Raw genomic sequence first — 56645 nt, 5'->3', positions numbered from 1 at the left:
AATCCTCTTCCCCCTGCCTTGGTCTCCACCACCAGAGAGCAAAGAACATTGGTCTAAGAAAGAACTGGTTAATGAAGTTACTGTTTTTGTAACAGGAAGGGGCAGTCGAAGCTGTTTAGCCACCCCCAGTGCCTAATCTGAGGCTGCCCTAGCAGGATTTAAGGAGGGGGTGCAAAAGACCTTGGACTCCAAGTGGTGGTAGCATCAGCATGGGAAGTGACAGCATATATAAGTCCCACAAACCTTTACATTGTTCTCTATATCCAATTTTTATTTTATTTTATTTTATTTTATTTTATTTTATAAAATTTTTATTTTAAACATTCAAGTAAATTTGGAATTTACTGGAGCACAGCATTTCTACCTTGCTGATTCCTTGAGGCCAGCACCTAGGTCAGTAGTAAAAAAAAAAAACCCCTGTTATGTTAACCAGGTCTCCTGATTCACTGAACTCATTCCATTCCATTTACCATCCTGTCAGTCTAACAGTATATGAACATATTACGATACTGATGATTTCACTCACCCAGTATAACTGGGGTTGAATGATGGTTCTTGTTTTTCATGCCAAATGAAAATAAATAGCTGGGCTATTTATTTATTAATATCCTAACTCTGTGCATATTGCTCTTAAAGAGGCATTCAACCAATGTTGCAATAAAACAACAATAATCAGTTAAAACTAGGAGCAGACTGAACAAAGACCAGAAATAAAATCCAAAAACTTTCAATATAACCAGCAGAATTAATACAGTCTAGAGGAGTGTGGAATGCCCTTCCTCCTGAGGCCCTCTTGGCATCCAATTACTTTCTTTTAGGTCCCAGGCCAAAATATTTTTTGTTTACCCAGGCTTTGAATTAAGAGGTTGCTCTTTTAAAATCAGTTTTTGGTGTGCTTTTAGTCTGAAAATTGTTAAAGTCATGTTAAGTTGTTCAATGATTTGTTTTTGTTTCCTGTTCTCTGGCTGGGTTTTTTTAATGCTGGGTTTTACTGCATAACTTTTAACATTATAGTTACAATTTTACTGAATTAAATTTCTCATTCCTCCCATTCTTATCTTTCAGGGAGGGATAGGATTTAGAGGATCACCTGGCCACCGGGGTGAGGAAGGAGCAAGTGTAAGTATCACAGTTCAATGGTCCTCTAAACAAAAGATGTCTGACAGTATCCTTGGAAAGTCTTAAACAGATGAGAATCTGTGACAGAGAAGGGGAAATCCTGTGCCCCCCTTGCCCTCCATTTTGTTTCCTCTTGTTCTTATTTCAGCTTGCCCAATCAGCCAGTTTCTCCTCCTCCCCTCAGACAATTCCTTTGTTTGTTAATATACATGCACAGACATCCAAAGTTACTTTAATTCCTGATAATTTAAAATAACTTTATAATTATTTCTGCAAACCTGGGGATTGTACTGGATAAATATGCAACCCAGACCTACGTGTGTTTCCCTTCCTGCAGATTTTTTGCACTGAAGGGGGGAGGCACCTGTTGCTGTTAGATATATGATGTGGCTTCCATAACATTCCAGATGCAGATGGATCTTTTGAATACCTTGGCATGGTAAAGAGATGATGACCTGAAGCAAGCTATCATCTTGAAACCCACCTCTCCCATGCAATATGGGGATAATAATTCTGACCTGTTTTGCAGGGCTATTGCTAGGATTGTATAGGTAATGGATGTAAAGCCCTTTGAACATGTAACCAGGGCTTTTTTCAGCTGAAATGCAATGGAATGGAGTTCCGGAACCTCTTGAAAATGGTCACATGGCTGGTGGCCCCGCCCCCTGATCTCCAGACAGAGGGGAGTTTAGATTGTCCTCCACGCCAGCGATCTAAACTCCCCTCTGTCTGGAGATCAGGGGGCGGGGCCACCAGCCATGTGATTATTTTCTCCAAGGCCAACCCACTGAGTTCCACCACCTCTTTTCCCAGAAAAAAAGCCCTGCATGTAACCATATATTTATTCATTAAAACATTCCTATCTTTTCTTTCTCCCCCCCCCCAAATGGAGGGGGGTGTCAAGGCAGCTTGCCCTTCCAAATCATCAGCGCTCAACTTCCAGGCAGAGCCTGAGGTTCTCCTGGAACTGGAATTGATCTCCAGATCTAGTGATCATTTCCCCTGGAAAAAAGGGCAGCTTCGGAAGGTGGACTCTATAGCATAACATTGATCTCCAGATCTAGTGATCATTTCGCCTGGAAGAAAGGGCGGCTTCGGAAGGTGGACTCTATAGCATAACATGTACTTTTAATTCATCATTATTAGGATTGGTATTTCCTGACTTTGGAGAAGCCGCCCTGCTTTTCCTAGTGATGTGGCCAGCTCAGCAGATGAAGATGCTCCAGATAAAATGCTATAGCGACACAAAAATTCACAGCTGTGGATCCTCTTCTGTGGATTAAAGAGGCTTCTTTAAGGCCTTTAAGGCTACGGGCTGATAACCCTAAGGAGTGATTATGCTTAAATAATGGTGTTCACCAGACTCTCTTTGTTCAATAGGGAGACCGTGGTCTGATTGGTCTCAATGGGAAACGAGGAGAAGCAGGTTGCTCTGGGCGACTGGGCCAGAAGGCAAGTGGATAGTCTCATATGTAATTTTTTCAGGTGTATCTGGACTAGCATTCTGGTAATATTTTTTTTTCATCCATGTGGGGGTAGGGGGAGAATTTTGCTACCCTAGTATTAATTGTTTTGCATTTCCAACACAGATGTGTTTCTTCTTTGAAACACGATGGGCTTTGGCAGAATATATTATTAAGAAGTTAATATCATGCTGCTATGCAGAATACATTATCAGGACTCTTTATCTCTGCATAGCCACACTGTTCTAATACTTGAGTATCCAAAGCGGACTTACTGAACAAAAACAGAATATGAGAAAGCTCTTACTTGTTTTTTTCTGAGATGTGTGTACCAAAAACGTACGTAAAATGTGAGTACTTGCCTCTCAGCCAAATGTATTCCGTTAATAGCTTCATCAAAGTAGGACACATATTTGACCTGTACTGCACCAGCTGCACTGGCTTCTGGGTAAATTCTGAGTCAAGTTCAAGGTGTTGGTCTTAACGTTCAAGGCCCTTAGCAGACTGCAACCTCCATATCTATGGCAGCATCTCTCCCTGTACGTTCCCTGGTGGGTGTTATGCTCTGCAGACCAATATTTGCCAGTGGTCCCTGGCCCCAAGGGTGTTCACCTGGCCTTGACCAGGGCCATAGGTTTCTCAGCTCTGGCTCCGGCCTGGTGGAATGCTCTCTCAGCTGCGATCTGGGCCCTATGGGACTTACTACAGTTCCTCTGGGCCTGCAAAATGGAGATGTTCCACCAGGCCTATGAAAATAGTTGAGGAGCTGGTGAACTATCCTGCTGCTCCCTTTGCTTCCAAAGCAAACTATCCTGCGCTGCTTTGCTTCCAAAGCCTAACTGAGATCTGTTGTGCCTGCCCATAGTGATATGCACTGAAGTTACTGCCCTGCCACATCTTAAGAGGTTCTTGTTGTACTGTGTTTTATAGGGTTTTAAGTTATATTTTGTAGTATTTTATGGTGTTTATATATTGTTGTGATTGTTATAATATGATGTTGTGAGTGACCCACCCTGAGCCCATTTGCTGGGTGTGCAGGATATAAATCCAACAAATAAATAAATGAGTAGCTTATTAGATGACTCAACTTACTGGTTTAAATTGATTTATGCTGTGTAATCTGCTTTGAGTCTCAATGAAAAGGGTGGATTATATAAACATAGTGAATTAAATAACTAATAAATGCAAAATTTCTTTCTCTGTCTGCACCCATGGACCATGACTTACCTGGATAAATCCTACAGTGGTAAGGAGAATAGCCTCAAGATAGGATTATAAATTAGACAGGTTGAGCTCCTATTATAAAAGTCACTATAAAGCAAAATTAAGTGATGGTGAATGGGTTCAAATTCATGATGGTGGGAAGGCTCAGGGTAGTACAATCCCCGTACTTTTTAAATATAACTCAGCTTGTTGAACAGTACCCTTGGAACTAGAATGCAAAATCTGAATATAGTGTGTTTCCCTTCATTGCCTTGTGTAAATATGTATCATTAGAACATTCCGTAAGTCCTGGGACTTCTCAGCCATTATAGGTGTTAGTTTAGTGAAGCTAAATACCAATTTCTGCTGTAGTGAATTGTACTTTTCTTGACAATTGAATTTTACTTAATTTCATCACACCCTGTGCTTCATGATGCTTTGAAGCCTGCTAGGGCCTTCTCTCCCACATCCTCATATATAAATATCTGCTTTAGGATGACCCACGATGTGCATCGCATGTGTCCTAGTCCACAAACGTTTATGCCGGAATAAAATCCTGGCCACAGAATTCTGGCTTCTTGGTTGCAAAACTATTGTGGGTGAGCCTAACTCTTGCACTGCAAACGTCAGTATAAAAAAGATTTGCTGATTCTAAATCTTTTTTTTTTTGCATTTTCAGTTTTCTGTTATCATTTCAGAAAGATAATAAATATTTGGATTCTGCCCCCCAATTTCCTTCTGACATAACTTATTCACGGCATGTTTGTTTTAAATTGCAGGGAGCAAGAGGATATCGAGGAAATAAAGTATGTTGTCCTTTGATACATGGATTTGCTGTCATACAATTGTATGCATAACAGTTTCACTTGAGATATTAGAACTTTAAGGGGGGGCATGAAATTCACACAGGGGATTCTAGGGAGCTGTAAGTTGCGGTGGTGGTGATGGTTGGGGAGGGGCTGAGGACTTGCAGGAAGGCCTACTTGTAGCCCCCAGAAGCTGGTCATCTGTGTGGGATGTGCCCCCTCCTCTCAAGTGGTGGTGCACCAAAATCTGACGGGTTGTTTGGAGCATCCGGCTGCCTTGTGTCCCTGTGGGGCTCATTTTGTCAATCCTTGGAGCTCTGTGCTTGTGCAGAGGTCAGGTGGGTGTCTGGTTTTTTTTTTAAACCCTCCCAATGTATTTTTCTGGGTTCCCTCAAGTTTGTAGAATCATCTGTTTTGGAGCCAATTATTCCTGATCCTTGGATTCAAGCATCTGCATGCAGGCACCACATAACTATTAAATAGATGACGAAAAAGAAATCAATATCACCTGGAAAGTATGGTTTAGATAACAGGTTTTGAATCTACTTTGAATAACATGAAGAACATTAGATCTGATATCTCCTTTTAATATCTAGAATACTGTTTGTGACCAGTCCATACTAAGGACTTGAAATGGCATTGACAAATGACAGTAGTTTACAGGGTGACCAGACAGGCATGTAAGCAACCATAAGCCGAATAATAATAATAATAATAATAATAATAATAATAATAATAATAATAATAGTAACATTTGATTTATATACCGCCCTTCTGGACAACTTAATGCCCACTCAGAGCGGTTTACAAAATATGTCATTATTATCCCCGCAACAAAACACCCTGTGAGGTGGGTGGAGCTGAGAGAGCTCCAGAGAACTGTGACTAGCCCAAGGTCACCCAGCTGGCTTCAAGTGGAGGAGTGGGGAATCAAGCCCAGCTCTCCAGATTAGAGTCCGTGCCCAACCACTACACCAAACTGGCTTATGGGACATATTATGGGACATATAAACTGTCTTATGGGACATATTATGGGACATATTATTCTTTATCTAATTGATTAAATATTTGAAAATTCTGCTTTCTCTCCCGAAAGAGGCCCAAGACAGCTTATAACAAAAAAAAGTTTTAAAAAATATAAAACTATGTCATATAAATCCCAGTACACACATACAGGTACATGAAGCTGCTTTATACCGACTCAGACCATTGGCTCTTGAGATTCTCAGGTGGAGTTCTTTACATCTCCATGATGTGGAGATGCTGGCTACTGAACCTGGGACCTTCTGCATGCTAAGCAGGCGCTCTACCACTGAGCCACGGCCACTCTCTATATAGATGGCCACCTGGACAGAAGTGCCAACAGCCAGAAAAATTCCATGAGCTATTTGTAGCAGACAAAATGTGGCCCAAACAATATCTAGAAAGATCCTCCAAAGACCATTTATAATCTTCATTCTTTTTAAATTCTTTCAACAGGGTGAAAATGGTAATGAAGGTCTTGATGGGATAGATGGAGAAGAGGTATAATCTCTGTAATAATATCACTATGATAATGATGAATGCTTCAAATAAGTTCGATGATGGTTCAGATAGGTGCAGAACTTTAAAGAACAATAAAATCAAACGATAAAAATCTTTAAAACAGCCAGAGTACTGAAATATTAAAATTGTGTGAATGTTTGAAAATTGCTTACACTCAGAAAGATTCATAAAAATTCTACAAATGTATTCCTGAAACACATCAGTCTGTGTCTTCTGAAAGGCTTGGGGACTTAGGCTAAGATGTATTTCTACAAAAAGCATATTCCATTCCTTAAATTATTGACATGTGTTCATTTTCAAGAAAGCATACCATTTTTTTTCTGTTGGGCATCTAGGGAGAACGAGGGGATCCTGGATCACATGGGCAGAAAGGCAGCAGTGGACGAAGGGTAAAACTGATTTGATGTTTTAAAACTTGATGGAAGCCCCTATAGTTTGATGAAGTCTATAAGCAAAATCTCTGGTCCTTTAGAAACGGTTGTGAATTTCTTCACGATTAAGATTTGAACTAGGTAAATATGTCATTTTCATGTAAGACCAGGCATGTCCTAGTCAACTTTTCTCTAACGCTCTCCATGTGCGTTGAAGCTAGGCACAAGAATTCAGGATGCACAGAAGGTTGGGGACTTGTGATTGTGGTGTGATGCATACCATCCCCTGATGAAGTGGATTTGCCGCGAAACAAGATCTGAATCTGGAGCCTTGTAGGGTGGCGGAGAACCCGGTTTGTGGAACTCCGTTTCTGCATTTCACCCACTGCCTTTCCATCAGGCATCTTCCTTTGTGGATTGTAACACTGCCTCCCAAAACGGATTGTTCTTTGGCACCTCACCATTTGGACCGGTTTGGTCCATTGCCTCAGTGAACTGAATTATTTAGCCTTTGAGCATTTTGGAATTGACATATTGGACACTGAACTGGTGAGGGACACGGTTCCCCTTTTGGATGAGTGTTTATTGTGTTTATTGTAATTATGTATATTGTACACCTTCAATACTGGATCTTTAGTGATTAAGAGGACTGTTGATTTATTAAATGTGACTGTATATTTGTTATACATGCACAGCTCCTTGCTGATTTCTAGCCCTATACCCGCTGTTGTTCTGGAGCTGCCTCTCTGTCCGTTTAACTTTTCTCTAAGGGCATCAGATGCATTTGTAACAACCAGGGCTTTTTTCTGGGGAAAGAGGTGGTGGAACTCAGTGGGTTGCCCTCAGCGAAAATGGTCACATGGCTGGTGGCCCCGCCCCCTGATCTCCAGACAGAGGGGACTTGAGATTGCCCTCCATGCCGCTCGGTGGCGCGGAGGGCAATCTCAACTCCCCTCTGTCTGGAGATCAGGGGGCGGGGCCACCAGCCATGTGACCATTTTCAAGAGGTTCTGGAACTCTGTTCCACTGTGTTCCAGCTGAAAAAAAGCCCTGGTAACAACCCAGAAGAAAGTTTAGCATGTTTAAAGTCCTTGAAATCAATAAGTGAATGACTATTTCTCTGTTGGATTCTGGCCCTATTGTGATGAAATCTGAGGATGTAGAGATTTATAATAGATAATTTGAGGCACTGCATAATACATTTAACTTCTCCTTTTTAATGGATGTAGGGTAGAAACGGCCTCGGAGGAATGCCAGGTGAACGTGGACAAGCTGGTTTAAGAGGAGACGCTGTAAGTAATGGTGGCTGTTATAACCAGATCTTGTATACTTCCCTTTACTTTTCTGTGCTGGGCTATATGATTGTAATGTGTTCTACATAGGACTGTCCTTGAAGATGATCCAGAAACTAGCTGGTGCAAAATGCAGCAGCCCATTTGTTATCAAGGGTTAGCTGTTGGGGCCATCTTACTTCTGTTCTTACCCTTCAATGACTGCCTATTAATTTCCAGGTCCAGTTCAAGGTGCCGGTGCTTACCTTTAAAGCCCTTCATAAATTGGGGTCCACATACTTGAAGGAACATCTCTCCTTGCATGGTCACTTGTGGCCGCTTTGTTCTTTCCATTAAGGTCTACTGTCTGTGCCTCCTTTGTCTAGGGTCCATTTTGCAGTGGGTTTTTTTCCAGCGGCTGCCTCATAATTGTGCGACAGCCTCCTAGAAGAAGACAGGGAGGTTATCTTGCCAGCTTTCTGGTGAGGCTGTGAAACCGAATTACTCTGGAGAACTTTCAGGACAGACCAAATCTGAACAAAAAAAAGGCTTGTCTTTCTGGCTGGGAATAGAATGATTTTATATAGGTTATTTTGGTAGTTTTAAAGTGTTTCTATATTTATTATTTTTAATGTTTAATTTTAAAATATATACATTTAAATATATTCTGTGTTTACTTTTGTTATCCTTCTTGGCTCCTGAAGTGTCAGGGGAAAGGTGGGCTTATAAACATTAAAAATATATAAGCATGTTGGTCTGACTTAGGCTGCAATCCTAAAGATACTTTCCTGGGAGTAAGTCCCACTGAATAACATGGGACTTCCAATGAGATCTGCTTAAGATTGCTCCCTTAGAGTAACAGTTCCTCCAGGATCTGGAATGATGATGGAAGGCATGGCAGAAATTGTGGGTGCAAATTATAAGGGAGAATAATTTTCATTTCACTAGTTGCCCGATTGAAAACTTGGGTGTCCCAAGAGGCAGAGATTTAAGTTTATTGTAGGTACCTTGTGGATTCTGTAGCTAATTTTAGGTAGCATTTCAGAAGGGTTAATAAGCTTAACATTTTGTTCTTTGCAACATAAGTTCCAGGCCCAATTTTTGCTGAATCTAATTAACAGAAACCTTAGACAGCCATTGCCAATCACTTAATATGTATGTATATGCAACATTAGCTAGATTTATACTGTTCTGGATAGATTGACTCGTCCTACATTGTGTCACTTCTCTTTCTCAGAATTTCTTAGAGGGAGTCAGTGTAGTTGTTGGGGAATAGATTCAAAATAGGCAAAAAGAAGTACTTCTTTGGTCAATGAGTGGAATTCACTGCCAGTGGCTGTAGTGCTGGCAGTGGCCATAAGCACAGATGACTTTAGAGGAAAGAGCCATCAAAAAGGAGGATACATTCATGAAGGATAGGGCCATCATTGGCTACTAGCCTAAAGGGATCCTCCACATTCAGAGTTGGTAAACCTCTGAAACTTGGTGCTAGGTGGCAACATGATAGGTAGGCCTCATTCTCTGTGTCCTGCTTGGCCCTCCAGGACAACCAGTTGGCCACCATGTGAAGATTCTGGACTACATGGACCACTGGTTTGATCCAGCAGGGCTCTTCTAACTTTATTATGTAATTGAACCCCCAAATGAGGCTCTATTTCCAGTTCACATGCATATGGCATACGCATATGTTACAATGAAAGGTTGAGGCACAGTGGTAGAGCAGGTGCCTTGCAAGTGGAAAACTCACGGTTGAGTCCTTGTCCTCTATCCAAGGATATTGGATAGTATCTCAGAAAGACCTCTGTCTGCCTGAAATCCTGGAGAACAGCAGGTAGTTAGACTTGGTAAAGTAGGACTTGGTAAAGAGCTGCTGTAGCACAGTGGTTAAGTAGTTTGGCTGTGAATCAGCACTCTGCTGGTTCAAATCCCACTACTGCCATGAGCTCAGTAGGTGGCCTTGGGTAAGCCATTCCTCTCAGCCCCAGCTCCCCAGCTGTATTGTGGAGATAATAATGACACTAACTTCTTCACAGCTCAGAGTGGAGCACTAATCTGTCTAGAAGAGCAGTATATAAGCTCCATTGTTGTTGTTGTTATTATTAATCTGTCTAGAAGAGCAGTATATAAGCAAAAGTTATTATTATTAGGGTTGCCAGTTTTGGGTTGGGAGTTTCCTGGAGAATTTGGGGGTAGAACCTGGAGAGAGTTGGGTTTGGTAAGGAGTAGGGCATAATGCCATAAAGTTCATCGTCCAAAGCAGCCATTTTCTCCAGAGGAATGGATCTCTGTAGTCTGAAGATCACTTGTAATTCCAGGAGATCTCTAGGTCCCATCTGGTGGTTGGCAACCCTATGGTGAAGGCAGCCAGGTATATTTATATGAGAATATTGCACCCTGTTTGTTGTTAGTCACCAGAAACTGGATACTCTCTAGGATTCCATTAACCCAGAGAGTAACTGTTTTTCTAAAAGACATGAGTTATTAGGTCAAAATCTTTCTTAATACCTCTAACCAGCTTCCTTCTTATCCTATGAAATTATACCTCCAGTCCCCAGTTAGATTTCATGCTTGAATTAATTGCCTACCATCAGTGTTTGTTTGTTTTTAGTTGTTCAGGGGAAGAATTGTAAATTTGGATTGTGGGCCCATATTTAAGTTAAAATTAATGCTGATCTTCTTTTATGTGATCCATTTTTTAAACTGTGCTAGCAAAGTAGACGCTGAAACACTTAATCTTTGCTTGTTTGTTTTCAGGGATATTCTGGAATTGACAATGATGACATCGGTCCTCTGGGTGAAAGCGGAAAACCAGGGCGGCGGGTATTCAAACATCTATAAATTATTCAGGACAATTTCCAGTAAAAGAAACACGTATTTTACAAGGCTGAATTTGTTCGCTTTTGACAGCAATACAATCACTTTTGACAGTGATTTCAATGGGCTTAGACTGGAGTAACTCTTCTTAGGATTGCACTGTTAAACTAATATCACATGTACTTTGTTAAAGGGCAATAAGGTTGTAAAGTAATTGTAAGTCAACATTTCTGTTGGGCCGTCAGTTGAGAAACTCAAAACAAACACATTTAAAATTGTCTTTAAACACATGTACCACCAAGAGTGGAAGGATTGAAAAGTACTTTAAGTGGCATGTGTGAATTAGGTTGCAACCTGAATCTGATTTCTGGAAAGGAGAAAGCATGTGAACACAGTGTTCCATAGAGCTATTTAATCCTGGCAGACTTGGGCAAACAGAATTTGGCAAGAGAATATGAAGCAAGACATTTCCTGTAGTTTGACTCCTGAAGATCAGGCGACTGTAATGCACTTTGATACAACTGGTTGCAATGAAACTGCTAAGGGAGCAGAAGGAGCAATGGATGAATGGAAACATGCATCTTGAATGGCATCTATCACAGTTTATCACAAGTCTACTCTTGGTGTTTGAGCAAGAAGCAAATGATAATGGAACAATTTTATTGTGGCTTTGCAGGGAGACACAGGAGCTGATGGCACACCAGGAAGACCGGGAGAGCAGGGTGCAAATGTAAGAGTGGTTGTTGTTCTAGAAAAAAAGAGAGCAAGAGAAAGAGAAACAGATATTATAACTGATTCTACACTTGCAATTTCTTCCTTTCTTTGGTTTGCTTTTTAACACAATTTAAAAATTAAACAAAGATCATTGGTCATCAAGGCTAGAAAGTCAGATCTGTGGCAAAAATGTTTTGTTTGCTAGATCAGCAGTTTGATCCCAGGTAGCGTTACACCCTTCTAAATCCATTAAAATGAATGGGCTTAGAAGAGTGTGACTCTGTTTACTTTAATTGTTCATCTCATGGAAGCGTCAGGGGGTTGCCTTCTTCCACCAGGTCGGGGGCGGGAGGGGACTGCTTTTCCATTGTCTCTCCTATTCCAACTCATTGCAAACTGGCGAGCATTTTGACTAGTTGGTGGGACCTGCTTAAAAATACAGGTCTGATAGCCAAAAAGCCAGCAAGAATGGGAGAAGTGGATATCATGTCACTTAAACTGGAGCTGCAGATTAAATTCTCCAGTGGCACGTAGGGGACTAGTGTATGACGTTTCATATAGACATGATGTTGCTTGTTTTTGTTCCATTCAGAATGCCACAATTGTTTTATTCTCCTCATTTAGGGTCCCAGTGGCCGCAGAGGTTCTCCTGGCTTAAAGGTCAGTAGTAGTCACAGTATTTGCATGTTGTCAGAGGACTTTATCCCTCTGGGGTGAGACCCATTGACTGGTGGATCCTCATATCCTGATGATAAAGGATGTGCTTTATGAATGGTTTGGGGGTGGTTGGTTGGTGGGATGGAGCAGCCTGAAAAACCCACTTTGTCCCAAGTTCATAAGGGCTTGGGAGCTAAGCAGCGTCAACCGCGGTTGGTACTTGAATGGTAGACTACCAAGGAAGACTGGTTTGCTCTGCAGAGGAAGGCAATAGCAAACCACTGTTTGTTGCTTGCCTTGGCACAGTCCATGTCTCCATGAGTTGGTTCAGACTTGATGACATATTCTTTTTCTTCTTCTGGTGGGATGGAAAGTGATGTTACGGTTATTTCTGTAGAGGGTTGTTGTGGACCTGCTACATGTACTGGTGCAGGCTCACATCGATAGGCAGAAATTGATGGTATTTTGCTGGAATCTCTCCAGGGCTTCTTTTTTTGTCCATCCAGATGAAGAAAATAGTTACCAACATGTCTCAAATAGAGAAGTGTAGTTTAGGGATAAGAACTGAGGAAACGTTCTAAGGGCAGCCATGAGTGTGTGGGCACATAAAAACACAAACTGTCCCCAAACTTGCCAAGCTAAGCACAGTTTTAGATTTTTTTTTAATGGTAGTGTCTAGCAGATTACCACCGGGCAATAATCACGTACACTTATTTTAACTGAAGTTGCAAATCTTTGGGATTGTCCATTCTCTTTAGTTCTTCATGTTGTATTTGGCAGGGTTTACCAGGAGAAGATGGGGGACCGGGTCATAAGGGTGAACCTGGACTACAAGGCCAACAGGTACTTCACAAGCTATGTGGAATAACAGTATTTAATGTAACAGAGAACAACTATAGCTCACTGTTCGTGGCATCCTCATATTTAGGGTGGCTTGTAGTTGCTTGCTGAAGATGAAATTTCCCGTGGATGTCCATGATTGAGTCTTCATGATTCAAGTGTCAACCAGGGACAGCCCATGTGGGGTTTCATTGAGAGGACTATGACTAGCACTAATGAGCAACATTAAAGGGGGAAGGAATTTGCGACCTTTAGTGAAGAGCGCGCGCGTGTGTGTGTGGAGGGGTGTGTGTGTCAGTCTCACAGGACCATGCAAGACTGCTGAGTGGTTCCTGACATGAATGCAGGTAAGGATGACGCTCATTGATGGTGGGTTCTGTTATCCACTGTGAGTGTACATGGCAGGAACCCCAGTGGCTTCCATTTCTGTCTCTTCATGCCTGCTAATAAAGGCACCAAATCCTCTTTCCTCTTCAGTGGTGGACTCTGGACAGTAGCTTGAGCTCGCCCAGCAAATTGTAACACAGTCCTCACCTAATGCCAGTACAAATAGGCTGGGTCAAAGAGGTGTGGGCTGGCATGATAATGCCTTATATGCCCTCCTACTATCCCATGTCACCCCCCATGCTGTGTGTGGGCCCTCCTGGGCATGTCCACACCCCACTCACTCCATTCCGTGGGCCATCAACAAACTCCACCCCCTTGCCCTCACCCTTTGCAGGGTGGGGAATTGAGCATCATTTGCCTGGGATTGCTGTGTGCAGAAATGTTTGTGAGAATAAACCATGGGTGAGTGAAAAACTGTCTGTCCTGGCTCATACCCAAATAGCTGTTCTACTGTCTTCTGTCACCAGGGCACCCCAGGCCAGCAAGGCATACCAGGACTTCCAGGAGTACAAGGTTTACCAGGCCTCCAAGTATGTCTCAAAGTAAAATGCCTACAACACGCGCTTCTAAATTTATCCTTGGTTTTTTAATAAAACAAAAATAGTCAAAATATGTGGCAGTTATTAATGATACAAAACCCTACATATTAATGATACAAAAATCCATGTTCCTAGTCAAGCGGAATAGTATGCAACAGGAAATGTCTGCTGTTTTGTATTTCAGTTGACATTTCTTATGTTGCCAAAGCATCTGTATTTAAAACTGCTCTTTCATTTAAAGCTCTGGATGTTTTTCTGCATGAACACTTTGCTTGTGGTCATGTTACATTGGTAGCTTTGTAGTCTACTGCTGCAGTTCCTTACATCCCCTTAACAGTTACACTCATAGGTTTTTAATTTTAGTACACTAACAGTGCAATCCTAAGAAGAGTTACTTCAGTCTAAGCCTTCGGGCTTAGACTGGAGTAACTCTGTTTAGGATTGTACTGAAAATGTTTTTAAAATACCTTTGAGCCTCTTGCGCTATTTATATGCATGTATGAATGTAGTTTCAGATCGGTAACCATGTTGATCTGCAGTAGAAGTTTGCATTTTGCTAATCATAACTGTGTCTTTCCTATGGAGAAGACTACCCCTTATTTGGGGTAGACATTTTATAGTGGTGTCCCATGGCTTTAGTTTGTAATGTTGGTTTCAAACAGATTGCATTCAATAACTTCCCCCATTCATCCTTTTCTGATGAGTTTATATTGGCGCCATTAAAGCTGTATCTCCAGACAATGGAATGTTTTGCTCCTGGACAAGTCACCAAAAAACCCCTTGTCATCAAATATGGACTGTGGGTGTTGGATTGTCTATTTTTCTATAGACAAATAGGGGATTTTTCTATGAGATATATCAATGACATGACTTCCGTTCCAGTTGTTATAACCCTCTGTGTAGTGTTTTAACAGACATCATTTGAGGATTACTGGAATCCTGGATAAAGTGATAGGGAAACCATAAAAGCTATTTGATTGCTTGCCAATTATTTCTGTGGTCAAAAAGGTTATTAGAAGTGAAATACAAAACAAAAAAAATTGCCAACAGTTTTGTGCTTTGAACAGAAAAGCTGCTGTTTGTTAATATGACTTCAATATGTGATTCTGATTGGAGGGCAGTCCAGGAATCGTGGGAGCACATGGTTCTCCAGGGAACCCAGGACATCGGGGACCAAAAGTAAGCATCTCTGATTTAAACAATCCCCTTTGCACTCTTGGCAAAGCATCTGAAAATGTTTGGTTTAAAGTAAAATGCAGTCTTTATTTTGTCTAATATAAGAACAGTGTAAATAATAGCCATATGTAGCAAATGATGAGAGCTGTAAACAGGGTTTTTTTCTGGGAAAAGAGGTGGTGGAACTCTCAAGAGGGAAATGAGGAAGAAACACACGGGATTCTTTGAAATCATATCATTTTCAAGCACTATTGCCAAGTATTTTCAAGAGGTGCCAGAACTCCGTTCCCCTGCATTCCCCCTGAAAAAAAGTCCTGGCTGTAAATATGGGGAGACAGGAAGGATGCATAACCTTGATTTTGCAAGTATAGGAGGAAATGAAAAATTTGCCCTCCCCACCAAATTTTGGGATTTAGTTAGTATGTTAAACCAACTAAACTTGACCTCTCACATTTTGATCCTGCTCTCCTTTTAAGGAGCAGCGTATATGTCTCTTCTCCATTTAACCTCACAAACTCTGTGTGTGGTATGTTAAGCTGAGAGAGAGTGACTGTACCAAATTCACCCATTAAACTTCATGGCTGAGTGGGGATTTCAACATGGGTCTCCCCGATCCTAAACCAAAACACTGTTACACTATAGTGGATCTAAACTGGTGTTGGGTACAAAAATCTAAACTGGTGCTGGCTGCCAACAGTTTTCTTCAAAACGGCTACTTGAATTGAGAGCAGTGTTGGTTTACCCACCTATCTCTGCCTGTCTTTTAAGGAAAAGTCAACTGTGTTTACAGAAAATCTATTTTTGTACCTTCTTTTATTCAAAGACGTTTAGTGCTTCTGTGGGTTGAGTTAGCATTTTGCGTATGTGAGCAAGGCCTCCCATTTGGGCCATAAGGCTCCTGCCAACATTAAATTAATAGAAATGGTTACCAGCACACAATGCATTGGTCTATATTAAAGCATGACCCATGCAGTGACATACACTGCGGGCCTAGTTCTCACTGAGGAGCCAAAGGATTGCAATAAACACCATTGATCTCTCTCAGTCTAGCTCAGACAAACTGCACATGCGCATGCAACTATAATATCAGACAGGACCATGTGGGGAAAGGGGGGGGGGAATTTAACCCTTCAGCCTCTGCTTGGTTTTGTTAAGTGAAACTGTGCTCAGTTAATTGTTAACATTTTAGGGAAAAAAGACAATCAGAACTGCTTGTATGTCCAATTAACCTATCACAGACAGATGGGTATCCATGTTGTGACACATCTGTTTTAGACATGGCAAACTCCATGGATCAAGTTGGGTAGCCATGTTAGTCTGTCTATAGCAGTAGAAAAGAGCAAGAGTCCAGTAGCACCTATAAGATTAACAAAAGTTGTGTTAGGGTTATAAGCTTTCATGAGGCACCGTACCACAAATTTTGTTAGTCTCATAGGTGCTACTGGACTCTTGCTCTTTTCTTTTGTTTCTCCATGGTTTGCCTGTGGGGGGCTCACATGATGGAATGTCTCTTCATGAGAAAAGATTCAGGCGCACAGAAAACTAGCATGTCACCAAGAAGGATAGGCTAGAACCTTTTTATTCTAATATCTAATTTTCTGCCTGGAAATGTTTTCCGTATGGCGCAGCAATCATTTATACTGGCTCCATCTGCCATCCGAAGCAGTACAGCTCAGTAAGAACTTGGCCACAGAAACCAACCCAATCCACTAAAATGGGGAAGTAGTCACTTAATGGTGTTTAGTAGCTAATTTCTCTCTCTTACCATACAAGGGTGAACATGGTGATCCTGGAGAAAAAGGCCACTCGGGACCATCTGGAGCAAGAGGCTTGCCTGTGAGTTTTGACTTTCTGATTCCCATTTTCTTACTGGAATGTTATTTCATTTTTTCTGAGCCAACCTTTGTGATTCTGAGCAGAGTCAGTAACTGTTTCTTCATTTCATTTTCCTTCATTGTTTATTTTGATCTCTCTGATGATGATAATGATGATGAGATATTATTACAGTCCACCAGATGTTTGGGCTGGAACGTTTTGGTCCTTAACTAATCTGAATTTTATCCAAGAACCTAGGAGACAATGAGGTGTCACCTTAGTATGTTACTTGTTCCAAGAGTTCCAAGTGTAGCTGTTTGCAACTGTCTAGTTGTTGTCCTGTCTATGCCAATATCACTTAGATGTTTAGTTAGTCCTTTTGGAATCACACCTTGTGCTACTATCTCTACTGAAATAACCTTTGTATTCTTCTCCCAGAGATGCTGAGCTTCAAATCGTAGGGCAATTCTGCACGTCCCAGCATAGCACTATACTCATGCAACGAGGGTGTCTTCCTGGCGTGATTTCTGATGTCATCGCACCACGAGAGTGGCATCATGGCACGATGATGTCAGAAACCACGCCAGGAAGATGCTCTCAGTCTGTGAGTCTAGCACTATGCCGGAACATGCGGAATCGCCCATAGATCTTAATATTTTGTTATCTTTTCAATCTCTATTATTATTCACTTCCTTTCCTTGTTTTCAGCAACACTGGCAAATTCATTTCAAAGGGGAAGGAAGGTACATTTTCTGAGCATGGAATGTATAGCTCCGCCTCAGGGAGGGGAAGAGCAAAATTTCCCATGTTCAAAGTTATCTGCCCAAATTCCTAAAAAAATTAACGGCAAAACTCAAGTTTCACCACTGAAACATGAGTTTTAGTAGCTGACTTTGGTTTGGCATCCTTGAATTCTAGAGCTGAAATTTAAATTTCATTCTTAATATCTGAATTCCATTTTTTTTCTAGTACCAAAACATGCAAATGTACAAATTTGACTCCAATACACTGTTCTGTAGCACAGCAGTTAAGTGGTTCGCCTGCGAATCAACACTCTAGTGGTTCGAATTCCACTACTGCCATGAGCTCAGTAGGTGGCCTTGGATAAGCCACTCCTCTCAGCCCCAGCTCCCCAGCTGTATTGTGGGGATAATAATAACACTAACTTGTTCACTGCTCTGGGTGGGGCACTAATCTGTCTAGAAGAGCGGTATATAAGCCCAGTTGTTGTTGTTGTTGTTGTTGTTATTAATGATAATATGTTTCAGCTTTAATATAAACACGCTTGTTGCCTTTAACAGCCATTCTTAGGAAGATAATCATTCCAATGGAAAGAACAAGTCCTTCCTTTAGATAACCTAGGGAATGGCAAAACATTAAGGGGGGAAAACAAGATGAATCAAAAAGAAGGCATTCTTAGGCTTTGCAGGGCTTGTTCTTTCATGGCCTTGAGCATTTCTTCAAAATTACACCCATTCATCATGCACACTCCTTGTTAGTACCAACCAGGAGTGTTTGTTCTTTCCTGTTAACCTTTTTTTATTCCACGGTTATGTTTAACTAAGCATTCATTTTTCTGGTCCTTGCAGGGACTCGATGGTAAAGATGACTATGGAATACGAGGAAAGAAAGGAGCGAAGGTGCGGCTTATGCTGTGGGATTTCAGGCACATACTCATGAGTGATACCATTAGAGTTATAATTAATGGTGCTGCAGTCACAACTGGGAGGTATAATCTATCCAGAACATGGCTTACAGAAGCTGCACAGAAAAAAATGGGAGTGCTCATTTTTTATTTTGTGGGGCTTGTGCAGAAGAAATTCTTGGTGTGCTTCAGTTGATTTTGACAATTCAATAAACATTCTGATTAGTAATAAATCAGTTAGATTAATGCTCTGATAAATGTTAGACAGGCTCACTGGGAATTGAGGACTTAGCCAGTCTTGTTTGTTGCAAACACCTTTTTTAGTGATGGAAGGCACAGGCCAATAACCCCCAACCTGTTCCATCACTCATAAGGAACAAGCAAGTGACCTCAGCCACTGGATCGCACACAACGTTTATGGCTAGTTTTTAGGGGGAAATAAATATTTTATGTTCAAAGGGCATATTGGACACCAAATTCTTTACTGGTATAAACTGGGTTTACTTTGTGAATCCTATGAAGACTTGGATCTTTGCAAGATTTTCTGTGCCCAAACAAACAAACTTAGCATGCCATTATGTAGAGTAAATGAAAAGGGTGTTACCTCCAATAGACGCTTACAATTGTTCCAATAAACAGTTGTGCTTAGAAGAGGGACAAAGAAATATTTCCTGTAGCAAGTAGTTTTCTTGATTGCTATGACTGTCCAAAAAAAAAAAAGAAGTACATGAAAATGAATTTCTTCGGAAGTTAGTTTTCCATATCCAGTGAGATTCTGGTCATTTGGACACAACACACAGGCTTTAAGATGATTATCCTGAGTATATAATGCAGCAGGGTGTTTTTAATATAACACACACAACTGTTGAGCGATCTATACCTCCTTTCTATTATAAGTTTCTTCCTTTTTCATTTTATGCAACAAAATAATAATGGATTAGTATTTATTCCTAGATATTCTTTTTTTCCAGGCTAAGATTTTTATCTCTAGTGAGCAATGACCTTCCAATGCAGCAATGGAACGGGGCTGGATAAAGTAAGAATGAGGGTTAATTGTAGGGTTGCCAGCTCAGGGTGGGTGAAGTTCCTGGAGATTTGCGGTAGAGCCAAAGGCAGGGTTTGGAGAAGGCTGGTACATCAGCAGAATATGATGCCATATAGTTCAAGGCAGTCATTTTTTCTAGGGAAACTATTTCTGTCACTTGGAGATCTCTTCTAATTCTAGGAGATCTTCACGTGCCACCTGGAGATTGGCAACCTTAGTCTATTCACACTCGACAAAGTTCATGTAGAAGACGCATAGCTGCTGCGGAGATTTGGGGTTAGATGTGTGCCTGGAATTCTGGGCTGGGACCTCAGTTCCTCAGTGCAGGCGGGCCTGATGTGGATTGGACTGTGGCACACAGGGAGAGGGGGAGTCAGCTCCTCCCCCTTTCCCACTTGAAATGTCCCCAAGGACCTGCTAATTGCTCCATTGGGTTTCTTCAGTGGGTAAATAGCAGTTCTGCAGTCCCTTTCAGGTTGGGAGAATGGCGCAATTCCCTTCTCTTAGCCTGCTGTGGTCCTGATATGAATCACACACATACCTGAAAATTCAGTTTCCAGCTGGAAACCTCCAGAATATATCTGTCGAAAAAAGGGAACACATGGACTTTGTAACATTTGAATCAGCCCTCAGACTACAAATACACATAATGAAAAAGCTACAATATTTAAAAAATAAGGTCCACTGTTTTGAGAGTTTTTTCCCCAAAGAAAGCTGTTAAAAACAGGGAGATAAAATTAGTTTCATTTCTGTTTCCCTACAATCAGGGACAACCCGGATTCCCTGGATTCCCTGGATTCGAGGTACACTATATTGGTTAATTTTTGTTTCCTATATGAGCTGTCTTGAATGTTGTGTGTCTTTCCTTAGTTGTAAAACTTTACTTCTGATTACTTTTGTAGGGAGAAGAGGGTGATCTAGGCATTCCAGGAGATAAAGGCATCAAAGGAATTAGAGGACAGGTGATGATGACATTCTTGGCTATCTTTGATGAGTAGAAATTGAAAGATTCAGTGAATAGCGGTTCTTAGCAGTGCCAGCTAATATTCTTATAAACCTGTTGAAATCAGGGTGTAATGCTGCTTAGAAAGGGACAACCAGAGACCACAGCTGGAGACTCTGAGGACTGAAAACTGGGAATGCTGACATCCCACAAGCTGCTAAATGTTTTTCAAATGAATATATTTTTGAGTACTATGATCAAGTTAAAAATCTTATTGTGAAAAGATCGATACATTACTTGTTTAATGGACTTTGTAGATGATAGTAGGGTTGCCAGATAGGATCCGGAATAATACCAGACCCCAGGGAGAGGGTGGACAACAGTAACCTTTTTTTATATATTTGCGCACGTGTGCTGCACTCTTGTGCTCTGTCTGGAGCAGTGATGTCACTAGTGGAAGTGACATTATCGCGCCGACCCCAATTCCAGCTGCTCTGGGTTGGCTGGGCACTCTTGGGCAGCATCATGCAGCCACAGGAGGCTGGCTGGGCACTCATGCTTACTAGGTATTCCTGCTGGTGCCATGCCACTGCAGGAGGCCAGAGAGGTGGGTTGGCTGGCCACACCCACCAGCACAGCATAGCCAGAAGAGGCAGGGTGGGTGGGCAGGCTGGCCACTGCTGCTGGCATTGTGCAGCCACAGGAAACTGGGCAGGAGGCTGGACACGGCTGCTGGAGCCATGCAGGAGGCTGGGTGTCCAGTCTGGCTGGACATTTTTCTGGACTGGCAGCAGCACTCAGCCACAGGAAGCTGGGCGGCTGGGCTGGGCAATAGAGTGGGGGGAGGGGGCAGGTGTCTGTTATTTGGGGAAGGGTTATCTCATGAGAGGACAGAGAAGGGTTCGTGTAAAAGGGATAGACAGGAGAAGAAGCATCTTTCCTTTTTCTTTTTCATAAGTATGTTATATGCCTGCAAAATGAAGAAAGATACTGCCACACAAGAGTTTCTTAGCTGGCTCAATATGTACACTGATTTTGTATGTAAGTATGCAAGAAAGCCAGTTTGGTATAGTGGTTAAGAGTGGCAGGACTCTTATTTAGAAAACTAGGTTTGATTCCCCACTCCTCTGCTTGAAGCTGGCTGGGTGACCTTGGTCAGTCACAGCTCTTCCAGAGCTCTCTCAGCCCCACCCACCTCACAGGGTGATCGTTGTGACTGAGGATAATAACACACTTTGTAAACCACTCTGAGTGGGTGTTAAGTTGTACTGAAGGGCGGTATATAAATAAAATGTTATTATTATTATGTTATTAATATGTTACTTTTAAGCAGAGCTTCAGTCTGAAATGATGAAGAGCTATTTCCACAGTTTTTCATAATGCCACCTCTTGACATTTTGTCATTAGCTCCACCTCCCATGACAGCCATTTTGTGGTTGTGCACTCACAACCCTGTGTTAGAATTCCAAAAGTGTCTGCAGGCTCTAAAAGGTTGAGGACTTCTCTCTGAAGTGGTAGCTTAAGGTAGACTCTGTCTTGACATGCAAGTGAATTACTAACTCACTGATTTATCTGAACCAACTTACACCAACTGGTTTTTCATTTTTTAAAGGCCCAAGGTGGCATGCCAGGATCATTGGGCAATCCAGGAAACAGAGGACCACCTGGGAGAATGGTAATGTGGCTTTTTAAAAAGAAACAAAATATATCTGATATTAACATTTGAGACCAAATATATCGGGAAAATACATTCTAAAATATGATCTTACTGCTCAAGTATATAAACTAAAATACAGCCGCTATGAATTAAAGGCTAAATTCACAATATTGGTTAGATCCAGACTAAATTTTCTGCTAATGGAGTGGAGGGGACAATTTCTGTTGATTTCCCCATCCCACTGCAGATCCCTAATTTGCCCCTTATGATGTTCTTTAAGGTCCCCTGGGGATGAAGGCACCATTTGGGGGAGATCAGTGAGCTGTTGTGGAAAAGGGGAGGTAGGAAATTTCCAATAAAGTGTCTTCCCTTAATGGAAAATTTGGTCTGGAATCTGGATCCAAACTATTTTTTTCTTTAATATAAACTAAGAGCTACTTTACATATTACCCAGATTCAGGTGGTAAAATTCTGGAATGTTCACTTCAGATTGCATGTAAGGATTGTATTATTGAATGCTTTCCCATATAAAAACACCCAGCCTGTAATAAATTAAGACACCAAGAAAAGATGTACAGCAGAGTAGGGGCATGCATCTAGAAATCTTTTGTTGTGGTTTTGTATGCGGGGCTGTTGAGTGAAATGTTTAATGAGATCGGGTAGTTGCCTGGCGGGGCATTGCCAGGTCGGGGTCAAAATTCATTAGTTTTTTCTGTTTCCATGATTTTCATGGCCTTTCTTTTCAACGGCCATCAGCAGGAGAGCTTCAGCCAGCGCCCAGCATTTAAAAAAAAGCAAAGTCCTGTTTGCATTCAATTCATTTCCCTACTCTTACAGTGACAAGTTTTTTTTAACCTTTCCACTGAAAACGCTGCATTTACCTTCCTTCCTTGTTGTGGTTTGATGTTTGTTTCCTTTCCAAAAGTGAGGAAGGCTTCTATTATCTCCCCCTCCCACACACACACTGTCTTTGCACTTTCATTATTCCCCATGGGGAACTTCTGGAGTGGGGTGCTGGAGCAGATTTTTTAACCAAATGTCACCAAAATTGCAGTGGTGTGTCTTCAAAGACGCCCCCCCCCCCCAGTTTCAAGAAAACTGGGTAAAGGATTTGAATTCTATGGGCCCCTGAGCAAGTTGAGCCCCTGCCATTGTTGTACTTCCATTATTTCCTATGGAGGACTTCTGAGGTGAGGGGTGGAATAGTTGTTTTTCAACCAAAATTACCAACATTACAGTGGAAGGTCTTCTGCCTATCCTTCAAAGACACCCCACCCTCCCAGTTAGGGTTACCAGTTCCCCTTACCCTCCTGGCAGGAGGGGGGACTTTGCAGTTAATTTTTCGAAAATCTTTGCGTGTTTGTTTCCGGCACTGATGCCACTTCTGGAAGTGATATCATTGCACTGGTCACGGGAATGCATTTTGTTGTTTCTCTGCTTGAGAACTGCTATTTTTAGGTCAACAGTGGAATGTCCTGGAAGATTAAAATGTTCTCCCACTTGTTTTTGAGTGTTGTGATTTTTAGTGTCAGATTTATGTCCATTTATTCTTTTGCATAGCGACTGACCTGTTCAATGTAGAGAGTGGAAGGGCATTGCTGACACTTTATGGCATATATAACATCGGAAGATGAACAAGTAAATGAGCCTGAGGGCCAAGCTACACATGACGAATGACACTTGAACGGCAAGTGGATTGAGTGGAGGGCAAGTGAACAGGGAGAAACACACTTGCTATTCAAGTGTCATTCGTCATGTGTAGCTTGGCCCTGAGATGCTATAGCTGATGCTGTTAGGTCCAGTGATTGTGTTGTTGAAGTGAATATGGGGGCAGAGTTGGCATCTTGCTTTATTGCAGTCCCTGGTCCCAGAATTTGTGTCCGTGTTGTAAAGTGCGTTGTTCTGAGTGAGGAGTTGTTTAAAGTTGGAGGGCTGTCTGTGGGCACAAAAAGGTTTACCTCCCAATACTTGTGAGAGGGCAGTATCATTGTCCAGCATAAGTTGCAGGTCATTAATAATGCGTTGAACTGGTTTGAGCTGGGAACTGTATGTGACTACCAATGGGGTTCTGTTGTTGTTTTGTTTGGACTTATCTTGTAGCAGGTCATCCCTTGGTATCATTCTGGCTTTGTTGATCTGTTTTCTTACTACATCCGGTGGGTATTGTAATTCCAGAAATCTTTATGGTGAGAATCTCTGTCAGAGGGACTGAAGCAGATGTGGCTGTAGCATAGAGTTTGGCTGTAGACAATGGATTGTTTGTTGTGTTTTGGATGATGATGACTATAGATATATTTGGTGCTAAGGTGGTTTTTATGTTTCCATCATGTATTTGTACAGCAGTGTCTAGAAAATGTACTTCTTGTGTAGATTGATTCATGGTCAGGTTGATGGTGGGGTGGAAGTTGCTCAAAGCCTGGTGAAATTTCTCTGGTGCTTCTTTCCTATGAGTACAGATGATACAAATTTTATCAATGAATCTCAAGTACAACAGGTGTGTTTGCGGGTGGAAGCTGAGGAAGTTCTGCTCCAAGTAAGCCATGAAAAGAACTCCTTCCTTTTTCAACTCCTTTTTCATGAGCGTTGACTCATGAAAATTCATACTCTGGTAATCTAGTTGGTTTTTAAGGTGCTATTGAACTGAAATCTTGCTTAATATACAGTAGGACTAGGATGTAGTGGCAAGGATGGGGGGGATTGGGAGCTGATAGTGAGAAGGGGAAGGGAAAATGGGCTTCCCTTTGCCTTAACTTTTAATGGATCCCCTGCTTGTTATACATGAAACATAGATAACAATATAAACATTTTAGAGGAAATTACAAGTCCTTATGGTCAACCAAAGTACCCCAAAGTGTACCACTTATCAGATATAGCTGTTTTACAAAATGTTCATCTGTATTCACAGCCTATGAAGTAATACTACAGAAAGTGAAGTGAAGATTGGAGCATTAAGGGTGCTTGTCATATTGTTTTTAAAAACAGATTTGAAACTTGATTTTTTTCTTTTTCACTGTATTTTTTGGCCCTTAATAGACATTAGAGTCCAGTGTAGTAGTTTGATATTCTAAGTTTATACTTACTGTTTTCAGGGTCAAAAAGGACCAAGAAGCCTGGTAACTATGGCGGTATGTATAGACTCCTTTTTCGCTGCCAATACAAATAGCATATTAGATTAATTTCTAAATGGTAATTCTACTTAGATGAAGGCAAACTCCAACCCCATATCCTTCGGGACTGGAATACCTCACACATGTATGTAATTCTAGTGGCTGCTTCTTGTAGTGAATCAAAAAAGCCCTGAACCGGTTTCCCTCTCCTCCTACAGAAGCCGCTGTGATCTCTCTATCCCCTTATTAGGAAAATATTGGCCCTTTTTACACTGCTTACCTGCTCCCGGGTCGTTGTGAAATATCGTGCAAAAAACGTGGAAGATAGCGTCTTCTCACGAGAGTTTTGCGCGATGTCGCGCAAAACTCTCGTGAGAAGACGCTATCTTCCATGTTTTTTGCACGATATTTCACAAAGTCCCGGGAGCAGGTAAGCAGTGTGAAAAGGGCCATTGTCTGCTTTGTAAAAGTAAAACGAATAGAGGCAATGACCGCAATAACCAAAAAAAAGAAAAGAAAATTGTGATTGGGTTGTTGTTATTATAGGCTGTTCAGTTATGGGATTTGTTTCCGTTTCATATTAATTACTACCATTATGAAACATTTTGTAATTACTGTAAGTCATAATGAAAGAAACACATAAGCCTAGTATTTTGGTTAAAACTTGTAAAGAAGTGTAGTTCAACTGATTATCAGTGGCAATAGGAAAATGATGTAAATTTTTCAGTGATATTAAGTGGTAAGAGCCTTACTCATTTTAGCTTCTTCCTTCTTACCCACAGCCTTGTGAACTTGTTTCCCTTGCTAGAAGAAACTGCCGTAAGTACTGGGCAGCTTTGAGGGATTAGCCTTGAAAATACTATAGATTCAATTTATTACAAGCTGATTGCCCAAAATTTATTTAACTCCCAATCCTGAGTAGCTTGTTTCGAAGCCAATTTACTTTACTTCTAAAAAGCAATCTAATTGTGTTATTAGCCATTTCTGCATAGAATTTTTCCCAATATAGATAAACAGAGTACAGTAAAACCTTATTATCAGGGCTTTTTTTCTGGGAAAAGAGGTGGTGGAACTCAGTGGTGGAACTCAAGAACGCACAATGGTGTCACTTTGGGTCAGCTGAAACAAGGGGGTTGTTTTTTAAAGTTTAAATTGCCATCAGCGAAAATGGCCACATGGCCGGCGGTGCAGAAGGCAATCTAAACTCCCCTCTGTCTGTAGATCAGGGGGCGGGGCCACCAGCCATGTGACCATTTTTAAGAGGTGCTGGAACTCCGTTTCATCGTGTTCCCGCTGAAAAAAAGCCCTGCTTATTATATATGAAGAGTATTCTTGTGACTAAATTGACTTTTTGGGTTAAGAATCTTTCCCACTATTTTGTGCTAGAATCTTACCCTCAAGAATCCTGAAAGCACCAAATATTTAACATACAAATGTATTATAATCTTATTGGTGATAGAAATTGCTGTCATCACAAACAGCCACATGAGATAAATTATTATGAATATATATATTTTTTAAATCTCAAGGTTATGGAAGTAGGATGTGAACTCAGAAGTCCTTGATTTAAATGCTAATCATGTTGTTAAAAATGCTAACTGTGTGATTTCCCTCTTTTTGCTGTTGCTACTATGCTTTATATTAAGCTAAAAGTGAACCTCTCAGTGGATGCTGAAACAAGTGTCACATGTGGGATTGGTGCCATGGGATGTTATATAAATATATAAAACAGAAATAACAATTGAAATTAAAACATTGTTTTTCATATCCCTTCTAGCCTGCTGTTTAGGTAAGCAGATTATATAAAATTTCTGTTCTATTGCACCAAAAAAGTCATAAAATCTAAATGCTGGAAATTCTCTGACACTTTAATTTTGTTCCAAGGTCAGCGCCAATGTCCGGTATATCCGACTGAAGTGGTGTTTGCCCTTGATATGTCTCAGAATGTCACCCAAGGATCCTTTCAAAGGATGAAAGATATCGTGGCCTCTTTGCTGGCAAATATGACCATCAGCAGAAGCAACTGCCCAACTGGGGCTCGTGTGTCTGTACTATCCTACAACACTCATACAAAGCATCTCATCCGGTTCTCTGAATTCCAGCGGGATGACCTTCTCATGGAGGCAGTTGAGAAAATACCACTGGAGAGGTCCTCAGGCAGACGGAATATTGGGGCAGCCATGAGGTTTGTTGCCAGGAATGTCTTTAAACGACATCGGCATGGTGCCCTCATGAGGAAAGTTGCAATATTTTTTACTGCCGGCCCATCGCAAGATACCACCTCCATCAACACAGCCGTGTTGGAATTCAGTGCGCTAGATATAACACCTGTGGTCATTGCTCTCAGTGAAGTGCCTAACGTAAGACAGGCTTTTTCGGTAAGTAGGCTACCCTAAGAAGGAAGTCATTGTGTAGATAGATGGCAAAGGCTGATACACTCTGAAGCGGTGGGAATTTAAAGAACAGTTTGGCTCTTTGCTGATATGATCTGTCACAAACAGATCTGTCATAAACTCATACCAAGCATCCAGTTAACTAAACAGGGTGGGGTGAGGGGAATGAACTTCAAACTTAGCTGTCAGTTTTGAAACCAAAATCTCAATGTTATAATTTTGAATTAAATATCAGTGGCAAAATCTAAATTGTGACATTTAGATTTTTTTATGGCAGATCTAATCTTAATGTGCAGCCCTTGAAGAGTACATTGTAGCAACTTAATATGCCCTATAGAATTTTCCTGGAAAAAATGTAGATCAGCTGTCCAGCGTGAGTTAAACAGCTGTTTTAGATTTCCTAAGAAGAATCTCCATGCACTCAGCAGCAGCTTTGTTTGGACGAGGGGTTGTTAACATGGGTTTATTTTCTTTGTTTATGCTGATGACAGATATTGGACCTAATGGCAGCAGGAAGGATTATCCGATTGCCAGTTTGCCATTTATATTTACACCAGAAACGTAGTAACACCGAAGCAAAATCTTAACATCTGTGCAGTATGAATCCAAATTGTCCTGTAACTATTTAAAAGTAATATTAATCTCTCAGTAAATGCTGTGTAAAATAGAGGCTTAATTCACTATTATTATTATCATTACAACAACAACTACTACTATTACTACTATTATTATATTTAAAAATTTTATTCAGTTAAAAAAAGTTGAATGCAGTCTTTACAAATTCATCTCCAATACTATAAATAAATCATATAGATGTTATTAAGTTCATTTAACCATGCTATTCAAAGTTGCAAGATGGAATTAAAGAGTGGTATGAGTATGATTTATGTTTCCAAGTTCATTGGGTCATTGGATTATTTGAGATAAAATAAATATGCTAGTCAAAATAACATTCCATTTATCGAAAAGAGTCGAGTAGCACCTTTAAGAGTAACCCACATAAGCTTTCGAGAATCACAGTTCTCTTCTTCAGATGCAACATTTATGCAGTGCATTCCATTGATCAGATCTTGGCCGATTCCAGACGGCCCTCCCCATCCCGAAACATCGCACGTCGTCGCGCATAAAACGCGAAATATCGCATTTTCTCACGCAAGTTTTGCGCGAGGTCGCGCAAAACTCGCGCGAGAAAATGCAATATTTCGCGTTTTCCGCGTGACGACGTGCAACGTTTCGGGGTGGGGAGGGCCGTCTGGAATTGGCCCTAGTTTCTGGACTTTTATCCTCATGGCAGGGTGAACAGTATAATTTTCTCCACTGACTGTCAGAAGCCATTACAAGTGGGGAGAAGGGGCTGCTTAGAAATCCTGAATCTTGGACTCATATTTGTAAATTGCCCCCCAGGGGCCTGTATGCCACCTGGTCACTTGCTATCCTAGATTATATAGTGTTCTTATATATGCTTGGCTCTTCTATTTTGTCAAAGTGAATGACAGCATTTAATTTGTGTTATAACAAATTTTAATGTTCCCTATTTATTGGAAGTTCAGGGAAATTCCTTTCCTCTTTAATATGAAACTCCTGGAGCCAGAGGTGGAAGTATTATTTGTGCTTCTCATTTCTGGGACTGACAGTGAATTTCAGGGCAAGTCCCTATTTACAAGGTCAATTATCTTATAAGAAGAGCACACTAGAGCCTTCCAGTGCCTTTTATAATAAACAGTTTATCTACAAATGTACAAGATGAACTGATGGGAAGTAAACATTCACAAGTCATTATTAGTACTGTGGTAATATCTTTTTTTTCAGCTTCCCACTGTCCTAAAATATGCTATTTTTTTTTCCTAGCAAGAAACTGCTTAGCAATCTTTTCCAACAATCTCCAGAACCAGCCTTTCTTCTGCCCACATTTAAATGGCAGTTTTCTTAGCCTCCACTTGGACAAATAGGTCATAGCACAAATTTTACACATTTGGAATAGCCAGAGGATCTCAAAAGCACTGATCTGATTCTATTGTCTACCATCAAATGCCAGGTTATGCAGCTGTCTAAAGACAGGACAACAACATGTTTATGGCATAATTGAGACAAAGATCTGCATGCACTTAATTTTACTATTGAAATCAAAGGGCTGGATTGTGCTGTTGATTTTACTTTTTTGTAGGATGAGAAGTAATGGTAGAGAAAATAGGGCCAGAACAAGCAGTAGCAATCCCATGCACAGTAGAACAGATGCAAGTGGAAGACCTGGAACAGGTTCTTAGTATTATACATTCAGACGGGTCATTTCGTAGAAAAAGAGCTGGAGGAACTCATTAGCTTAACTCATTAGCATAACTCATTAGCATATGCCATGCCCCTTGCCATCATCGGAAGTGTGTCATTAGCATAACTGATTTGCATATGCCACATCACCTATCCTGGCTGTTTTGGACCCAATCCTGGCCATTCAGGGCTGAAATTGGGCCCAAAATGGCAAAAAGGGGCTGAAAATGGCTGAAAAGGGGCCCAAAATGGTCGGGATCAGGCTGCTGCTGAGCGGGAGAGTGATCCACCACCCATCAGAGGCCTGATCCGGGACATTTTGGCCCCAATCCAGGCCAAAACAGGCCCAAAATGGCTGAGAGTCAGGTGGGCGGGGTCACCTGTCATGTGACCTCTTTGGGGAACTACCGGAACTGCGTTCCTGCGCGTTCCCCCTCGAAATGAGCCCTGCATTCAGAGATTCAAAAGTTATTCAGCAGAATTTGGGATAGCAACTCATAATACGCTTGTAATGTTTTGATCCTGAAATCCAACATAAAGGTCTCTGTGAAGAAATAGTGGCCTGTGCACTGGATTGTGCTTTAAAGCACCAGAAAAACTTTAGTCCATTTCTTTTCCGTCTAACCTAAATTTGCTTTTGTATTTTAATAGGTAGATGACACTGGTAGATTTCAGTTACATGTATTGGATTCTGAGGAGGATGATAATTTGGGCAGCATCTCGAATTGCGCACTCTGCTTTGGTAAACCAACTTTTTAAATTATGAGTGTTAAATGAGATATATAGAAATTGGTTTATGTTTCATAATGAAAAGACAATTTTTATTTCCAAAATGGGGGCTTTCCCCATTCATCTGGAAGACAGATGAATTTATGACATAAATTATCATAAAATATGGGGCATGCCCCTGAAAAATGCATGTGCCTTTTCCCAGGACGTCACATATACTTTCCTCCTAGGACACAGGAAATCTTCTGTTTAAGCTGCCAGGAGATCAATGTGGACAGAGGCATGACCACTAGCAGAGAGGATTCATTTTATAAATGAATTAAAAAATGAAATGAATTATCTCCATTCATTTCCACAATCAAAACAAAAGGGGAAATCCTATAATGAATGAGGAATTAATGGGAAAGTCTCATTTGCTTCATTTCTCATTCATTTCTCATTTGGGGTGGAAGCAGTTACATTATATTAACAGGAACAACATTCAGAGTTCTCAGAAAGGTATTGGGAGGGGGAAAGTGCGAGAGCAGTGCTGTAGACAAAATGGGAAGCAGTGAAATTTCTTCATAAGCTTCCTTTCCAAATTACCTGTTCCTTGTTTTGATGCTTGCCACCTCCACCCTTTATGACCCTAAGAAGAGACTTGCTGTAATCCCCCTCTCCAGTTTTCCAAAGTTTCTTTGGATCTGCCCACAATTCCCTGGTCTTAAAAAGCCATCTTTGGGTGTAAGGGGATTCGTTCTATCTAAGCTGTAAACTGAAAACTCATCTGCACATATGCAGAACTTCATTGTACGTTCCAAACTATAGAAGAACTTTTCATAGAATGAAGTATAATTTGTAAAATATCCATATATTTCAATTCATGCAAATCTGAGTTCTGATCCCGATAATTATGAATTTTGGTGGAATCATGAATGTGCTGCCCATTAACCTGAACATTTTTGGAAATGTAAATGTTTAACATAAAATATAGTGCAAGGGGCGGGGGAGGGAGACTTTCAAAATAATTTATAAGAAATATTTTTCAAAGATGAGCAACGCATCAATAAATAATGTGTACATTCATCTTTAGTCATTGCTTGGAGTTAGTTATTACCTACTGCTTTTTCCCCAGATAAGTGTAATCCAGATCCAAAATGTAAGGAGGTGGTTCCTCCTCCTATTATAATAGATATGGACATAGCTTACATCATAGACAGCTCTCGTAATGTTGGAAGTGAGGAGTTTGAGACAATGAAGGAATTTGTGAGCAACATGGTGGATTATTTTGTTATCGCCCCCGAACCTATGACACGGGATGGAGGTGCAAGGGTAGCTTTGGTGCAGCAGGCTCCATGGAACTTCACAGTCAACGAAAAAGCAAGCTCAGTGCATGAAGAGTTTGATTTCGTTCAATACAACAATAAAAATCTGATGAAAAGGCACATTCTCAAATCTGTTCACCAGCTAGAAGGCCCGTTGGCAATTGGTCATGCTATAGAATGGACAATTAATAATATATTTTTGGAAGCCCCCAGTCCAAGAAAACACAGAGTCATATTTACAATATTGGGAAGTAAGACAAGTTCCTGGGACAGAGAGACACTTGGTAAAATGTCACTAGAAGCTAAATGCCAAGGATTCACAATGTTCACATTAGCACTTGGAAGTGAAGTTGATGATACAGAGACGACAGAACTCTCCAGTGACCCAGTGGAACAACATCTCTTGCAGCTGGGTAGGACTGGTCAACTTGAACTGCCCTATGCTCTGCAGTTTAGTCGGACTTTCTTAAATCTTTTAAAACGTAAGTGATATGTAGTTTTGTTTGCTGTCTCTTATTGAACTACTTACTCAATTTTTTTACTATGTAAAGGCTTGACTGCGGTCATTTGCTTATTAATTAAACCCTAACTAATTTATATGTATAAGTACATTAATTTATTATAAACTTTTGTTTTTCTTGGTGCAGGGTTCAATGTTTTGTTTTGGTTTTTGTTTTGGTTTTAATTCTTAAGGCATTCAGCTTTTGATTTAGGTGTTTTCATATACCCCCAAATGTGTCTGATTACAGCTGATTTTGCTAATTGTCGCTTTACAGTTAAATTACAGTGGATGTGCTTTACCATTTATAAATGGAGGCCTCAGTTTCCAAAGGGTTATTTGTATAACCCAGTTTGACAGTAATAGCTAATACGAACCCTTGATTCTAACTGCATTTACCAGAAGCAGGTCACTCTCACTGATTTTAATGGAACTTTCAAATAAATGTTTTCAAATTAAGTATATTTAGTTGAATGTATGTGCTGTTGCGTTCCATTGGGCTTTACCTCTAAGTATACTCAGGGCTGCATGCTTATACTTTTTAGGGAGTGGTGGTGGTGGTGGTGGTATATGAGACAGTCTGATTCGCCCAAAGCCACCCAGAGAGCTTCCATGGCAGAATGAGAATTTGGATCTCATCTGACACTCTATCCACTACATCACTCTGGCTCTGTAAGAGAAAAATACCATTGGAACATATGGCAGAAGCTGGATGGCCCAGGCTAGCCCGATCTTGTCAGATTGCAAAAGCTAAGCAGAGTTGGCCCTATTTATTTACTTGGATGGGAGACTATCATGGAAGTTCAGGGAATTTACACAGAGCCAGACAATGGCAAACCACTTCTGAACAATTCTTGCCTGGAAAATCCTGTGTAGTCACCACAAGTCAGTTGCAGCTTGATGGCACTTTACATACACACACTAGGTTCGCCAGATCCCCCAGCCCCCCAAGGTGGGAGATCGGAGACCCAGCACTTACCTTTTAGGCCCCCTCTCTTGCATGCACGGTATGTATGCATGCTCCTGGCCCACACAATGACATCATTTCTGGGAAGTGATGTCATCGCACGGGCCATGTGCTGCCCTGGGAGTGCTGCCGTGCTCTGCAGGGGGCCAAATTGGGGACGCTCCTGCATTCTGTAGTGGCCCAATTCAGGCTGAATCGGGCCTGATTCGGCCTGAATCAGGATGGATTTGGGACAAATTGGGCCTCTGCAGCATGCTGGAGTTTGCTGCGCTACCTAGAAGTGTGCCACACCACCCAGGAGTGCACCCCGGAAGGCATGTTCCCCCCTGCCAGTCAGGTAAACAGGGGTGAGGGGGGTGGAGGGTGGGAATGGGAGATTCCCCTGCCTCCAGATGGGGACTGGCAACCCTAACACACACACAGCTGAGGAACCTCCGCACAAGTTTCAGTCTGTGGTTTCAGAAATCCTTTTGTTTGGAACAGCTAACTGTGATCCCAACTTCCTATTTAAAGTCAGGCAAGATTTAATACTTGGATTTCACCTTGGATAGTCCCATTGATTTCAATCACAGATTTGAATCCATTGATTAAACCATCTTAAATCTAAGCTCCACACTCCAATCTTATTTAGCAGGTTTATGGGCTTGTTATATTTCCAAGAGTTCTTGTCCAGCTGGCACTCAGCCCAGACTCATCTCCAATGTCACCTGCAGCTTTCCCCCATACAGCCCCAGCTGTTGGGAACCCCCCCCCCCCCGAGAAAATTCACCTGTTGTGGTGGCAAAGGAGCCAGGAAGCCCTGAAGAGCCACCCAATGAGGTCCTGCACAAAGCCACAACTAGTCTCTTCAGCCATAGTGCCCTCTGATGTGGTGGCTCAGGCCAGTGTACTGAGTGTGGTGAGGACATATGCACTCAACCCCGCCTGCTCAGCCTGACACCCAAGAAGCTTGACCATGAGTCTTGGTCTCTCCCCTGCACTGGCCCAGGCAACAAGAGGAAGAGGGAGTGAGGCAAGGAGAAGGACCAGTTCCCTCCAGCTGGACAGCTCTCCATCTACTGAGAAGGTCCAAAGGGCTGGAAGAGGTGGAGGCAGGGCTTCACCTGGGTGCTGCTGCAGCCATTGGCCTAGGTGTTGGCAAGCACCTTGGGGGTGGGGACAAGGGGTGGGGCTGAGGATAGGGCAGGGTAAAAAGAGGACTCCACGGCCACAACCAGAGAGGAAATGGGCAGAGCTGGAGCCAAACTTGACAAGGCAGCTCCTCCAGGAACAGGTGACAGGGAGCGTTGGGGACACATCCCTACTCTGCCCTGCCCTTCCATTTCTGTGGCTTGTGGGGAGACCCTAGGGGAGGCTGACAGGATGGAGAACAGCCAACAGGGGGGCCAGCACATCCTGCCTATGACAGTTCCAGTGCTGAATACAATGGAGTGGGGGGTTTTGCTTCCATTTGCACATATCATGAGAACTCATTGCTTATCCTGTGACCAAACAATGCCTTTCCTGGTTGGTGCATCTTTAAAAAACCATTTCTCCCCCTTCCATCCCCTTTTCTTATTTCAACAGGGCAAATGAATCCTTACCCTCCTCCATACCTACAGGAAGAATGTGAAAGCCTGGATCGAGGTGATACTCAGCAGCTAATAGCTAGGACGGACAGGTACAAAAGAGATGTTTCTTTCCTGTTTCTTGAACCAAAGAACAAAAAAGACATTCCATTTTGCAGGTGTAGAAGAATGTCCGTGCTGTAAGGTTGTCAGACCCCCACTGGGGGGTGGGGGATCCTCTGCCTCCAGCTGCTGCCCCCTCCCTCCACCACTCTCCTGGTCAACAAGGGGTTAGAAGTGGAGAGACAGGTAGAACACATGGCAAAATGGTGCATGTGCAATTCATGGGTCTTGAAAGGATGTCTCAGCGGGGCAGATTCTTTAAGTTTGAACCAGAAGCAATATCATTTCAAGTCTGATGGAGGGCTCATGCGCTTCATGCACACACAGAGAGGAAGAACCAGTACTCCTCTCCCATTTGGCACCCCTCCACCCCCCTGCTAACCCTGCTATGTTGGGCAATAGTTTGGCAAGCTCCTAATCCGGTTTAACATGAGGTAATTTTTTTGAAGTTTTGAGAAGGGGCAATGACCATCATCACAAAATGGTTGCCATGGGGCAGGGGCAATTACAAAACGTTAGGAGATACCAAATCAACTGTAGTCCTATGACGAGCAGAGGCAGTTGCTAGTGTGAATGGGCAACTGGAAGCTACCCGATCACCACCAGCACCAAGGAGTTGGATCAGCTCTTTGACTTGGGGAAGGGAGAGAAACTGCTTAGTTTTAGCTTCCAAGTAAAGGAGAGGGCTTGCTTCCAGAGTAGCCACAGGGAGAGGGCTCCAAGTCCAGAGACATAAGGAAGCCTTTGTCAATGGGCCATGACACAAATGTGAAAGGTCGTGCTGAGGGTAAACAGCTGTGATGCTCCTGCCTGGAGTGACTTCAGTGCTTTGCTAGTCAGTTAGCTGGTAGGAAGTTTCTTGAAATTCTCTGTCCCATTGCAGACACTTTGGTTTGTATTCCCAGCGCTCAAAAATGAAGTGGATGCTAGAAAAGAAATTGGCAGGTGCCATGGTATCCCTAGATCCTCTGCTAGAAATCACTGGTTTAGGCAATCGTTGTCAGTATATCTTGTAACTAAAGCATCACCCGCTCCTCATTCTCTGTTTCCCTTTTTAGAATTCATTTCCCTGAATTGGATTACAGTGACATTTTGCAAACAATAGAGCTACCCAATCTCAATGGGCAACAAAAAGTTACAGAAACAACCCAAGGACCTGTAGGGTACACAGAAGAAGTTGAGTATGATTATGGGCATAATGAGTATTTCGCAGAGACCAATGCTCATGCTGGCAAGGAAACCTGGAATGAAGAACATTCTGAGCAAGGTATGTGTGGGGGTCATATCCAAGATCTTTTACTTTCTGATTGACAGCTCTTTTCTGCTTTTCTTTCTGAACCTTGGGATTGATTGCAGCATCCAGATTGGCTCTTTACCAACATTTTTCAGCATGGAACCCATTCCTTTGCCTACCATATTTTTGTCATAGAGAAATTATGCCAAAAGAACCCCTTGCACTCAGGAGCAAAATGCACTGGCACAATGAAAGGGACGGGGAGCCAATCTCGTTGGTAGCTCCCTCTCCCTCTCACCGCTGCCAGTGCTCTTGGCTCTCAACTGCATTTAGGGGAGCAAGAGGAGCACACTTCCTCTCACTGCTGCCAGTGCACTCCCCTTGCTCCCCTAAATGCACTGAGCGCACTGGCAGCAGCGAGAGGGAGCCAAGCAGACGAGATGAGACGCCTAGCAAAAGAACCTCTGCCAGGGAGAGGGGGGATTCTCCCTGACAGAGGTTCTTTCTCATTACATTTCCTGTGGAAACTTGCAGGAAACTGACCATGTCCTCCACGTGTCATGTGTCGCTTCTAGTTTGGCTCAAAGACACTGTAACATTGCCTTCCTTCCCTCTCCTCCTGTAGCCTGGAAATGTGCAAAGTGAGGGGAAACAATGTGCTGCGACCTTTAAAATGTGATTCCCATATATTCCCGAATATATCCAAATAATTCAGGAATGTAAATAACAATTTATCCAAATATACCTCTGTTAGACAGATATCTCCAGATATATCTGAATAATACCAGATAGGTATTATTCAGATATATTTTTAAACCCAATTTTCTAAATTGTACACCCCTAATCCAGGGTATAAAATAACTCTCTTGCTCCCAGATCTCCCAGATTTTGCCATTGGAGTACTTTTTTTTTATCTCTGATGTCAGTGTAAAATGGTAAGAACTGTCTCTTAAATTTTTCAAAAGAAAACTGATCAGGAAATTATTTAAGTGATGTGTTGTCTATAGGTTGGCATAAAACAAGTAAGCTTCATTGGAAAAGATTTCATTCAAATATTAACTAAACCTCCTCTCCATTTTCAAACTGGGAGACCGTTATGCAAGTCATTTTAGAAAAACTGACCCTTCTCTGACAGAAATAAAGGTTGCTGCTGATGACTTGTTTAAGCTGAAATTCTTGTGAATCGTGATTCACTGGGGAACAATTAGCTGAAGATTTACTGAGGTGAATTCCATGTTGAACCAAACATATTTTATGCCTCAGTTGTTTCTTTTCAAATCCTTTGAAGACATTCTCTGGGAGTCAGTTTTAAAAATTCAAGATTTGATTGTTTTACTTGGATTAGGAATAGATTTAAGGGTTGACAAACCTCATAGCATTGACTAAAATTTAGAGTGACTTTTGATCTGAGCCCTATAGTATATGGGACTTGTCAGCTTCCCTCAAGTTTTGATGGGAAATGTAGGCAGCTTGGCGGAATGTTGGACAAGTGACAGTTGAAAAGTCCATTGGACAGCAGTCGGAGAGCCAAGCGGCAACACCAGGATGCCTACATTTCCCATCAAAACTTGAGGGAAGCTGACAAGTGTTCAACCTGTGTCATTCGTCACTTGTAGTTTGGCCCTTAGATTCTAAACAGGAATCACAATGTAGAGCTATGTGTGGAAACAGAAAGCAATACACCTCCTGTTAACCCAGTAAAGGAAGAGGTACCTGTCAGTGCTGGAAGAGAAACGTGGCAACAGAGCAGTAGAAATACAAGTTCCTGATCTTAATTATATAGAATTGGGATCCTAAATCTCTATTCCAATGATTGAAAAATTTTACTGCTTGTTTGCCTGGAGGGGAAACACATCAACTAAGCCAGTCTAGTCCCATCTATCATTAGTTTTATTATCTATGAGGTTGAGCTGAGCTCTTTTTCCTTTCTCCACACAAGCACACAAATATCCAGTCTTTAGAGTTATCACCAGATTTGTCAGCAAGTACTGAAAAAAATTCCATGTGTTTCCCTGCATCCAGGTTGAATTTGTGTTCACTTGTGGAAGTAATGGCTGTTACTGGAAGGCAATACTGATCATGAATTAAGTGCGTGTATATTGTACTTTCAAACTCCTCATTATTGTTCTTAGGCTAAACTGGGAAGCCAGAATGAGGGGTGGGATTAAGATGAAATTACTCATACTGTGGTTTGCTAGCTGCTAGACAATCCCCTTGGTGGGTAGTCTGAGGAAGAAGCAAAATCTGGAAGTTTATTGGGTTCTGCTTGTTTGGTGTCCATGGCTAACAAGTTGTGTTTGGCCCTGCTGAGTCACAAGTAGGATTGTCTCCTCTAGATCAAGGAAATTCCTGGAGCTTTAGGTCTAGAGCTTGGGGAGGGGAGGGACCTCACTAGCATATAATGCCATAAAGTCCACCCTCCAAAGCAGCCATTCTCTCTAGGAGAACTGATCTCTGTAGTCTGGAGATCTGTTGTAATTCTGGGAGATCTCCAGGCCTCGCCTGGAGATTGGCAACCCTAGCCACAAGTGGAATAGGCCTGGTCTAGAAAATGCTGTGTCAGCATTGGCTGCTATGAACATCAAATTCTTACTTCCTCACGGTAGCAAAATTGTAGACATCTAAATTACGAACTATTTCTATGTCCTGCTTCACCATTTTTGAAAATCAATCAATCAGTCAATCAATCAATCAATCAATCAATCAATCAATCAATCAATCAATCAATCAATCAATCAATCAATCAATCAATCAATCAAGTATGTGTTTCAAAGACTTCTCTTCATTACGTATATGGATCCATTTTATTTCCCCCTCTAGATGTGTGCTTTGTGGATATGGACAGCGGTGAATGTGAAGATTACAGTCTCAAGTGGTATTATCACATAGAACGAGACATGTGCTTCCAGTTCTGGTATGGCGGCTGTGGAGGAAATAAAAATAGATTTGAAACTCAAGAAGAATGTGAATTTTTTTGCAGGAAATCAGCCTAGTGTGAAGAGCGTCAGCCATAAATAGCAGTCAGCTGTGGACTTTTAAGTGGGAAAGTGAAACAAACTAAAATATTGCTTCCCAAATTCAAGCAAAGCAGGTTTGCAGTTTTGTAGAACTGTAAGGAAATTTAGACTTGTATCTCTTTTAGATTTGTAAACAACCAAGGGTCTTGTGGCATCTTAAAGACTAACAGATTTATTGTGGCTTAGTATTTCTAGTCTATGAAAGCCTTTTCTTTAGGAAGCCACATTTTTTTTTTCTCTCCAACAGTCTATCATCTTTACCTTTTGGTTTGATTTTTTTTTTGATATCTTAGTAGCAGACTGAGGCTATTGTCACTTTGTTTGAGGAAAACTGAGATTCTTCAGTTGCTGAAGTATATTATTTAACAGGGATAACAAAGTTAATAAAACTAACATTAATATGTGCATCATGCACAAAAAGTAAATACAATACCTCAGGACAATTTGTACTTTGGCTTGAGTTGCCACTGGTATAATGCCATAACTAATCAGAAGGGCTTTGAAGAAGAAGAATTATAGTACCTGGAAAATGATTAATGCAATTCTTTCTTCTTAATCTCAGCATAAAAAAAGAGAAATAAACACAATGTATCTAAATAAGATCAGCTTTCCTGAAATAATATGCTAGGAATATTTTCTAGTTTAACAAAATTCCCATTTCTTATAAGTTGTATGGTGTCCAGACTTTTGAGGGCAATATTATTTATTTATCATATAATTTCCTCTTGATTTTTCCAAGGAGTTCAAACAAGAACATACAGAGTTTGTCTAATTTTAGACAATTTTAATAAACCTGTGAGACAGTTTAGAGTGAGAAATAAAGTCTTACCCAAGAACATCTTATTTATCTTCATGGCCAAGAGACAATCTGAGAAACCAAGTTTCCTATACCTTTATAATAAAATAACATCCCAGAAGGAAAACAGTGCATTAAATCAGGTCGGCTTTTTTACTCTATGTCTTAAATTTCCCTCCTCTCCTGTCCCACATGGCTTTTCCATGCAACTTCCCATGATCTCCAGCAGTCTTTTCGTGGTTAAAGAGGACCTCCTCTTTCACCAGTAGAAAAGCTGGTTGGATCTAACCCATTTCCTTTCCTAACATTTACTAAAGTCAAAGCATTTTATATTGTATAAATTGGGTTTCTACTGCTTTGTACATATCTGTCCCTTAATCCAGCAACTCTGAAGTGCATGTGTTGGTGGTTTCCATGCATATTTGGCTGTGTGAGGACTGATGGACTAGCCCTATCACCTTGTATGAGTTGAGTTAATACATGAGTTGCAGAATGGGAGTGCTCTCCATGGAGCATTCCTCTGGAAAGGAGCCAGATCCTGAAGTCATAGTGTAGATATGTACCAAAGCTTCCCCTTCTTTCTGTATGTACAGTCTACTAAGAAAACTGATGATCAGTGCAGCTGTGCAAACCTGCTTCGAAAATTTAATCGCACTAGAAATTTGTGCCAAAGAGTAACTCCTAGACGCCAGGTTTTCCATGGAAAATCAGTTCACCAGTTTGAATTTTGTATAACAGTTGTGCTTTCATTCCTTCACTATTTTGTTGTTTGCTTTAATACAAGTTCTTGTGTTTCTTACATGCATTTTTGTTCATTGATGTGATGCATTGTGTTTTGATGTTTTAAAGACAAATAAAAACTTTGTTCTTGCACATGCAAAGTTTGTTCTTGTTTGCCTCTATTTTTTTATTTTAAAGTGTGTACCCTAATTTTCTAGAGTTTAAGGCAGTATGACAAAGTATTTTAAAAATTAATATTAGATCATTTTGTAGCAGTACAGGAGATGGTTCGGTGTGAAAGGGCAGTTAAAATATCATTGACGCAAATATTGCTGGGAAATATTGTGCCTATTGATAAGCGATGAGAACTTCCTGGACTTGGGCGAAAAGGTGAAATGACAATCTTTAATTTACCAAGAAAAGACTGCAGTCTTCTTTCGGCAATGTGCAATGAGTTTAAACGTAATCAAGTTAGTCAATTAAAAGGCGTTCAAGGCAATCAAGTTAGTCCATTAAAGGCATTAAGTAACTAACATTAGTTAATTGGTCAATAACCTTCCCTTAATTATGGATGAACTGAAACTGCAACCTTGCACAATACAGGGAACATACTATCATTTCTGAGTTGATTCTCCTGGTCTTCCCTTTCTGTTCGATGAGCCACCAAGGAGATAAGGAGCACCATCCTGGAAACTTCCATTTCTTCCCAACATTGTGCAGTGATTCACATCACAGGAGTAAAAGACAGGGAGAATCACTCAATTTTCCAGTCAACTGGGTGAGTCTCATTATCTTCCTCTACTGTATTGTGAGTTGCAACATGGGAAAACTTCCCTTTCCCTGTATTGCCTTGGATTGCTGCACAATGTGAGAAGATGGGGAGAGTCAACTGGGAAGCAGCCTTGGTTGCTTGTGAACAGCACTGAAGAAGAGTGGATTATATATACACTGGAGAGGAGAAATCAAGAGGTCTTTTTGTTCCCCCATGATACTCCATGCTGTCCTTTGAGGTTAAGCTTCTAGATGTTTAAGTCACACTTTCAGTGCATGACAATAGCAGAGCAAATGAAAATCAGAACTTTTTCTGTACCAACATTAATTTTTAAACAACATTCAGTATTCTAGTAGCTCAGTCAAGGCAAGGAAGCTGCAGGTACGAATCATTTATAATTGCTAGAGAACAACCTGAAAAACACCAGGCTAACAAAATACTCTATACCCGACAATAGCCCTGCAGAGAAGATTAGCACATCAAGCACCAATCCATATGCAAAAGAACCTCCTCAGGATACAGTGAAGCCTCCCGCCATTAGCATTCCACACCCTGGGAAACTCTTACAGAATGACTCAGCTCAACCCCACCCCTCCTGAGTAGATACAAATGACCTACATCTTTTCCACACTGTGACACTGAGAGATCTCTGTCTTTTGGTGCTACACCTCTGAAGATGCCAGCCACAGCTGCTGGCGAAACGTCAGGAACTACAATGCCAAGACCACGGCAATACAGCCCGGAAAACCCCCAACAACCATCGTTCTCCGGCCGTGAAAGCCTTCGACAATACAGTGTATGCACTTTTCTACCAGTTAAAGTACCAGCAGCCTTTCCGATTCAGTATAGTTTGCATGAGTTACTTCATTCTATAGGACATCTGCCTGCATATTCAGTACAGAAGCATGGCAGATGGAGGAAGGATGGCACCAGAGGCTCAGTCTACACTTTCCCCACCTCTTGATAGGAGTCGCGTCGCAGGGCAGGGGCTTTGCAAAAGCTGGCAGGGAGGCAATGTTGCAATAGTGGGAGAAATGAAGTCAGAGGCTCAGGCTATGCACACACATGTTAAAAGGGTGGGGGCCATGTTTATACAAAACCAGTGACTGACCAAGAAGAACTAATCCAGTTTGGTGTAGTGGTTAAGAGCACGGGACTCTAACCTGGAGAACCGGGTTAGATTCCTCACTCCTCCACTTGAAGCCAGCTGGGTGACCTTGGGTCAGTCATAGCTTCTAGCTCTCTCAGCTCTACCCACCTCACAGGGTGTTTTGTTGTGGGGATAATAATGACATACTTTGTAAACCGCTCTGAGTGGGTGTTAAGTCATCCTGAAGGGCGGTATATAAATCGAATGTTGTTGTTACTATTATTATTATATTTCATTCCTCCCATTTTATTACCCTGAGCACCACCATTTAACGCACGTTGTTTTTAAGCCAGACTCCAGTATGCAAAGGCCAAGAGAAAATGCTGAAAGAGAATGTAATGAGATAAAAGCTGGAGAAAGGGCAGATTTCAGCAGCTATGAACTGTGCAGTCCACTTTTGTGGAGCCAGACCCTGCTTGAGCTTCTGGGAAAGGAAGGAAAATTCATACCTCCCTGTGGTCACTCTACAAGTGAGGGCCAAGCTACACATGACGAATGACACTTGAACGGCAAGTGTATTTCTCCCTGTTCACTTGCCCTCCACTCAATCCACTTGCTGTTCAAGTGTCATTCGTCATGTGTAGCTTGGCCCAGTGACTATTAATTAGTCATAGAATGGGGCTGCTTTCTCCTTTCTGTCTGAAATATGGGAGGGAGGATTTTTTAGTTGAGAGTGCAGCCCAGGAGAATTTTCTTCCTATTGGATGAGTGAGGGGAATTATATCCATTATTGTGAATCCCCATTGAAATGAATGGAAATTACTATCGATCAGATTGATTTCATTGTAAGCTTTCATCTCAATATGACCAGAATCTGATTCAAGAAAAAAATGGAACTAGATCTTTAGTGAATGGGGGAACTTCGTATGGATAGAACAGACCAGGAACTGAGGGCAACAATTTAGCTTCGTGAGGCTGGTGGTGACTGGATTGCCCGAGCTCTGAGGTGAACCAATGCATCACCCAGGCAGCGTGTTTTGTTTTAATTTTTAGCCAGATGGTGGTGCTACTTTCCATATCACAAGTTATGTCAAAAGCAACTGTTTTATATCTAGAAAAGAGCAAGAGCCCAATAGCACCTATAAGACCAACAAAATTTAGTGGTACAGTATGAGCTTTCGTGAGCCATGGCTCACTTCTTCACTGCTGTGGCTCATGAAAGCTCATACCATGCTACAAAATGTGTTAGTCTTCTAGGTGCTACTGGACTCTTGCTCTTTTCTGCTGCTGCAGACAGACTAACACGGCTGCCCATTTTGTTTTATATGTGTCTTCCATGAGGGATGTATTAGTTAAATATTTGTGTGTAGAAGTTCTTACCAACGTATTGTGGGCTAGTCACATCAAGCCATAATCAGCACAAATGCCATACATATTTTAAATTTCAAATCATATATCAAACCTCCAGTGTGTGGTTGAGTGCACTTAGTAGGTATTAATAAATTAAACTAGTGGAAGGGAAAAAAAAGGAGAATGAATATGGCACCTGCCCAAACCACAATTATATAATCTATGTAATAAATACAAATATTTTTGTATCATAATGTCATCCTTATGGGTATTAATGGTAGGAATTTTAAGTTGTTTCTGATTTTCTGCTGTCAAAATAAACTTTAACTTCTGCTTTTCCCACTAACCCAAATAGTAATGCCCTGAAGTTAATTTTGTCTTTAAAAAAACAAACATCTGGTTTTATCATATACTAAAAACCAGCTGACCCCACAAACATTTATGGATATTTAAATATGAAAGAAAAAGTTATTTTCAAACCATTTGTATATGCAGTTTGAGAGGGGGGGTTGGAATGCATTTAAGCTCTACAGATATATTCCTTCCCAACTTTTAGCCCCATTCTTTGCACCTCTTAGTTAGCCCATTTTCACTTTGGGTCCTATGAGGAATTGTGGTGGAAGGATAAATACTTGCTTGCTCCTGCTTCTTCCTACTTGTTCCATCTCCAGTTGCTTAAATGGCTTCCTTCCTCTGCTCCAACTCTGCATCTTCCCCCTTCAAATTTTTTGTTTTCCGTCTTACCTACCCCCTAGCATTTCCTCCTCCTTTCTTCTCATCCCTTTACCCCAAAGCCTCCCCTATTTCCTCATGAGATTGTTTATATGAGTATATCCTACTGCATATCCTCTCAATATATCCCCTATGGGCAGGTTAGTATGAACCTAGATACAGGGGATATATAAGAAGTGGATTGTATAAGAAAGCAAGAAAACATAACATTAATACTAACTTGGAAAAAATACTGGCCTGGAAAAATTTAATCAGCTTTTTCACTCCAACTATGACCAGAAGGTTATATAAACATACCATAGATCTATGTCAGAACATTCCCAGAATATTGTGAGTATCCATGTATTTCAGTAACGGGGCTCTTATCAGCATGTCTAGATAGGGGCCACATGGTAACAGCTAAATCAACAAGTTTAACTTAAAAAACAATAAGAATATCCAGTTGACAAAGCCTTGAAGCAGCCTCCTTCAACTTTCTTTTAAAACATTACCAGCTCTCAATAGCTTAGAGGAAATAATAGTAAGTAAAAATCTACAGGCATCAAAGTGAATCTGACTCTAGCCTTCTTCAATATGAAGTGGTTTGCTAGTAAAAGGGCACAGCATCCTTCATATACTAGATCTGTATGCAGACTTATCAGGACTTGATATGTAATGTGAAACAAAACTGATACCACTGGCAGGTTCTGGGTAGACTCAAGGTTATTTTACTCATGATAGACCACCCCCAAAGGATTTTACCTGCCTTCCATAGAGGAAGACTTAGCTCCTCTAAAAGAAAAAGGGGTACAGGAAAAGAGTAAGGATGTCAGAGCTGTTTTTCAGATGCTACTGTAAGGCTAGAAATAGATAGTACCCATAATTTATCAGAGGTTCTTGATAGGAGGCTGGCTGTTGGGTTGGAGACACCCATTCATTCCTCATTCTGCTTCTCAAACTATATGTCTTCAAGCCTATATGAGGCCTTATAAAAGGGGTGTCCATTTTTTTCCAAAAGTGAGCTATATGAACTACAATCTTAGACACTCAGTAACTCTGATGTGTCGACATTGTCATAGAGTCAAGGGAGTCCATGTTTAGGTCCACAGGTACTGGATGTGACTCAGACATGAGTAAAGTGCATTGGGGGCTTTATTCATCCCTACTTTCTTTTTGTCATTAATCCTACTATATAAAAGTCTAACCATGTTCCAGACAACTCACTTTCTACCCTGGCGCACCACCAGAGGGTGCTGCCATGGAGGGAAGCCCAGAAGAGGCAGCCCGTCCCTCCAAGAGCATGCAGTGGTGGGAAGTTCAGGTTGGGATCAGGCATGGAGCAGGTGGCAATGTTTGCCTCCCGCCTTCATCCAGCTGGGATCAGGAGTGGTTATGATGAAAGTGGATATCCACAAGTCAGAAGGAAAACTGGAAAAGACTATATAAAATAAATACTAAATAAATATTTATGAATAAAGAATAAAGTGCAGTGTTCAAGTGCTACAGTACATTAGTAAATCCAGTCTTATCTAATAAATACCATCAATAAATACCAGAAAATATCCACATCTATGTGGATGACAAAATGACTATGATGCAATTAGAGCGGCAGTCTGCAAGTCCATAAAAGTCAAAAAGACATAAATCCCACTGCACATCTCAGAGGCCATTTTCACATGGCCACACACCTGGAAGATCAGGTGAAACTCACAGCATAAAAGCGTCTTCCTAGTGCAATTTCCCAGCACAATCCTGTTTAATGGTGCTTTTTCTGACATTATTGGATCATTAAAGGGGATTGTGCCAGGAGATCATGCTAGGAAGACGCTTCATGCCGTGAGTTTGCGCGATCTCCCGGGGCAAGTGTGAAAATGGCCAGATTAATGCTTTTTTTTCTGTTTTCTTCTAGGTGTGTGGACAAGAAGTGCTCCCAGAAAATACATGCAAATCCAACAGGTAAGTATATGAAGACAGTGGCTGTTTTCACACACATTGAATAATGCGCTTTCAATGTACTTTAGCAATCCTTTGGAAGTGGTTTTTTCATTTCACACACAAAAATCCAGTTCTAAATGATCACTAAAGAGCATTGAAAGTGCATTATCCAACGTGTGGAAGCAGCCAGTGTTCTGACTTGGCTTTCTATTGTTTCTTTATAGGTGGACCCAAAACACTCAGGAGAAGAAGCCTTCACGGACCCGACAAGGGGCTAGCTGTTTTAAACTTGTTTCATTTAAATAACTTCATCAGGGGTCCACCTTTGCAACTGCTTGTGCAACTGGAAGCATGGGAACTGTTGCAGAACGCATTTCTTCTCTTGCTCATGTGCAAGCTCTTGTGAAAGTGTTCCTGAAACAGCACAGGAAATTGTTTTTCTTCCACTCACAGTTCTTTGGCTCTAACTCATTATTATTGCAGATAAATCTGTCTTGTTAAACAAATACACATGGTGTAAAAGATATGACTTATGCCAGGATGTCATATGAAGGAATGACTGTAGGAGACGTGCATAAATACAGCTGTCCACAGGAACAAAGACAACTGGTTACTTTGTTAAGGGCCAGCTGTTGAGAAGAGACAAAGTATTCAAATGTGGGTTTGTTCCAGTCAAGGAACAAGTTTATTTCAAAAGAAACCCTTCCTTCCTTCACTACATTTATATCCCGCCTTTCTTCCCAATGGGGACCAAAGTGACTTAAATTGTTTTAGTGAAAAATGCCGGAAAACCATTGTGATAACAAGGAGATAGTTGGTGAGCCACACTGCCCTTCTCCATGTGAATATTAGCCTCAGGGCAGCAAGGAGTTAACCTCTACACCGCACTGTAAATTGCAAGCATCTGGTGATGGGAAGGGTGGCTAGAAAAGGGTGAAAATCTTCTGAGAGAGAAGGTCTCGGCTTTTCAGAAGATTAGCCCAGCTGCTGACTGACTTGGCTTCTTAGAAGGACTGGCGTGGCTGCCTGGAAGACTGCCTGGCTCTTGAAGCACCCTGGTGTGAAGGGCTGCTTGCTGAAACTCCTTATAAAGGTTACTGGGTGGGTGGAGGATTGTTATTATTGGTTTTGCTGCAGATCTGCTGAACAAAGCTGCATCTTTTTGTTCACAAATATTGCTTGTTGGAATTCTCTTGAACCAAGGGTAATACAATTGTTCTCCTCCCCTCCATTTTATCTTCACAACAACCTTGTGAGACAGGTTTTAGTGAAACTGTGTGACTGGCCCAAGGTCACCAAGCCAAGCGTCCGTGGCAGAGTGGGGATTCAAACCTGGAGTCTCCTAGATCCTAGTCCAACCGCTGTACCACACTGGCTTAGCGAAAGGTCAGTCTCACAATAACATTTTGGTTCAAAAGAACATTCCTGCTAATTGCTTCTGTGCCAAAAAAAATCATAATATGTGGAAATCATAAAACAGAGAAGGGTAGAATCATGTATGCTGCCCTGAGATTATCGGAGGAAGAGCAATATAATAGATTATAGGAAAGACTTTTTTCTGTCTGTATTTGTCCAACATTTACATTTAGGTAGGCCAAGCCATATAGGTACAAAATGATACAGGAATCAATCTTTCCAGCAAAAAGAGCAGGTATTTTTTTAATGGATTCACATATGGGTACAGTGTGTGCCTGCATATCTGCTATCAACTTGCAACTGACCTATGGCCACCCCAGCAAGGGGCTTTCAAGACAAGTGAGAGGCAGAGGTGTTTTACCATTGCCTTCCTCTGCACAGCCTTCCTTGGTGGTCACCCATTCAATACCCTTCTTAGCTTCCAAGATCTGATGAGATCGGGTGATACAATGCCACATTCACTCAATGGGAACAGTAACAACAACAACAACAACAACAACAACATTCGATTTATATACTGCCCTTCAGGACAATTTAATGCCCACCCAGAGCAGTTTACAAAGTATGTTATTATTATCCCCACAACAATCACCCTGTGAGGTGGGTAGTGCTGACAGAGCTCTTTGAAGAGCTGCGACTGACCCAAGGTCAGCCAGCTGGCTTCAAGTGGAGGAGTGAAGAATCAAACCTGGTTCTCCAGATTAGAATCCTGCTGCTCTTAACTACACCAAACTTAAAGTTATAACAAGGACATATGATTGTACACTCATACAACAATTTGATTCCCCTTTTATAAATGCTTTGATGGCTATCACAGGAGTTGACAAGGTGTGTACCAAGAGTCCTCTTGGACTTGCCATTAGCTCCCTTTACACCCAAACTTTATTTTGTGCCTTGACTAGTAGATTCTTGTCTCATTTCTAGTCTATCACTCCTTACAGCTAGAGATACTAGAGTGGATCCAACCATCTTCCATGTAGTCTTCCTCCAGCCAAAAGAGCCTTCCTTCAACTTAAGTAGGTCTTCCTCCAACAACCCCCCCCCCACTTAAGTTGGAGTAAGACTGCTTAGATTAAAGGAAGGCTTCAAACTTGAGCCAGAAGTAGAGATGGGCACGATCCGCACTACAACCGAAAAAAACCACGATAATGCCGATTGTGCGATCATGAACCGGTGGATCGTGATCGGCCATGGCCAACGATCCAGCGATCAGGAGAGGCCTGGATCGGGGCTATCGGGCTCGAATCGGGGATCCAGACACTCAGGCGCCAGCAATCTATTCCCCTGGCAACGGAGTCAGGGGAATGCCTGAGCTCTGTTTGCCCTCCTTTTGTCGCCCTGGAAACCCCAATGGAAGCCCAGCTTTCCTTGATCAGCAGGGCTTCCTTCCAACCACAGAGCAGCCGGCGAGTGGCCAGACCCCCCGCCCCCTGAGGGGCTTTCCGCTGCCTCCCTGTGCTCACCAGGCCCGGCTGTGGCCGCCAGTACCCACCGTTCCTTTCTTGCTGGGAATACCAGCATGCTCCAGTTTGGCTTGGCAGGCGGGCACATGGGGGGTGCTGCCGGCGAGCGGCCAGACCCCCCGCCCCCTGAGGGGAGGTGGCTCGTCGCCACCTCCCTGTGCCCGCCAGGCCCGGCGGCCACCACCACCACCCACCTTCCCACATAGCTGGGAATAGCAGCGCGCCCTGCTTTGGCCTCCATGATCCATGATCCATGATCCACGGCTCGGGAATGGGAGATGATTGCTGCGAATCGTTAATTTGGGATCGTCGCCAGCACCGATCCACGATCAGCTGTATCATGGGTTTTTTTTGGATCATGCCCATCTCTAGCCAGAAGAAAAGGTGGGGTATAAATATTTTAAGTAAGAAAACAAATTCCTCAGAGGAGTGGTATAATAAAGCTAGGATCCACCCCACTCTTTGGTGCCTTTGTCTTTCAGCCTCCATGTTGTTGGCATTCATCCTTACCTCTTGGGCCTCTGACCAACCAACCTTTTCTGCAGTAGTCAAGCTTCCTAGCTTTGAACATTTACAGATTGAAAAGAGGTGAATTGGTAGAAGAATAGAAAGGAGTAGGCCACTCAGTATAACCATATAGAGAGATGACCTAGCAGAGCAAGGGCTAGGGAAGCCCTGAAAAATGAATCCCTGGCATCATGGAAATCTCATAGAGAAAATTATCTAAACATGCACTGTAGATTCTTAGATCATCGTGTAGGATATTTCGGTCCAATCAAGGTACCTTTCTGCAGAAGACTGTTATCTTGCTGCTTTCATTCCTGCAGTGGCATTAGCCTCTAACTTAATGACACTTCTCATCCAGTGAGGAGGGTGATGGCCAAACTATGTTATGTCTGCCTTGTGATCACTACAGGATATTTCAACCATAAGCCAGGTGCAAGATCGCCATGAGAATTAAATTTAAAAGTGCTGCAGGGGCCCAATTCATGTGCAGAGTCCCCAGGGGAAAATAATGACCCCTATCATTAACAGCGTTGCTCAGGTCTTGCAGATTGAAGTCTGTGTCCTTTATTGAATCAATCCATCTCGTAATTGGTATTCTTCTTTTCCTACTACCTTCCACTTTTTCTAGCATTTCCCAGTAATCTTGTCTTCTCTTGATGTGACTAAAGTACAATAGCCCGAGTTTTGTCATTTTAGCTTCTAGGGAGAATTCAGGCTTTATTTGGTTTAGAATCCACTTACTTGTCTTTTTGGTGGTCCATGGTATTCATACAAATCTCCTCCAAAATCACATTTCAAATGAATCGATGTTCTTCTTTCCAGCTTTGTTCATTATCCAACTTTCACATTAGGAGAATGCCACCCTGGTATAAAGTATTCTGATCTTGGTCGCCACTGAATGCACCCTATCTTTAAGGATCTTTTCTAGTTCCTTCATGGCTGCCCTTCCAAATCTCAAGCTACTTCTGATTTCTTGGTTACAGTTTTCTTTTTGGTTGATGATTGAGTTAAGGAATAGAAAATCTGAAACAATTTCAGTTTCTTCATTGTGCAATTAAAGTTGTCCAATTCTGCGGTAGTTAATGGTGTCAAAAGTGACCCAGCAAACTTGTTGTACCTTCATTCCTTATGGCACACCTACAGTTTTGTTTGTATGGCTGAGGCTTGGCATATATTTGTTGACACAATTAAGTGCATATTGGAACTTTTTTTGGATAGGTTGAATTAAATTTAGTTTGACACATACATTGATATAATGAATTCCAGATGAAGCTGTGATTGCATAACAGGAATAATTCTTCGAACGTATTCTCTTAAAAACATGTTCCAAGCATATTGAAGGGGGCATTAAGATTCCAAAAAGTGATCTTAGTTTCAGGTGTCTGAAGAAGGGAGCTTTGACTCTTGAAAGCTTATACCCTGAAAATCTTGTTGAACTTTAAGGTGCTACTAGAAGTGAATCAAAAAGTAATCTTAATTCACAAGTTTTGCATGGAACAAAGAAGACCTTGATGAAGATTTAGTGCTATTTTAACATGAAATAGTAACAAATTCTCAGTATTGTTCTTTCAAAGTGCAGCAGGAGAGAACATTTAGAATATTATTTTTGGCTCTGATGGTTTGGGAAGCACAGATTACAAAAAATATGTTATGAAAGACTTACAGAGCAATCCTAAACAGAGGTACTCCAGTCTAAGCCCATTGATTTCAGTGGTCTTAGACTGGAGTACCTCTGTTTGGGATTTCACTGTTAATGATTATCTCGATGAAAACAACTGATGTTAGCTAACCTACACCCAAGTTCAGTGGTGAAATATTCCTCTGAACCAGAAATTTTCTGTACTGCTTACTTCAGTACAAAATCAGTGATCATTGAAGATAACCAGGATGAAGAATCTATTAGGGGATACGACATAACAAGTAAGTCACTAAGAAGACCTGGGCCGTTTCCACACTACTCACCTTCATCTGGAATGGGGTGCAAGGTCGCGAAAAAAATGTTGCGCAAAACTCGCGCAAGAAGACTCTATCTTCAGCAGTTTTTTTGCGACGTTGCATCCCGTTCCGGATGAAGGTGAGTAGTGTGGAAACAGCCCTGAAGAGCATGGCTAGAGTGTTCCTACAAATTCTTATATTACTAACTGATGGAGACTCCCATGACGCAACGAAGTTAATGACAGGCCTGGGAGATATTGTTACCCATAAATTTCTGGACTGTTTTGCTTCTACCCCTGTTTAGTTTTACAATAAAATACATTATACTTCTATATTCTTTTCTACATGAATAATGTTTTCATTTTACAGGGTAACAGGGATAGGCAACTTGAAATGTTTGCTGGTGTAGCTGGTGTAGTGGTTAAGCTGGTGTAGTGGTTAAGCAATGCAGCACTTTGCAAGTTGAACTCTCTTTACTGCCATGAACTCACCTGGTATCCTTGGGTAAGCTACTTTTCTCAGCCCCAGCTCCCCAGCAGTATTGTGAGGATAATAACACAGACTTTGTTCACCACCCTGAATGGGCACTAATTTATCCAGAAGGGTGGTATACAAATGAACTGTTGTTGTTATATGATATTATCACAGTCCACTAGATGTTGGGCTGGATTTGTTGTTGTTATTCCCCCCATTCTGATTCCAGAGATTTAAATGTTGCCCCAACCACGCTCTCCTGAGACTTATCTTTTTGAATCCACAAAATCCTCTGGTCTTGCCGATAAATAAATCGTTATGTAGGCCCCAGAAACCTAATTAAAGGATTCCATGTTTGGGTCATTAGCAGAGTCTATCGGTAGGCATAGGAAGCATGATTATAGATGGTTGTGAGCTTGTTCTGCTGGCTGGTGTGTGGGCAGGAGAGAAAATAATAAAAGCATACACTTGATTTATATTTAGAAAAGAAATGAGAGTTCTTTTATTGCAGAAGCTCCATACTCTGACGGCAAAGGAGGAGAGACAGATCCTAACTACCTATCTAATCTAAGGATGGACATGGATGGCAGGGCAAGGACTGTATCCATGCTGCCAAGATGGAGGGAAGGGAAGGAGAGAGGTGGAACAAAGCCAGGAAGAGAAGAAGTGAGAGGGAGGAAGTCAGGAGGAAGAAATCCTGAGAACAGCAATATGCATGTTAAAGGACAGTCAGAGCAGTAAACAGTAGTAAACAGAGTGCCCTGACTAGAGGTGGGCACGAACAGGGGGAAAAAACGAACACGATGTTCATAAGCATAAGCACAATTTCAACAGGAAAGAAGAGACTTTAAGAATGACTAGAGCATGGTTTCCAGTCCTGAAAAACACCAGGCTAACAAAATACTCTATACCCGACAATAGTCCTGCAGAGAAGATTAGCATATCAAGCACCAATCCATATGCAAAAGAACCTCCTCAGGATACAGTGAAGCCTCCCTCCATTAGCATTCCACACCCTGGGAAACTCTTACAGAATGACTCAGCCCAACCCCACCTTCCTGAGTAGATATAAATTACCTGCCAACATCTTTTCCACACTGTGACACTGAGAGATTTTGGTGCTATACCTCTGAAGATGCCAGTCACAGCTGCTGGCGAAACGTCAGGAACTACAATGCCAAGACCATGGCTATACAGCCTGGAAAATCCACAACAACCAACGGTGTTCGTTGTTCATTGCCGTCCATGAACAGGGATTCACAAACATCGAAGGACATAACATGTTCACAAACATGTTCGTAGTTGGAGGTTCCTGGGAGCCAGAATGACCCCCTTGGGACTTAGCTGAACTTGAGCTGGGAAAGGCATGATCCATGGGTCTCCCCTTTTAATGTCACTTTCTCTTCACAGTGGCAAAAATTGGACTGTCTGCTGGAAGCTACTTTGAGGGGTTACAAACTGACCTTCTCAATGTCCTATATATACCAAATTTGCAGTGGACATAGTACTCACTGTCCTCTGAAGACCCCCCAAGTTTCAGAGAAATTGCACCCCAGGAAAGACATGATCCATGGGTCTCCCCCTTTCATGTTACTTCCTCTTCACAGTGGCAAAAACTGGACTGTCTGCAGGAAGCTACTTTGAGGGATTACAAACTGACCATCCCAATGTCCAATACCCACCAAAGTTGCAGGGGACATAGTCCTCACTGTCCTCTGAAGACCCCTCAAGTTTCAGAGAGATTGGACCCTCAGAAAGCCATGATCTATGGGTACTTCCCTTTCCTGTCATTTTCTCTTCACAGTGGCAAAAACTGGACTGTCTGCTGGAAGCTACTTTGAGGGGTTACAAGCCAGAAGGAAAGCCAGAAGGAGTTCAGACAGAGTTCAGATAGTCCATGCCTATGTTGCCAGGGGAAATGATTGAAAGGCGCCAGACTGTCTGGCTTGGCGAAGGGCTGACGAACGCCATGAAGAAGGCTTGGATTGAACACGTTTGCCAGGAACGGGGCCTCACGAACAGCTTGCTTGCGAACAGCTGATTGGGCTGTTCGTGGCTTTTTTTTTGTTTGTATTGCTGGTTGTGCCCACCTCTAGCCCCCTGACCTCTCTATCTTTCTAACTGTTTGGTTTGTCCCCCCTCTGAAACCTGAGGGGAGAGAGAGCACTGGATCCTCCTCTTCCAGCACTTGCAAAGTTAGAAGCCTGGATGGAACTAACTTTTGATATCACCAGAGTCTCTCATTTAAGGCACTTATTTTCCCAGATAATGTCAAGAGGAAGGAGCTTTGCTGGCATGAGAACTCTGGGGCACATTAAACAGAACTATTTTGTGTGACCCTCCAAGGTCTTCTCACACTCATGCTTCAGTCTCATTTTCTTGTACTGCTGCTGTTTTTCTTCACCTATTCTATCTTGTATCTTAGTTAGGTCAATAAAACTACTTTTTGGCTAAGTATCTGTCCCCTCTCTTCATCTTCCTTCCCTGGGAGAATAATTGTATCAGGATGGTAACTGTGCACACACTGGACTCAAGTAGTCACCATGGAATCCATGTTCTAGTTCTACATTTGTAGGGAATACTTTTCATGTGCCTGTCCTAACATAAGTCCAATCAATATGTGTTTTAACGAGTCAACATTCCTATTTCTCATCATATCATGACACTGTTGTACCTCGCCCTGAGCCCACTTGCAGGGAGGGCGGGTTAAAAATATAATTAATAAATAAATAGAATTTACCTATAAGACCCTGTGTGGACTGGGGCCAGCGTACCTGAGGGACCGTCTCTCCCCGTATATTCCCCAGAGGATTCTCCAATCGGGAGGAAAGAAATTGTTATCAGTCCCTGGCTCCAAGGAGGCCCACCTGGCCTTGACTAGAGCCAGAGCTTTCTCAGACCTGGCTTCTACCTGGTGGAACGCTCTGTCGACCGAGACCAGGGCCCGGCAGGATCTACTATCTTTCCGCCGGGCCAGTAAGACAGAGTTGTTCCGCCAGGCTTATGGCTGAGGCTGGGCCTCCGCTGGCTGGAGGATACAACATCTACCCCCCCTCCCTATGAGAGCTGCCCACCACTGTTCTTAAGCTGCTGCTATGTTCAATTGTACTGTTGCATTATCTGTTATTAACTGTATTGCCACCATCAGGAAAAAGAGTGCTGCTATTTTTTATATTTTTGTATGATGCTTTTAAATGTTTTATATGAAATGTTTTAAATGTTCTTAATGCTGTTATCCGCCCTGAGCCTGCTCATGGGGAGGGCAGAATACAAATACGATTAAATAAATAAAAATTACAGTAAATGAAAACATCCAGCAGATGTTGCTGATTGTCACTGATGGCTGATGACACAAGTAGCAAAAGCAGCAGAAGATTTGAGAAAGGGAAGTGTTGCCATTTATGTCATTAGAGTGGGGGACATGTGCAGCTTAGTAAGACAGCTGACTCTTTAGACAGGGAAAGATAAATTGATAATTTCAGTGAACCAAGGACAATTTTTTAAAGGAATATTCTGGATGGATAGCCATGTTAGTGTAGCAGCAAAATCAAACAGGAATCCAGAAGTAAAGACTACTAACATTTATTTCAGCATAAGCTTTCACAAGTCAGAGCTCATTTCAGCAGATTCCTTGGAATATTGATATACATAACAAAGGGGAGGTGATGTTAAAGAGAAAGGTCAGTTCAGAACAAGATCCAATCCAAAGAGCATTCGGTTCACTCAGCTGTGAGATGCTCCCCCATGTTGTTAGGTATTCGAACTGTAAAAATGAGTGGAATGAAATGAAACAAGCAAATACAAAGGGAAATTTCAGAGGTGAAAGTGTGGGATGTACAAGATATCAGTGCCTAGTGAATTAAGAATCTCAGATTCCTATTATGTTCTTGGGAGTAGATTGCCTTGAATTTGTTGATGAATTCTAATTCAGCAATTTTATTGGATTTCCCCCCTATCACTTTAATAGCAGATCTGGAAGTCACTTTCTATTATGGTAATGGTGTGCGTTCATAAAAAACTGGGTCACTTCCCTTTCCCACTGCCACATCCCCAATCTAAACTGCCTATGGCGTTTTGCCCCCATTATGCGACCCGCATATTGATGCCTCCCTGATTTCCATAGTGTTCGCTTAGGGTTTCGGTGCCACCAAAGGCTCCCATCTTAGTTCTTTCTCGACTTATTGTATAGGAAGTCTTAGCTATAGATAGTAGAATGATAGAACGGTCAGCCTGGCTGTGAGGTAAAAAAAGGGTCCTTTAATCAAACAGGTGTTTTACTTA

At 41.7% G+C, this 56645-nt stretch overlaps 2 protein-coding genes and 2 long non-coding RNA genes across 4 annotated transcripts; all 4 read left to right on the top strand.

Moving 5' to 3' along the window:
• The first annotated feature begins 6495 nt into the window (after positions 1 to 6495).
• Positions 6496 to 11319, top strand: LOC129337782 (uncharacterized). The gene is made up of 4 exons (XR_008597853.1): positions 6496 to 6525; positions 7737 to 7799; positions 10533 to 10598; positions 11269 to 11319. It is a non-coding gene; the product is annotated as an uncharacterized LOC129337782 (long non-coding RNA).
• Positions 11320 to 12741: 1422 nt separating this feature from the next.
• LOC129337781 (uncharacterized) lies at positions 12742 to 14893 on the top strand. Its single transcript, XR_008597852.1, has 3 exons — positions 12742 to 12806; positions 13658 to 13720; positions 14846 to 14893. It is a non-coding gene; the product is annotated as an uncharacterized LOC129337781 (long non-coding RNA).
• Positions 14894 to 15504: 611 nt separating this feature from the next.
• On the top strand, positions 15505 to 25965 carry LOC129337321 (collagen alpha-4(VI) chain-like). The gene is made up of 8 exons (XM_054990927.1): positions 15505 to 15567; positions 16679 to 16741; positions 18310 to 18360; positions 20178 to 20213; positions 20313 to 20372; positions 21966 to 22028; positions 25100 to 25135; positions 25900 to 25965. Exons 1-8 carry the CDS (start codon positions 15505 to 15507, stop codon positions 25963 to 25965), a joined length of 438 nt encoding a protein of 145 aa, XP_054846902.1.
• Positions 25966 to 27051: 1086 nt separating this feature from the next.
• Positions 27052 to 39171, top strand: LOC129337320 (collagen alpha-6(VI) chain-like). Its single transcript, XM_054990926.1, has 6 exons — positions 27052 to 27495; positions 30427 to 30517; positions 31619 to 32290; positions 34841 to 34934; positions 36003 to 36211; positions 38999 to 39171. Exons 1-6 carry the CDS (start codon positions 27052 to 27054, stop codon positions 39169 to 39171), a joined length of 1683 nt encoding a protein of 560 aa, XP_054846901.1.
• Positions 39172 to 56645: the final 17474 nt, after the last annotated feature.

This window comes from Eublepharis macularius, chromosome 11 (assembly GCF_028583425.1).
Source record: "Eublepharis macularius isolate TG4126 chromosome 11, MPM_Emac_v1.0, whole genome shotgun sequence".
Classification (NCBI taxonomy): Eukaryota; Metazoa; Chordata; class Lepidosauria; order Squamata; family Eublepharidae; genus Eublepharis; species Eublepharis macularius.
This window is presented reverse-complemented; position numbering and strand designations above follow the sequence as displayed.

Coding starts and splice junctions, on each gene's coding strand:
- LOC129337320 (XM_054990926.1), top strand. CDS start 27,052: ATGTCTCAGAATGTCACCCAAGGATCCTTTCAAAGGATGAAAGATATC. Junction 27,496..30,426: donor ACGTAAGACAGGCTTTTTCG/GTAAGTAGGCTA, acceptor GTATTTTAATAG/GTAGATGACACTGGTAGATT. Junction 34,935..36,002: donor CTAATAGCTAGGACGGACAG/GTACAAAAGAGA, acceptor TTCCCTTTTTAG/AATTCATTTCCCTGAATTGG.
- LOC129337321 (XM_054990927.1), top strand. CDS start 15,505: ATGGGTCTCCCCGATCCTAAACCAAAACACTGTTACACTATAGTGGAT. Junction 20,214..20,312: donor CTGGATTCCCTGGATTCGAG/GTACACTATATT, acceptor TTACTTTTGTAG/GGAGAAGAGGGTGATCTAGG. Junction 20,373..21,965: donor TCAAAGGAATTAGAGGACAG/GTGATGATGACA, acceptor CATTTTTTAAAG/GCCCAAGGTGGCATGCCAGG.